This window comes from Furipterus horrens, unplaced genomic scaffold (genome assembly GCF_987537825.1).
Source record: "Furipterus horrens unplaced genomic scaffold, mFurHor1.1.pri manual_scaffold_8, whole genome shotgun sequence".
Lineage (NCBI taxonomy): Eukaryota > Metazoa > Chordata > Mammalia > Chiroptera > Furipteridae > Furipterus > Furipterus horrens.
Genome location: NW_028327178.1, coordinates 89701737 through 89762684, shown reverse-complemented (window position 1 = coordinate 89762684; position 60948 = coordinate 89701737). Strand labels below are relative to the sequence as shown.

Genomic DNA, 60948 nt, shown 5'->3' with positions numbered 1-60948 from the left:
AGAAAAAATGGACAGACTGAGATGAGAAGTAGAAATTGTGATGTCACAATTATAATTGGCAATTTCAACACTCCTTTCTCAGAAACTGATCAAACAAATAGGCATAAAGTCATTTAGTATATGGAGGATTTGAACAGCATTATCAATCACTTTGACTTGATCAACATTTTAGAACACTACAACCAACAACAACAGAATGCATATTATTTTCAAGTACACATGGAACATGAATCATGATAGACTATATGTTGAACTATAAAACAAGTCTCAAATTTGCAATAAAATTAAATTAAAAATCAATTTAAAAAAAAGGACTTCGGCCAAGATGGAGGCCTAGACAGACATGCTGGGTCTCCTTCCACAACCAAGAAGGATAACAACTACCTCAAAACTAGAGACAAGCAGAAGTTCCAGAAAATGGAGCTGCATGGAACTCCAACAAACAAAGATATAAAGAAGAAATACTCATCCAGACAGGTAGGAGGGGTGGAGCCAGGGCGGAGAGGACACACTGTGGTGGTGGCATTAGCAGTGGCAGTGGTGGCAGCAATGGCAGTGGAGGCAGCAGGAGGCCAGAAGAAAATGCAGTCACACATTTTGAAAAGTGGGGAGGGACACCTGGGAAGCTCTGCCAGCTCCTGATCAGATTGCGCAGCTCATGGTCCCAGTGCCAGGGAATATCAAGCCTCTTTGCTTTAGACTGTGCAAACCAGTGGGGGTTGGGGCAGAGGAAGAAACTGTTGGTTTCTCATCAGAGTCCACTTGTTTAAAGGGCCCCCACAGTCCTAGAACATCCACAGGCCCACCTACTCTGGGAACGACATCCAGGACAACAGCTAGAGAGGTGCCAGTCTCATACAAAAGTGCGAGAGATGCCTGGAAAAGGGGCAAGTGCTGAGCAAGCAGCATTGTTCCCTCTGTGACCCTTACCCCACATACAGCACCACAATGTGGTGAAATGGGTCACCCTGTACTGACAAATACCTAAGGCTTTGCCCCTTACAACATAACAGGAGCAACAGCTCTACCTAAGACATGGAGGCAAATAAACACAGGAGCCTGTCAGAATGAGGAGACAGAGAAGTATGGCCCAAAAGGAGGAATGAATCGAGGTTCCAGTTGGAAAACTAAGCAACGAGGAGCTAGCCAACCTAACAGACACAGAATTTGAAACACTGTTGAGAAAGATGGTCACAGGCTTGATAGATATGCTTGAGTACGGCAAACGTATAAGGGAAGAAGTGAAAGCTATGCTAAGTGAAATGAAGGAAAATCCACACAAAACCAATGATGAAGGGAAGGAAACTAGAGTTCAAATCAATGATTTGGAACATAAGGAAGAAAAAAACAGTCAACCAGTACAGAATGAGGAAACAAGAACTGAAAAAAAATGAGGAGAGACTTAGGAACTTCTAGGACAACTTTAAACATGCCAACATCTGAATCATAGGGGTGCCAGAAGGAGAAGAGCAAGAGCAAGAAATTGAAAGCCTATGTGAAAAAATAATGAAGCAAAACTTCCCAAATTTGGTGAAGGAAATAGACATACAAGTCCAGGAAACACAGAGAGTCCCAAACAAGCTAGACCCAAAGAGGACCACACCAAGACACATCATAATTAAAATGCCAAAGATTCAAGATAAAGAGAGAATCTTAAAAGCAGCAAGGGAAAAGCAGACAGTTACCTACAAAGGGGTGCCTATAAGACTATCAACTGATTTCTCAAAAGAAACTTTGCAGGCAAGAAGGGACTGGCAAGAAGTATTCAATGTGATGAAAAGCAAGGACCTACATCCAAGATTACTCTATCCAGCAAAGCTGTCATTTAGAATGGAAGGGTTGATGAAGTGCATCTCAGACAAGGTAAAGCTAAAGGAGTTCGTTATCACCAAGCCATTAGTGTATGAAATGTTAAAGGGACTTATCTAAGAAAAAGAAGACGAAAACTATGAACGCTAAAATGACAACAAACTCACAACTATCAACAACTGAATCTAAAAAATAAAAACAAAATCCAATTAAGCAAACCAGAATAGGAACAGAATCATAAGTATAGGGATCATTTGGAGGGTTATCAGCTGGGAAGGGGAAGGGGGAGAAATGGGGAAATAGTGTAGGGATTACGAAGCATAATTAGTTGGTACAAAATAGACAGGGGGAAGTTAAGAATAATATAGGAAAGGGTGAAGCCAAAGAACTTATATGCACAACCCATGGACATGAACTAAGGGGGGTGGGATTGCTGGGGGAAAGGGGTTACTGGGCAGAGGTGAGCAAAGGGGAAAAAAAATGGGACTACTGTTACAACACTATCAATAAAATATATTTTTAAAAATAAGAAAAAAACAAAATAGAACCCGCCACCCCAAATATTTGGCAATTAATATTTGTTTGAATAACCTATGGGAAGAAGAAATCACAGCGGGAATTAGAAAATATTTTAAATTGAATTATAATGAAGATATAACACATCAAAATTTGTGGCATGTATCTAGAGCAGTGCTTAGAGGGAAATTTATAGCTTTATATAAATTATATAGCTTTTTTTCTGATATAGCTTTAAATGTGTATATTAAGAAAAAAGAATGGTCTCACATGATCTGAAAAAAGAAAAACAAAATAAATATCAAAATAACAAGGCCTGGATAGAAAGTCAAGGTAAATTGAGTGAAAAAAAAATTATATCTAATATTTACAGTATTGTGGCAGACATACATTGCTTGCTGCCCCTCAATGTCCATTCTATCTTTCCTTGAACATAGAATCCCTGATTTTGAGTCAGCACATGGCTATTCAAAATAAAGCGTCCTAGACTCCTTTGCAATTAAGTGTGGTGATGTGACTAATGAGATGCAAGCAGCATTAATGTGTGTATCTTCTGAGAGGTTGTGTCTTATTTGGACTCCTTACCACTTCTGGCTGGCTGGAACATGGCTGTGGTGGCTGCAGCTTGAGCAGCATATTGGATGGAAGGCAGTGGACTCAAAAGATAGAAGGAGCCATGGTCCCTGCGCTGTGGAATGCCACATCAGCCTTGGACTGTTTGCTTCTAAATTTCTTTTCCATGAGAGAGAAATATACTTCTTTCTTGTTTCAATCACTACTATTTTGAGTTTTATCGTTTGCAACTAAACTCAGTCCCAATGCATATAACTGTGATCCCACTTATGTAAAAAAAATAAAATAAAATAAAAAAATAAGGAAAGAAAAAAGAAAAAGAAAAAGAAATTAACTTATATGTGTCAGATAGATGATTTTGACTTCGGTACAAGAAATCCCCAAGATAATTTGCTTCAGCACTGAAAATACATTATCTTACATAACATTAAGTTCAGAGGTGAGCAGCTTCAGGGATGGTTAATTTGGTGGCTTGACCTCATCATCAGTGACTCAGGTACTTTTCATCTTTCTACTTTGCCATCTATCCTCTGACTAGATCCATCATAATTTCAAGATGCTGGCTACAGTTCCAGACATCACATTCATACATTTCAATGACCAGTAGAAGAAAAGGGACTGTCCCTTCTTGGTGCAGCTCTTTTTTGTTTGTGTCTCAGTACTTTTGTTAGAGCAAAGAAACTTTTTCTAGAACTTTCCAGCCAACTTCCCTCACCCCTCAGTGACCATAGCTGGGTTGTAGGCCCATTTTTAAGCCAATCTCTGGCTTAGAGCAATCAGGTTTATTCTTGACCCATGAAAAGAGAACAACAGCAAAATTGCAGCTCCGGCAGCGTGGAAGAAAAGAAAAATAGCCAAATGCCTGCTACAGCGCACATGTAAGTGGACAAGAACACCTGGAAGGATACATCCTAGAATGCTAATGGTAGGGAACTCCAAGGAGAGGAGTGGGACTTGGGGGGAGGATGGAACAAGTTCTGTAGCAGATACCACAGTTGCCTATCCAATGAGCGTTACCACTTCTCTGCTGCTGACAAAAACCATCTTGTTAGGGCAGCAAAGGATGAGTCATAATTGGTTCAAGCCAGGTATGGCAATCTCAATCATTTTTGCCAGATAATTGCTTTTTCAGCCTCTCTTGCAGCTAGAGACTCAGCCTGGTCAGTGAGTTATGAAGGGACATTGCTGGGAGAACAATTTCCTCATTGGTAAAAAGAAAAGTTGTTTCTGACCTTTTTCCTTTCATTTTAAAAAATAATTTTATTTATTTAATTTTTAGAGGGGGGAAGGGAGGGAGAGAGAGAGGGAGAGAGTCATCGATGTGAGAGAGAAACATCAACTGGTTTTCTCTTGTACGCGACCTGACCAGGGACCGAATTTGCAACCCAGGCATGTGCCCGGAACAGGAATCGAACAGGTAACCTTTCACTTTGCAGGATTATGCCCAACCAACTGTCTTACTTATATGGAATTGTTGCAGTCATACTGCAACCATGAGGGAAAAGCCTAGAGAATTATGTAGATGTACACCCAGTATCTGGCATTTTAAGGCTGACGAATCGACTTTAAAATTGCCGACCTCTGGGCTCTTGTTAGAAAATATCCTTATAAGGATTTCTATCATGTGTAGCTGAGAGCAGCTTAACAGACAAATGCATCTTTACTTTTTACCATATGTTTTCCATTGTTTTTGACATATTCTTATAATTAAAATGTATTATTTCTGTAATTCAAAGTTCAATTAAAAAATATACCATTGGGCATGAGCACCTTTGGGAACCCAATAGGCCCGAAGAGGCACTCTTGGAAAGGGGACTGGGAGGAGTTGAACAAAAGGAACGAGCTGTTCTTTATAATTAAGTACTGACTTCATGGTATGAAGGGTGGCCTTGCAGACTGAGGGGTGACTGAGAATACATTTTTCTATTACTATCTGGGTTCAGATCAGAGGTTACTAACTGTCAGCCTCTGGTCAGAATTTGGCTGGTGGAAATATTTTGTTTCTCCTGTTCAGGGTTTTTAAAAATTGGAATGAGCAATAATGATTTAAGAATTGGGACACTTCACAGAAATATCTAGTTTGCAGACCTTTTCTTTGGAAAACCCAAAATATCTGGCAATACTAGGTTCATATCCTAACATCAGAAATAGGCAGCTTAGTTCTGTTGCTCCCCTAATGCACAGGACAGGTACTTCCAATTTGCCACAGACCTTGATGCTCCCTAATGCCCTTCACCCAGTGTACTTCACTGATTTCTAGTATCTGTCTAATACTTTAAGCATTTGATTTAGTGTCCTCTGGTTTAGGTTTTAGAATTAATGCATGTGTGCATTTATGTGTAATATTCAACAGTTACATTCTAGACAATTGGCCACGTAAAAAGGCCACTGACCTCATTCGCACAGGCAGGCAAACCTTGAAGAGAACTAGATTTGGAGTGTCACACTCACTCTGGACTGTTCTGTAAGACTAGAAGAGCTAAGAGCACTCTTGACTGTCCTGTTGGGTCACTTGGAGACTAAATCCATCTTAAATACCCCAGACTTCTGAAGATATACTGCTGGGGAAGGGAGATCATTCGGAGGGAAGACTTACATCTGTGAGTAGGGAGTAGGGTTTTCTGAAAGACAGATGGGGATTTGCCCACTAGACGCTTGAAGAAGCTGGTGCTCTTGGAGAGAAGCAGGGACTTGAGGAAGAGAAGTAAGTTCAAATTATGGGGGTAACATCCTAGAGCTCCTGACACACCATGGGAGGCTACCCCTTTAACTTAGGGCCCTTTCTATTCATTAGAACCAGATGGAGTGTGTGTGTGTGTGTGTGTGTGTGTGTGTGTGTGTAAACAGAGAGAAAATCCATCCATGATCTCTTCCATCCTTCATTCTATCTTGCTATGGTAGGCAGAAGAGCAGCTCCTCCAAATGTCCACGTTCCGCTCCCTGGAACCTGTAAATATGTCATGTTACATGGCAAAGGTGGATTAAGGTCGGAAATGGAATTAAGGTTGCTAATACCTGGCTTTAGAATAGGGAGGTTATCCTGAATTATCTGAGTGGGCTCAATGTAATCACAAGGGTGGAAGAAGGAGGCAGGAGAAGGGGAGAAGCACAGAAGTGGCAGCAGGAGATGGACTTGACCTGGTGTTGTTGGCTTTGAAGATGGAGGAAGGAGTCATGAGCCAAAGAAAGTGGGCAGCTTCTAGAGGCTGGGAAAGGCAAGGAAACAGATTCTTCTCTAGAGCCTCCAGAAAGAAATGCAGCCCTGGCTAGTGTGGCTTAGTGGATTGAGCACCAGCCTGTGAACCAAAGGATTGCCAGTTTGATTCCCAGTCAGGGTACATGCCTAGGTTCTGGCTAGGTCCCCAGTTAGGGATGTGCAAGAGGCAACCGCACATTGATGTTTTTCTCCCTCTCTTTCACCCTCCCTTCTCCTTTCTCTAAAAAAATAAATACAATCTTAAAAAAACGAGAAAGAAATGCAGCCCTCTGAGACCCATGCTAGATTTCTATTCTACAGAAGTGAAAAATGATAAATTTTTGCTGTTTTAAGCTACTAAATTTATGGTAATTTAGTACAGAAGTCATAGGAAATAAATACTCCAGGCCACCTGGAGGAGCCACGTGTCGGTGACATTCCAGCTTACTGCCAATATCAACCTGTGGACATGTGAGTGAGGACACAGACTTGTGAGATGATTCTAGTCACTCCAGTATCTGAGCTTGCCAGCCGAGGCCCTGGAGGGAAGCTGTACCCATTTTGCCCTACCCAAATTCCTGACTCACAAAATACATAAGTATAATAAAATGATTGTTTTTATGCCACTAAGCTTTGGGGTGGTTTGTCTGGCAGCATAGTAACTGGAACAGCATCTCTTCTAGCCTTGAACTTGAACCAGATGGAACTGGGGAAAACTGCACACACTGCTGAACCCAGAGGTCCCATCCCATCATTAGTATTATTTTTAACTGAACCCTGAACTGAACAGAAGGGAACACTGCTGAAATTGAAACTGAATTTGTGTATTTTTTCAAGCTGTTGAACTAAAGTATTCAAATTTTCTTGGGAAAAAGACCATCACATAGAGAAATCTACCTTAAACTCCTTCTTTCTGTGTATTTTGATTTGCCTGAGGTCACACATGCACAGCAGAGCTCAGAGTTTCTTAATCTTTATAAACAGCCAGCTATGACTCTCTCTACCCTCCTTACCTTCCCTTGTCAAAGTTTACTGAATGAAAGAAGGAGTGAGATGTGAATTTCCCACCATCCAAGCACAGGGAGTCCCAGCCTGAACCTGATTCCTTGGGGGTCCCTGAGTGGAAGCTTTGTGTCCCTGGCTGAGAAATTGGAACTTTCCATCAAGGCCAGTGATCCTGAGTATTTGAGCCACCCGGCTGGGGTGTGTCAGGATCCAGGTGTCCTTCATCTCATCTGGATCAGGCTGAAACAGTTTGTGGTGCACCCCCACAGAAAAGGGGGGGCTCTGAGGAAACTTGGGGCCCATGGGAGACGTTCATCTTTCCAGAGCTTTATCATTTTTTCCATAACACTACTCTCCCTTCAAGGTGGAAAGTCCCAGCTGTTGGCTGAGGATCCTCTCAGAGTGCTTTTGTTCTCCACCCTGCCCCCAGCGCAGGCAGCAGGCTGCTGGGCAAAGGACACCTCGTTTTTTATACCGGTGTTTTATCCGGTGCAATAAAGACAAGCCCTTAATACCACAGGACTGGATTTCTCTGTTTCAAATCTTGGCTCTGCTACTTGCTAACTGTGCAATCTTGGCAAGGTTGCTTCTCTATGCTATAGTTTCTCCATTTAAAAACTGGCATGGTGATAATATTGACCAGTTTTGAGGAATTAATATATGAAAAGTGCTTAGCACAGCAACTGATACATGGCTGTAACTGTTTGCTGTTATTATTGCATGACCTTGGGCAATTCATCTCCTTTCTCTGGGCCTCAGTTTCCCCAATTGTACAATGAGGGTAGCAGTTTCTACCTGATCTGAGAGTAAATTCTCACTACCCTTTCCTGCTGTGTGACCTTGGACAAATTTCTTGGGTTCAATTGGCCTCATTATGTTCATCTGTTAAATGGTACCTACAAAGTAGATGGTTGTGGTGATGATGAGAAAATATGTAGCAAGCATGTAGCACGGGGCCTAGCACGCAGAAAGAGCTAAAACAAAGGTTAGCTTTATTTTTCAGTTTGTTTTTATGGATGACAAAGAACTTTCTAAACTATACTTGGCTAAGTCCCTGGGAGGAATATTGTGGTTTTCTCACATGCTTTCCCAGCCATGCCTTATTCACAGACACCTAGAATCAGAGAGGTCAGGACTGGAAGGGCCATTGTACAGACTGGTTAATTGATCCATTCAACAAATAGTTATTGATCACCTGGTATGAGCCAGGCACTATTGTAGGTGTTTGGGAGAGAGCAGCTATGAGGGCCCTGCTCTCGTGAAGCTTTCATTCCTTTGGGTGAGGCAGACAGTAAACATGAGTACATGAATAGGTGATACAAGTTTAGATTCAATCCCTTTATCTTACAGATGGGGAAACTGAGGCCCAAGAGAGAATGACACCTTCCTCAAGTCCTCCAGTGTCACAGCAGGGCCGAAGACTTCGTCATAGTCTCAGGATATTCTACCTTTAACAAACCCTGGTTTCCCCAATGTCTTACTATGTAATAGTAGGAACCAACATTTACTGAATCTTCCTAGATGCAGGAACTGTTTTAAGTACTTTACACATGGTAAGTCATTTAATTCTCACATCAACCCTGAGGGAGGGAATTGCCATGAATCCTATTGTATAGATGGGGAAACTAAAGCACACAGAGGTGGAGGGGAGCAAGGTTTGAACACAGATGCCCTAGTTCATGGATCTCAGCCATGGTGCTGTCCTGCTGTGCTGGACATACTCTTTCACTCGTACCTTGATCTGCACTATTTCTTTCTCCCCTGCCCCACCTTCAATCCTGGTCTCAAGGATTTCTTTCACACTCTGAGAAACCTGATAAGCCCTTTCCCTGTCTGGCCCTCAGTTTTCCCATCTGTGAATTGAATGGATTGGATTGGATTGTCTTCAAGGCCCTCCATGACCATCCTGATTTTAGCCCTTTATGTTTGTAATTATTTTTTTTCCCAGTCTGCTTCCCCCTTCCCCTGCCCCTGCTCAGATGGTGAGCTCCAGAGGCAGCACCCTACTCCTTCCATTCACTGTGTTGTCTCCAGAGCCTGGCACTATGCCTTGCACTTAGTAGGCCCTTGATAAATATTTGTGGATGGAGAAAGAAATGACACGGAAGTCCTCAGTTTTCTCAGAAACAGCTTCTGTGCTCTCTCCCTGGCCCCTCTTCCTTTCTCAGCCTGTGGGGCCTCCTCTCTCCCTCCCTTCTTCCCTCCCTCCCTTTCACCTCCCAGGGCCGACTCAGGCCCTCCATCCGGCCTGCATTTTTCCGGGTTTGATATCATTTTTTCCACTCTCCAGGCTGCTGCAGGCTGCCTCTGCCAACTTTCCACAACTACAGCCCCTCCCCCATGACCACAGGCCCAGGACAGCTTGGGGTGGGGGAAGACCCTCCTCTTCTTCCCTTCCCCAGGCTAGAGTTGGGATGGGGAAATAACTGCCATCAGCGTCTGGCTGGCAAGATTTCGGGGGTGGGGGTGAGGGTCACAGCTGGAGGCTGTGGCTTGCCTGCCTGTGCTGTGTTCTTCCTTGGCACCATGTTCCTGGCAGCAGGGACAGGGCCCACGTGGGGCATCTGGAAGGGCAGTTGTTTGGGGGCAGTGTGTCAGGCATCAGGGACACAATGGTCCCAACTGCTTGCATCTTGTTCTCTCAAATTAGTGACACTCCTTCACCTTAGGCTGGAAACCCCTGACCTGACCCCAAGGCCCCATCCCCAGCCAGCCTGGATGCCTCACTACCTCCTACCTCCTGCACAGACATAGAAGGAGGCTGGGCCCTGGGGTCTAGTCCTCATTCTCACTGGCTGGGCGGCTCCCGGGAGTTCACGTCCCCTCCTGGACTTCAGTTTCTACATTCAGATAAATGAACAAGTTAGACTAAATTGGGGGTCCATCCAGGGGATAAACAGATTGAGTTCCATGAAGTCTATCCCCCTTCTTTAAATTGTATGCAAAATTGTGTTTGAAAGTCCATTTTCCCTGGGACTCTACAGCTTTTGGTCACATTCTCCGAGAGGGCTGTGGATAAGTTGGGTACAAACTCGAGTCTGCCAAGTCTGGATTGGAATCCTGGCAACCTCAGTAATAGCAGCCGTATGGTCTTGAGCAGGAGCCTTCACCATCCTGTGCCTCAGTTCTCTAATTATTAAATAGAAGAAGATTCATAGTTGCAACAGCTTAGTACACAGTCAGCTCCCAACAAACACTACTATTTTATTGCCAGAATGAGCACTAAAATTCCAGGTAATATTTTCTGCATCTATCATCTAAAAAATGGGCTAATGAGAAAATAAGATGTCATTACGCTTCACTGTGGTTGTGCTCCACAGGGTCTGCCTCCGAGGCCGGGGGCAGGGCTCCTGCCCCGTGCTGGGAGAAGGCCTGAACACATAATTGTTGTAATGATTTTATTGACTGGTCCTGACACAGGTCAGCAGGCTCACCCAGTGTGTAGCCAGCGTGGATGGGAGAGCAGGAGGTGGAGCCGCCTGGGTGAACCCCAAAGAAGCAGCCTGGACATTCACATGGGACATCCTTCTGGTCTGGTTTATTGCAGGGTGGGGCAGGGGCGAGTGTTTCTGAGGGTTGGCCGGAGCCCAAAGATAAGGAAAACTTTTACAAAAAAAGACACGCAATGCGTAAAAAACCCTATTCTGTGCCCAGCTTGGGCTTCGGCCCCATAGTCTATACATCGCTTCCCAGGGTGGAGGGGTCCCTGACGCTGTGACCTGGGGAGAAGCTCTGGCCCTCCGGGCAGCGGGTAGGTAAGGCCCAGGACGCGCACTCCAGGTCGCTGTGCCCTTGCCCGTCGGTGGCGTCGGGGGAGCTTACCGTGCACCCCAGTGTCCCACCACCTCTGGGAGGGAGGGCGGCCTCAGAGCACAGCCAGGTTGTGGCAGGACTTGGAGCGGGCCTTGAGCGCCCGGCGGCGGGCGCTGCGGGCTGTCAGGCGTGCCAGGAAGCGACGAGCTCGCTGACCGAAGCTCGCTCGCCGTCGGGGCGCGGGCGATTCCCGGGCCGTGCTGTCCCGGCGCAAGCGCAGCTGGCGCACCACGCCCTCGAAGAGTTCGGCCACGTTGTGCTGCAACGCGGCTGAGGTCTCGATGAACTTGCAGTCGAACACCACAGCGCAGGCGCGTCCCTCTGCGGTGGCGGGGCCAGGCGGGCGGGGTGGCGGGGGAGGAGATAAAGGTAGGAAGGGGCATGTTCGGTCTCAACCGGAAGCCCCTTTTCCTTTCTCAATACATTGTGCTGGGTGCCCCGGGACTCAGAAATGGATCAAATCTGGCTTTGAGGAATTAGGTCACAGGTTAGTGACCGATACTGGTGGCAGACTGAGGCTGCGAAGACAGAGAGGCTGGGCTGGGTAGGGAAGGGTCTTGAATGCCGGGTAAGGGGTTTAATCTGTGCATCAGAATTATCTGGGGAGAGATTCTGATTTGGTAGGTTTGGGATGTGGTCCGGGAACCTGCGTTTTAACAGAATCTCCTGGGATTATGTTGCAGAATTTTGGGATGTCTGCTCATATGGTCTTCCATCTTCAGGAAGCCACTGGGCTGGGAGGCAGGGACCTGGGTTCTAGTCCTCAGTGGCTGGTGACCCCGTGGAACTGGCTTCCCCTTTCTGGGTCTCAAATTCCATAATTTCTGGATTGTTCCATGTAAGTAGGGCCATTTTAAGATCTTTATGGGTCCCACCTGTTATGCCAAACGTATTAAAATATTCCCATCCCACTTTAAATACAACTTACATATACTAACTTTAAACGTTTTGGTTTGCAGTTGCTAGATGGCACAATATCATGTTTTGTAGACAATTAAAGTTTTCTGAATATATAAATTTCTCAGTCTATGTTGGTGTCAATAATTGGCTTTGGCACCTGTCTCAGATGGCCATAAAAAAAGAACCTGGACCTGGAGAGTATTATGCTAAGTGAAATAAGCCAGTCAGAGAGAGGCAAATACCATATGATCTCACCTATATGTGGAGTCTAATGAACAAAATTAACTGATGAACAAAAGAGAAACATGCATAGATACATGGAACAGACTGACAGCTGTCAGAGGGGAGGGGGATTGAGGGACTGGATGAAAGAAAGGAAAGGGATTAAGAAAAAAACTATATATATGTATGTATGTATGTATATACATATATATACATACACATATATATCACATTGACACAGACAATGGTGTGGTGATATCAGAGGGAAAGGGGGGTAAGGGGCAGGTGGATGTGGGCATGGGGGGATGAGGATGGAAAGAAACTACTTGGGGTGATGGACACCCAATGCACAGTGCAGATGATGTTTTGTTGAGTTGTACACTTGAAACCTACATGGTTTTGTGAACCAATGTCACACCAAATTCAATAAAAAAGAAAAGAAAAGCCTTTAGTACTAGGCTTTTCAGGCCAACTGGATAAAGTGTCTCTGACTAAGGGTGTGGGGGAGCCAAAGGGGAATTTTTAAGCAAAGAAGTGACAAGGTCAGGTCTGCTTCTGGGAAACTCTGGCAGCTGTTGAGCAGAACTGATTGAATGAGGACATAGAAGTACAGCGCGGCTGGTCCAGGCTAAAATGGAGACGACGGGATGGGGCAGAGGCTGTGGGAAGGGAGGGAAGGATTTGGGTACTGGTTTGGGGGAGTGAAGGAGGAGGCAGGAATGGTCCCCAGCTTTCACATGTAGGCAAGTAGATGCAGGATGGGGGTGAGGTAGGGGTCAGGCAGTCACGGAGATGAAGAGCACTGGAGGCGGAGCAGTGACAGTGGGCCTGAGAGGATTATGGAGAGGGAGGGTGGACTCACCTTCCACGGAGACTTCCCGGCAGCGTGCCAGGTCTGCCTTGTTGCCCACCAGGATGATGGGCACGTGGTCTGCCTGATGTGTGCGCCGCAGCTGAATGCGGAGCTCAGAGGCGCTCTCGAAGCTGCCTCTGTCTGCGATGGAGTATACTATGACGTAGGCACTGGCCACTTGCAGGCATGACTCCTGGCTCCAGCGTTCGCCCTGTATGGGAGGTACCCCGGGCCCATGCTCAGAGGTTACCTAGGCCCTGACTGAGAAAGGGTCTGCGATGGTCTAATGGGTGGGATGGGGCAGAGGTCTATACTTTGGGCAGATTTGGGGGACAAATTCTCTCATCATTCCTTGTTCTCTCAAAGTAGTGACACCCTGATCCTCTCTGAGCCTGTTTCTCTGCTTGAAAAATTGGGCTCATTACCTCACTACATTCTCTCATTCATTGATTCCTTCTGTTGGCTAAGCACTGGAGGCAAAAAAACAAAACAAAACAAAAAAAAAAATTATTGGTTCCTCTTCCTGCTAAGCAGGGTTAGCTGTTCAGTTGTTCTGGCTTTGCTTGTTTAACAGGTTCAGCCATATTAGACAGTTCTTTTGGTCTTCTGCAGCCTTCTCAAAAGAGAAAAAAGGAAGGGAGAGGAGTGAAGATGGAGGCTGACTTCAAGGGGAGGTATTTTCAGGATGGTTTTAAAGAGAGAGATAAATGAGCCACTGTGGGGTGTAAAAGAAGGGGGTGGGAGAGGCACGGGCCGTTTTAGAAAGTGGAGTCCTTGCAAGTTGTTTGGCCAAGGAAAGGAAAGAACTGGAGTGATTTTTGATAATCCATATGGATGGTGATTTATTGTCAGGGACAGCACTCTGAGACTGGACTGATTACCTAGGTAACAACCTTATAAGTGTTTAATAAGAGACAGTTCTTGCCCTCCAAAAGCTTATGGTCTGGAAGGGAGGCCATGGAAATGGAGAGTTATAATGCAGTGTGACAAATACCCTCATACAAGTGTTTGGAGAAGCCATGGGGGTGGAGGAGGGAGGCCAGAAGAACTCAACCTGGCAGGGTGTTGGAGGCTTCACAGCAGACCTGTGAGTGGCTTTTGAAAGGATGAGCAGGTAAAGCAGGAGAGAAGAGAGTAGGCCAGAAGTAGGAAATATTGATTGTGGTGGAAGAATTGTTTGTGAGGGGGAAAGAAGCCAGCGACGTTATCTGATAACCAAATAATATAGATGAATAGGAAAGCATCAGATTTATGGTCAGCATCATTGTCAAAGGGGGTGGGTTTTCAACATTCATATAAATCCTTCCTTAGGCCAAATAACTGTGGGCTGAGTCAGACAGTTATAAGTGCTCATTCTGGGTTCTCGACCTTGACTATGGACAGGTTCCTTCCTCCCTGTGGGCCTCAGTTTCCTCATCTGTAGAATAAGAGGATGGGTCTTGACCATTCATTCATTCATTCATTCAGAATTTGCAGAAATATTTATGGAGGGTTTGCTATGGTTAGGATCACAAAAGCCGGTTGCTGCATGATTGGTGGGTAAGGGTCTCTTGGGGGTGTGATTAAAAATATAGATTCTAGCCCTGGCTGCTGTGGCTCAGTGGATTGAGCATCAGCCTGTGAGCCAAGTGTCGCTGGTTCGATTCCCAGTCAGGGCACATTATTAGGTTGCACGTCAGGTCCCCAGTTGGGGCATGAGTGAGAGGCAACCACAAAAAAAAAAAAAAAAAAAAAAAAAAAAAGTATAGATTCTAGAGGACTTCCGGCCAAGATGGAGGCATAGACAGACATGCTGCGTCTCCCTCCACAACTAAGAAGGAATACAACTACCTCAAAACTAGAAACAACCAGAAGTTCCAGAAAACCAAACTGCATTGAAGTCCAGAAAACAAAGATATAAAGAAGAAATACTCATCCAGACAGGTAAGAGGGGTGGAGCAGGGGCGGATAGGACGTGGTATGGTGGTGGCAGCAGCGGCGTCAGTGGCAGGCAGGCAGAAAGCACAGTCACACATTTTAAAAAGTCAGGAGGGACACCTGGGGAGTGTTCCCAGCTCCTCACTGGACCTCGCAGCTCATGGTCCCAGCACCGGGGAAAATCAAGCCTCATTGCTCTGACTGTGCAGATCAGGGAGGGTTCGGGTGGAGGCAGAAACTGCCAGTCTCTCAGCAGAGTCCACTTGTCTAGGCCCTCATGGTCCTAGAACATCCACAGACCCACCCACTCTGGGAACGACGGCCAGGGCAGCAGCTAGAGGGGTGCCAGTTCGTTGTGGAAGTGGGAGAGGTGCCTGGAAAAGGGACGAGTGCTGGGCAGGCGGCATTGTTCTCTTTTGGGCCCCTCCCCCACATACAGCGCCACAACGTGGTGAAACAGGTCACCCTGTACTGATGAATCCCTAAGGCTCTGCCCCTTACAATGTAACAGGAGTGACAGCTCTACCTGGGACATGGAGGCAAACAAACACAGGAGCCTGTCAGAATGAGGAGACAGAGAAGTATGGCCCAGAAGGGGAAACAGATCAAGGTTCCAGTGGGAGAACTAAGCGACGAGGAGATAGCCAACCTAACAGATGAGAAGATAGACAACCTAACAGATGCAGAATTCAAAACACTGGTGATAAAGATGCTCACAGGCTTGACAGATATGCTTGAGTACGGCAAATGCATAAGAGAAGAAGTGAAGGCTATGCTAAGTGAAATGAAGGAAAATCCACACAAAACCAATGATGAAGGGAAGGAAACCGGGGTTCAAATCAATGATTTGAAAAATAAGGAAGAAAAAAAGTCAACCAGTGCAGAATGAGGCAGCAAGAATTGGAAAAAATGAGGAAAACTTCCCAAATTTTGTGAAGGTCTGGGAAACACGGAGGGTCTCGGGTGAGCTGGACCCAGAGGGGACCACACCAGGATGCATCATGATTGAGATGCCAAGGGTGAAAGATAAAGAGAGAGTCCTGGGGGCAGCAAGAGAGAAGCGGAGAGTTGCCCACAGAGGGGTGCCTATAGGACTATCAGCTGATTTCTCAGAGGACACTTTGCAGGCAGAAAGGGACTGGTAAGCAGTATTCAATGTGATGAAAGGCAACCTGCAACCAGGATTACTCTATCCAGCAAGACTATCATTTGGAATGGAAGGGCAGATGAAGTGCTTCCCAGACAAGGTAAAGCTAAACGAGTTCATCATCACCAAGCCATTATTATATGAAATGTCAAAGGGACTTACTTAAGAAAAAAGAAGATGAAAACTATGAACACTAAAATGACAACAAACTCACAACTATCAACAACTGAATCTAAAAAATAAAAACAAAATCCAGCTAAGCAAATCAGAATAGGAACAGAATCATAAGTATGAGTATCATTTGGAGGGTTATCAGCTGGGAGCGGGGAGGGGGAGAAATGGGGAAATGGTGCAGGGATTAAGAAGCATAATCGGTTGGTACAAAATAGAGAGGGGGAAGTTAAGAATAATATAGGAAAGGGTGAAGCCAAAGAACTTATATGCACGACCCATGGACATGGACTAAGAGGGGTGGGATTGCTAGAGGGAAGGTGGGTACTGGGCAGAGGGGAGCAAAGGGGAAAAAATTGGAACTATTTAACAACATAATCAATAAAATATACTTAAATATATATATAGATTCTAGGATTCCACTTATATAGGTGCTTATTCATTAGGTCTGGGGTGAGGTCTGAGAATTTGATTTTTAATACTCTCTCCAGGTGACCTGATGGTCAGCCAAGCTAGGGCCAAAGGTCCACCCAGTTTGATCAGAGGCTGCTTCTCTGACATCTAACCATCTAGGCTAAAGATGGAAGGGATGGATGCTTATTCTGACAAGGCTGCTACTGTATGGGCCCTGTTTGGGAACTGCCTTCACAGTCATTGACCATGGAAACAGATTCAGTTTCCTCATTTTACTTGTAGGAAAAACAAGAGCCGGAGAAAAGAAAAGTTTCTCAAGGCCACACAGCCAGATGAGCACAGAAGTCCAGTTTCTGCCTTCTAGTCTCCCTAATGGGACTCCCAGGTGCATCACTCTTCCTTGTTTACTGGGCTCTCCCCCATTCACTGGGCTCTTCCCTATAGGATTCTCAGCTGTATCCCAAAAGTAGCCCTTCCCTTACCAGCCTGTGGGCCATGTCTGCCTTATTCAATGCTGTGTCTCCAGTGCCTCGGCCCACAATACACAGTCAGGAAGTGTTTCTTAATGAACAAATGGGTGAAGGAGAGGAACCTCTGCTGGAGGTTCAGAAGGTGATGCTCCCAGGGAGGATGAAGGGGTGCTCCTAGTGCATGAAAATACAGGGTATGGGATCTTATAGATCTGGGTTTGAATCTCACTTGCTGAGAACTTTGGACACATTATTTAACCTCTCTGAGCTTGGATTTCCTCATCATAGAATAGGAATCAGAAAAACATTCACTGTATAATTTTTTCTTGACTGAATGTCATAATATATGTCCAGTGTTTAGTGCAGAGGCTGGCACTTAGGAAGAGAGTGTCCATAAATGTCAGCTACTGTTAAGAGAATCATCAGCATTATGTTCATTTGGACCTGGGCTTCCTTTTATGCTTGTTTAAAAGAATTGGCTACACAGCTCCTTCATCCCTAGCCTTTGGGCCTGTTGCTGGAGCTGTCAGCCATTTTTGTCAATCACCCAACACTGCCTTCCTTAGCCTTCCTTGCGGTCAGGACGTCCCTGTGTTTTATGGGAGGACCTACTCCTAAACAGATGGAATCTCAGGGGATTTTTAGATCCTTCTCTTTGTTTAGTTGTATTTCTTCAAAGTTATGTAGAGAGCATGTGTTACTTGTATAGCAAGAAAAAAGAAAGAAAACTCAGATAAGAAAAACATAGTAGGGACGTGTCCGTACCTGCTGCTCTCTTCCTGCTGTGGAAGGAGCTAGGGAAGGACACCCTTTGCTTTCCTTTTTTACTAGCTACCAAGTTATTATTAATAAGAATTATCATTATTTATGATTATTCACCCATGTTCGGCATTTGTTCATGTTCCATACTGTGCTCAACTCTGTGAAATTGCATAAGAACTTAAAAAAAAAAAGTTGGTAAGGAAGGCAGGGATGATTGACCCATTTATCAGGTGAGAAAACTGAAGTTCAGAGTGGGTAAGTCAGCTCCACAAAGCCACACAATTGGTAAGAAAAAGAAAGGCGGGGACTTCCTACCTCAGGCATCTTGATGCTAAATTCAGTGTCCCTTCCTCAGTACAATGTAGGTGGGTGGAGTGGGATGAGGGAGCTAATAAAAGGGGAGGCTTGCAGGGAAAGAAGCACATCCTGCGATGGCTGTGGAGAGGGGACCAGAGGAGTGAGAAAAAGGGGTGAGGGTCATGAGGCTCTGTCTTTGGCTGGAAAGGCTGCATAGGGCTACGGGTTTTGGTGGGCGCTGAGAATGGCCCCTGTCCTCTCCCTGCTCTGTTGTATCCTAGAAAGGGACAGGAATCTGGTCCTAGGCTCAGCCCCCGTCTCCCCAAATCCTGCTTGCTGTGCCATACCAGTTTCTCAGCCTCCCAGGTGTCCATGACCACCAGCGTGGTGTCTTCTCCATCCACTGTGAGGGTCCTCTCATACACATCTTCTGTAACGGAGGGGACAGCTGGGTCTCAGGGAGGAGGGCCAGGCCTCGGGAGGTGTGGGCTTCCCTAGTCCCTCTTTATGGTCACTGCGCCCCTCCTCTTCTCCTTGAAGTGTTTACCACACTTGTGTGATGTCTGCCTCTCCTGGTAGGTCAAGAAGATCCACGAGGAGCCCATGTCTCCTCAGCTGCCAGCATACTATGTGGCACACAGTAGGTGCTGAGAAAGCTTATGTTTTGTTGTTGTTGATGGAATGAATGAGTCTGGTGTGCTGGGGTTAAAGTTGAGCTGGGAATTCTCCAGTCCTGCTCTGTACCTAGCTTAGTGTATCCTTCAGGCAGGTCAAGTTACCCTCTCTGGGCCTCAGCCTCCCCAGTTGTCACACCTACAGTTCACGCCTCTTGTATGGGTTCTCACTCTTAGAGGGGCCAAGCCTGGAGAAAGGGCCTAGCCAGACTGTCTCCACCTTCTCTCTGCTTTTAACCAACTCCTCACCCCATTCACCCCGTGTCCTCTTAGACAGTCCTGCAAAAACCCATCTTCATTTCCTTTGTCCCGTCCCCGTCCCCCATCATCCTAGGGCCCCCGACCCTTCAGCCCACTGCATCTCTTGGGAATAAAGGAACCCAAGGCCCAGAACTTGGAGTCTGAGAGTCCCCATTTTAGGCAGAATCTTAGTTTTGCTGCAGGTCGTGGTGGCCATGGATGTTTGTCTATGGACCTGGGATGATCTAAGAGTCTGGGGGAGAGTTAGGCCTAGGGGTTCCTGAGCTAGGTGGAAGTCCACCATGTCTTTAAACTTGAGGTGGAATCACCCATGAAAAATTGGCAAACTTCTCACTATATAAGGAATTTCCCTCCCAGAGACAAGCTGTGGCCTGCACAACTCTAGGGGGTATATTCACTTCATGGTCTATGTGAATGATGCCCCTTTGAGTGGAGCAGTGCATGAGTTGTACATCTGTTCTTGGCAGCCTTGTGCCCTTGATGATGGCTTTCGTTCCTTTGGCCACATTCCAGCCCAGCCCACAGGGTCCTTACCTCCCAGCTGTTCATGGAGCTCCCGTTCTTGCTTCCCTGCAAAGAGGCTGGCCAGGCTGGTCTTCCCTACGCCAGGATCTCCAAGCAACACCACACGGTAGAGGGCCTCCCAGGAGCCTTCAGAGTCGCTGGAGTCAGAGGACCAACCATTGGGCGCAGGTGAAGGTTGCTGGGTGGGAGGATTGAGGGAGGCTGATTGGCCCAGCCTTGGATGCTGGGCTTGCGTGGAAGTGGAAGGTGCTGTGCGCAGGCCAGGCTGGTGGCCCCGGGAGGACAGGGGCAGTGGAGTGCTGGCGCGCCGACGTAGGGGGGTCTTTGCTTCTTGCTGGGTGTTTAGTGTCATCCTCGGGTGGGGGGGCTTGGCTTCTTCCTTTCTTCCTTCTTTCTGTGAGCAAGAAGGGGAATGGGCGGTGAGCCAGGTGCTTTGAGCCCTTTCTTCTGTAGGGTCCTGATGTTGCTGAGATAGCTTCCTCCAGAGCTCCTCTTGTTCATATGGGAGGAGGAGGGGCCTCAGCTCCTTGGGGTTGGGGCTTCTGGCTTCAGGTCCCAGGGTCTGCCTGGGTCAGGCTGGGAGGGCGAGTGGGTAAGCTGTGAACACACACATGCCTGCACACCCAGAGGCTGGTTCCTGTGCCTCCAGGATGAGTCACTCGCCCAGGACACACCGACAGAGGGGCAATAGCCAGGTGGGATGTCCACATAAGCACGTTCACACTTGTGTACACAGACCTGCCCCTCCCATTCAGAACACGAAACCCACGTTCTGAAAGACATCTGAATTACCCCGTGCACCCCCTCCCCATAGGTCTCTTACCCGCGGGTGGCGAGTTGGGGGATATGGAGGAGGGTTAATGGTCCCTAGGGGTCACTTCTGCTGCCCCATCTCAAGAAGGCGGAGGAAAAGGCAGGAATGGGTGGGTTGGAACCCCTAAGGGCACGAGGGTCTGGGGGTTCCCTCCGCAGTAACCCGAGCACCCTGGTGCCATGGGAACGGCGTGTCCGGCCCGCCCCCTACGTGAAAAATTCAGCAGCGGCTGGCAGCCTCCAACGGCTGTTGAGGGGCGGGGGCTACGAGGCAGCTGGGCCAGGTTTGGGGACAGGACTGGGTCCTGGCAGGGGTCGGGGAAGGGACGTACGGGGACTGGGAGCGCAAATGCCACTCCCGGAGTCAGATCCCGAACTTGCCCAGCCCAGGGTCTTGGTTGTGAGTCCCCTGATCCGGGCAGGTTCCTTGTCCAGGGCTACCCAACCTTCCGGAGACCCAGGAGGAAGGACCCTAGTCCCTGGGATGCGAGTTCGAGGACCTCCTCGCCCCTGCCTGCGACGCACACCCCCTCCCTCTCCCATGCAGGCGCCTGGCAAACTCCGCTCCAACTTGGACTAAGTTGGCGGCGGGCTGCGCGGGCCTTTACCTCGGCGTGGAGAGGGGTCCAGGGTCCCCGGTCCGCAGCTGCCCGGTGCTCCAGGCTGTACCACCACCTCAGCGCGCACCCCCTCCGGCCGGTCCCGCCCCGCCCCGCCGCCCCAGCGGAGGAGGAGCCGCGACCCAGCCCCGTCCAGCCCCGCCCCAGCAGGGCAGCCCCGGGATCCCCGCCCCGAGGCCTTGGCTGCTGAAAGACTTCACGCAGAGGTCAGCTGACCTGCCCCCTCACGTCCTTTGTCTAGGGTGGGGATGGCAGTGTTGGGGTGGGGGACCAGAGAGAGGAAGAAAGGGGGCTCAGAATTCCTGGGTCTGGATCGCTTGTGTATCCACATCTATCCAGTCCAGCAACCGGGCGCACCAACAACCTTGCTCCTTACAAAAACCACTTGGGGAGCTTGTTCAGACTCCCAGGCCCAACCCTCCGAGGGAGGCGGATTCAGCTGTCTTGGGAGAGGGAGGGGTTCGGGGATCTGCGTTTTAAACCAGCGCCCAAGCGATCCTGATGCAGACTTCGGTGGACTCCACTTCGAGAAACTCTGCTTTGAGTGGATGGAGAATTAATTTTGGGAGGTGGCTTGAGCGGAGGAGGGGAGTCCAGGAAGTCTGCACTAAAGTGTTCTGAATATCTTATTTTAGCAGCATTCATTCATTCACCAGATTCTAGGTTAAGAACCCGTTTGTGCAGCCAGGGCTGTCCTCTGCCTGGAAGAATGGCTGTCCTCTCTTTGGTTAATATACATTGAGCCTGGTATGGTCTGAGTACGTCGCCCGGAGTAGTAGCTCGTTTAGTCCTGACACGACACTAAAAATGAACAATCTGAGGCATCCCTGGGCCTGGGACTCAGAGTCTCTGCCTCTCAGCCTACTACTGTCCTTTTCTATCACATCCCATGTTTGTTTGCTTTTAAATCTTTTATCTTCCTAGGCATGTAGGAGAATGAAAGAGACACTGTGATCTTGGTTATAGACGAGAAGTGAGCTTTAGGGAACTGCTGAGGTTGGCCATCCATGGGGCCAGGATCCGGACTCGAGGAGGCTGCTTCCTTTCAGGTCATGAGGAACTGGAGCAGGGATGCATGGAGGCCAGGCTGTACCTGTGGTGGGGCTCGCTGTCATGGCTGAGGGGGTCCAGGTGTCCAGCTCAGAGCAACTCCTACAGCAGCCTGGTCGGCTAGCTAAACCCCTTCGCACCTGACTTCCTTCTGTGGCTTGGCCTGCGAAGCTTCCCTTCCACAGCGACAAGATGGGCTGAGTGGTGCGTTGTTTGGGAGGGAGCTCTGCAACTCAGTTGTTGTATGACTTTAGACAAGACATCTCTGTTCTTTGGACTTCAGTTTCTTCATTTAAAATTGAAATCTAAACAGGTTACACCCTTGCTACAAAACTTACAGTGGTCTGCAGTACAAACGCCTGAACTTGGCATTCAAGGCCCGTTGTGAAGAAAAGCAGGGCAAGGGGTTAGTGTGGTGTGTGCATGTGGGGTGGTGGGCGAGCTGAAAGGTATCTGATAAGTTTTTGTTTAAGCTGTTATTTCACATGGACATGAAAATGAGTGAATGATATAAGGAACAAGGCGAGATTTAAAAAAAGCTTTTTATTATGGAAAAAATTGTGAAAGCAAAAATGCGGAATAATGTAATGATGGTAGTTTTAAAAAGAGATGCTCTGCAGGGTCATTTCCAATCTCCTCCCAACAAATTCCCTGCTCTGGTCACGCCCCACACTGTCAGGCACATTCTGTTTCTTCTGCCTAGAATACCCTTTACTCACCTCTCAAGAAGCAACTCACATGCCTGTGCACCAGACACTGTTCTAGCTCTGTTCACGTATGATCTCAGTGGTTCTCAAATGTTAGCAGTATGTTTGAGTCAGTTGGAGGGCTTCTTAAACCACAGCTTGCTGGGACCCACTCCTGAGCTTTTGATTCACTAGGTTTGGGCAGAGCTTGAGAATTTTTACTCTTAACAAGCCCCAAGTATTTATTGCTGCTGCTTGCTGGTCTGGGTACCATGCTAGGTATTATTTTACTTAATCTTCTAAATGAGCTGGGTTGCCATTACTGTCTGTTTGGTGGGAACTCTTACTCTTCTCATTTTCTGCAGAGGCCTTAATGCATGCTGTTTGAACAGGTCAGTGGGTTCTGGTTTCATCTCCTTGGCATCAGGGAAGGAATCCTCCATGCATTTAGCTTTGCAAGGGGGACTTGTCATCATTTTCTAGATGACAGCCTGGAGCTCAGGGAGACTAAGTGATTTGTTCAAGATATCCCAAGGTATTAGGGAGTTGCTGGCATTGAAGCAGGTCTCTCCGAAACCAAGACTTTCCCCACCCTCTCAGGTGGAGAAGGTGTCCAGTTTCTGACATCTGGGTGGTGTGTCCAACCAGTTCCCCACATAGCTGGCTGAGATCCAGCTGCATCCTTGGGACTGCAAGACCTCAGACTCCCACTTAAGTCTCCTGCTGCCCACACGCCTGCCTTGATCTGCAGCTCAATAAAGGCTGAGTCGCAGGCAGCAGGGCTTGGTGTGTTTGGCTCCTCTCCTCTTGTGTTCTCTCCCCAGTGGTCTCTCAGGAGCCCTGTGACCATGACACAGATGCTTCTGCTCATTGTGTCTCTCCTGGTCCTAGGTCATGTGCCGCCAGGTAACCTTGTGTATGTGTGTGTGTGTGTGTGTGTGTGTGTGTGCGTGTGTGTGTGCATGTGTGTATGTGAAATAAGTTCTCAGCTCTGGGAGACAGAGGAGGCCTAGACCAGTGTTTAAGTGCTGGCCCCATCACGGGCTTTCTGGGCAGGTTAGAGCGAGCTGCTAGATCAGCCTTTACTTCAGTTTCCTAATCTTTACGATGGGATTCATTCAACAAATGTTCATTTGATAAATATATACTGTGTGTCAGGCACTGTTACAATTGCTGGGGATCCAGTAGTGGAAGAAAACAAGGTCCCTACTTTCTTGAAGTTAATATCTTAGTTACTCGAGACAGAAAATAACCAAATAAACCAAATAAACATATAATATTTCAGGTGGTCATAAGTGCTAAGAAGAATAAAAGCAGAGCGAGGGGTTACTGTGGTGTGTGCAGAGGGTGGGGGAAGATCTGAAAGGCTTCCAATAAGTTTTTTTAAAAGTTTTTATTTCAAATGTACATGAAAGTAGAGAGAATAAGGAACAAGGTGAGCTTTAAAAAAACTTTATTATGGAAAAATTTAAGCATGCAAAAATAGAGAATAATGGGATGGTGTGAGGTTTAAAAAGAAACTTTCGTATTTGAGAAAATTTTAAACCTAAATAAAAAGTCGTATAGAAACCCCCCTTGTATCCATCACCCAACTTCAACAGTTATCATCTTGAACCAATCCTGTTTTGTTATTCACCTGCTCCTTCTCCCCAGTGAACTACTTTGAAGTAAATCTCAGACATTTTATCATTTTATATAAAGTGGGTTTGAGCGAAGATCTGACTGCAGTGAGAATACAGCAGGTTCCTGATTAATGTTGTTTGTTTATAAGGCTGATAAGATGCTGTAGGAACTTAACTCATATGCATCAATTAGCCTATGGTAAAATTGGTTTCTTTATATGTTTTATTTAAAGTCACAAAACCCAGTGATGATGTTAAGTGGGGACTTTCTGTATCGTTGTCATCGGCGGCGGCAGCCGTCCGTCTCGAGAGACGATGGCGTAGCTTCTTGAGAGTCTATCTGCACCGCCGAGAATGGCTGTGCAGTCCGATTCGGGAGTGACAATCCCTGCCGCACTTGTTACAGGTGAAGGCAGATGGCTGTTGTTGCTGCTGCTGACGCTGCTTCCGCCTCGATCTTTTCTGGACCGCCTCCTCGTTGCGCGCAGCCTCTGCGCGTGACGTACCTTGCCTGACCGCGAGCCTCCAGGCTAGGCGGTCGTCTGCTTGAACTTCCCATGTGTTGAGATTGATGGAGCATTGTGTCATGTCCTTTTTGCAGATGTCTTTGAACCGCAGTTTTGGGCGCCCTGTCATCCTCTTGCCTTCTGCTAGCTCGCCGTAGAGGAGGTCTTTGGGGATATGGCCAGCATCCATTCTTTTGACATGGCCGAGCCACCTGAGGCGTCTCTCGCTAAGAACTGCATGCAAACTGCTCATATTGGCTCGCTTCAGCACCTCGGTGTTGGGGACCTTATCCTGCCAGGCGACATGCAGGACGCGTCGCAGGCACCTCATGTGGAAGCTGTTGAGTTTCCTTTCGTGCCTTGCATAGGTGGTCCACGTCTCGCTGCCATAGAGGAGAGTGCTGAGTATGCAGGCTTGGTAGATGCACAGTCTGGTTTTCTCAGTGAGGCTGGAATTGTTCCACGCTCGCCGGTTCAGTCTGGCCATAACTGTGGCTGCCCTGGCGATTCTCCGGTTGACCTCCAAGTCGACTGACAGAGAGCTCGAGATGGTGGACCCGAGGTAAGTGAAGTCGTTGACAACCTCCAGGGTGTATCCGTCGATGGTGATGCATGGGGGAGTCCCCGTGCCTTGAGCCATAACATTCGTCTTCGTCAGGCTGATGGCTAGTCCGAACTCCTTGCATGCGTGGGAAAGGCAAGTGACTAGCTGCTGGAGTCCCTCTTCGGAGTGTGATGTCAAAGCTGCGTCGTCGGCGAAGAGCATCTCACGGATGAGCACCTCTTTGACTTTGGTCTTGGCTCGTAGATGGGCCAGGTTGTAGAGCTTGCCATCGGATCTGGTGTGAATGAAGACACCCTCGCTGCAGTCCTTAAAGGCGTATTGGAGGAGCATGGAGAAGAAGATTCCGAACAGCGTAGGCGCGAGGACGCAGCCCTGCTTTACTCCGCTGCTGACTGGGAAGGCCTCAGAGGTTGCGCTGTTGTAGGACACCGTGCTGTGCATGTTGTCGTGAAAGGACATGACCACAGCAAGCAGATGTGGTGGACAGCCAATCTTCCGTAGCAAGCTGAAGAGTCCGCTTCGACTGACCAGATCAAATGCCTTCGTGAGGTCAATAAAGGCGAGGTAGAGTGGTTTATGCTGCTCGTGACACTTCTCCTGCAGCTGGCGTAGGGAGAAGATCATGTCCACTGTTGAGCGGCCAGCTCTGAAGCCACACTGGGACTCTGGGTAGACACGGGAAGCAAGGGTCTGCAGGCGGGCAAGAGCGACCCGGGCGAATACTTTGCCGATGACGCTGAGGAGAGAGATGCCTCGGTAGTTGTTGCAGTCGCTGCGGTCTCCTTTGTTCTTGTACATGGTGATAATGTTGGCGTCTCTCATATCCTGGGGGATGTAACCCTCCTTCCAGCAGAGACAGAGTAGATGGTGGAGCGGCTGTAGCAGGACTGGTTTCCCGCTCTTTAGGATTTCTGGAGGGATTCCGTCGCTTCCTGGTGCTTTCCCGCAAGCGAGGCGGTCGATGGCTTTGCCGAGCTCTGCCGCAGTAGGTGGGGTGTCTAGCTCCTCCATGACTGGTAGGTCTGGGATGGCGTTAAGAGCAGTGTCTGTTACGGTGTTCTTCGTTGCGTACAGCTCGAGGTAGTGCTCGGTCCACCGCCGCATTTGCTGTTCCTGGTCAGTGATGACCTCACCTGTCTTGGACTTAAGGGGGGCGATCTTGGAGGGGATTGGGCCTGTTGCCTTCTTGATACCCTCATACATTCCTCGTGCGTTGCCTATATCGGCGGCTTCCTGAATGCTTCTGCACAGGTTTAGCCAATAGGTGTTGGCACAGTGGCGGGCGGTCTTCTGGACTTTGTTCCTGGCAGCCCGTAGAGCTTGAAGTGTACTGGGAGTGGGCGTGACCTTGTAAGCCAGTAGGGCCTTCCTCTTAGCCTCGATCACGGGTTCCATTTCTTCCCAGTGAGCCTCGTACCAGTCAGCGTTCTTCCGCTCTTTCTTCCCGTAAGCAATAATGGCGGAGTTGTATATGGCGTCGCGGAGACGTGGCCAATTGGATTCGATAATGTCATCTGCCGCCACTCCCTCGCCGAGTGCATCTTCCATCTTGTTGATGAATTGCTGGGTCTTAACTGGGTTGCTGGCACAACTGGTGTTGATGCGTGGGCGACCCTTCATCTTGGAGTGGTGCAACCTCTTCGGCATTATGCGCACCTTGCTTACCACGAGGGCATGGTCCGTGTCGCAGTCTGCACTGTGGTAGCTGCGGGTGAGGAGGGTGCTGCCAATATCCGTTCTTCTGGTGATGACGAGGTCAAGCTGGTGCCAATGACGGGAGCGGGGGTGCCTCCATGACACCTGGTGGATCTCTTTGCACTTGAAGAATGTGTTTGTCACGCACAGGCCGTGGTGACACAAAAGCTCAAGCAGTCGCTGACCATTCTCATTGATCTTTCCTCTCCCAAAGTTTCCAAGGCAGGTGGGCCAGGCCATGTGGTCGGCTCCTACTCTTGCGTTGAAGTCTCCAAGGAGATAGAGAGCGTTACTTCTGGGAATCTTGGATAACGCTTCGTCCAGTGCATGGTAGAACTGTTCTTTCTCTTCGGTGGTGGCGCAGAGGGTTGGGGCATACGCGCTAAGAATGCTGACTGGGCCGAAAGTTGTTGACAATCGGAGGGTAAGTAATCTCTCTGTGCCTCCTGTGGGTGGCTCTATGGAGTTAACAAGCGTGTTCTTCACAGCGAACCCAACACCATGCTGTCTTGGTTGGTCCGGAGACTTCCCTTGCCAGTAGAAGGTGTAGTTGGTTTCTCTGATAGTTCCGTTGTCGGCCAACCGGGTCTCCTGTAGAGCCGCAATGTCGATGTTTAGTCGTGCCAGTTCCCTATCGATGACAGCGGTTTTCCTGGCACCCTTGATCCACGGAAGGTCTGCAGTAAGTCCGGGGCACATGGTCCTGATGTTCCAGCTAGCGAGGCGAAGAGCCGGAGGCTTCTTTCTTGTGGTTTGCTTGGAATTAACTGGTGCGGGTGTTTTGTGGCCCACTTTTCGAGAGACGCCTCTCTGATCCCCACGCACCCAGTGGGGCAGGCGAGCCATGGCGAGACGGTAGCTGTCCAGTGAGGTGCGATGACCTCTCCCACCGTCAGAGGAGACCCCTGGCGCTCGTTTCCTTCGCCAATCGGATGAGCTTATAACCGGTATCTGTCTCCTCCCGTGTTGAGTCGACATCTTGCGATGACGCTGGAGTGTCCTCTCAAGTGAAACTGAAGCTACAGAGCCTGGGCAGGGTGATATGGAGGGTCTGCTGTTGCCCATGCAGCAGACCCCCCCTCTCTTCGCAGCTGAAGGGTCCAAGGGAAAGACAAAGTCAATACAGCTTGGCTTCAGGTGCGCCGCAGGAGTTGCCGGTGTTGACTACAATGTCAAACCGCCTTAGGGACTCCGGCTCCGGATTTTCTGTCGGGGTTTACTCCCTTAGCCTTTCCCCTGAAGAGGTATGCCGCAAGGCAGCGGAGGTTTTTTGGGGTCAGAGTTTTCCTTCTCTGATTTTAGAGATGTCCTTCCTCTTTCCTCCTTTACAGTCTTGAGGGCAGCATTTACAGGCTAAAATAGAAAACTGGCAGTGTAACCTTCTAAGCAGATACTACCAATACCCTGCTTGGGTATACTCACCCGACAATAAACATCTCTTAAATGTCCTCCAAGTGCCATGCCTCGAATTAGTAAATGGCAGTGCAATGGCAGCCAAACATTTGGATCAGTTTCACTAAGTAAACCACCAACACAAGTAGGTTTTTAAAACAATAGAATAGTGTCTCATTTTATTAAAAATAATAACTTTTTAAGCAACTTACCAGCAACACTGAATAAAAACCTGGCTGTGTTTCCCACTGTTTCAACTGCTCCTCAGCTGGCTTTAACACAGCAGTATCCTGACTGGTGGCCTGAGTTAAGACTTGAAGAACAACAGTGCTGGCACTATTGAGATCCATGGAAACCAATTGGCTCAGTCCGAATAGCCCGGCTCTCCAGCTTCCACTGTCCAACACGAAGTGGCGTCGGTTGGTCCCGCGCCCCACGCTTGCAAGTCCACGCGCCGCCGCCCACTGATGCCGAAAGTGGCTTCTAGGAACGCGCCATGTTCTGAGTCGCAGCTCTAAACGATGCAGACGCTAGAATATCGCGTCACAGACATCCACAGCAATAAAAAAGATCAAAATACTGATACACAAAACAACACAAATGAATCTCAAAAAGCATTACGCTAAGTGAAAGAAGCAAAGCATAAAAGTCTACATGAAGTTCTAGAAAATGCAAAATTATAGAGACAGAAAGTAGATCACTGGTTGCCTTGGGCTATGGGGCTAGAGGAAAGGATGATACAACAAGACACAGGATAATTTTTAGGGAGATGGAAATGCTTTAATCTTGATTCAATAGTAGTTATGCTACCGAAAAGCAATTTGGGGTCCTGCTGCCTGCCGCCACCCTCTAGGCAAAATTCCAGAAGCAAAGGTTTGGTGATAAAGAAAGTCTATCCAGTCACAGCTTCAATTACTTAAGCCTATCAATTAAGGCTAAACTCTAACACCTGGGCCCTGCTATCATTTCCCCCTGTTTTAATCACCTTATTTCTATAGGACTTTCTGTATAAGGATGGTCATTCCAGGCAGAGGAAGCAGCAAGGATAAAGTTAGGCAGGAGGGTGATAGACAGACAGACAGACATGTTTCAGGAGCAGTGAGGAGGCCGACAAGTGTGGCTGGAGTGGGGAGCACAAGAAGAAAAGTGGAGGGAGATGAAGTCAAAGATATGAGGAAGGGGTAGCTGATCACGTAGGAGAAAATAACTTCTGTATCTCAGGGTTTTTGGAAGGCAGAAATGTGATGATGTGTTCAGAGTAGTTATAGTAGGAATTGTCTTCACCTGGGAGTCAGGGTCTTGGATTCTGCTTCCAGATCCACCATTTACTGGGTTGGAGAAGTTGGGCAAGTCCATCCTTTTTTCTTTTTTTTGTCTGTAAAATGAGAGGGTTGGCCTAGAATGAGCTCTGGTTCCTTTAACTGTTCAAGTTGTCATTCTGATAAACTCACTTTCCATTTATTGAGCACTTACTACCTGCCAGCCACTGTGCTAAAATGATTAAATCCCCTGTAACTGCCCTAGGAAAGAGCGCTGTGCAGATGAGGACTCTGAGGCCCAGGCCACGCCACTGTGAAATGGCAGAGCTGGGATTTGGACCTAGGTGGTCTGAGTTGGGCGTACACCATACTGTTTATCATTATACTACATATCCTCTTCAGAGTATGGATTCTGTGCTCCATAGAGATTCTGAGATTGGCTCTATATCATTCTAAGATTCTCTACCTTGGCGAGATAAAGGATGGGCTGGTTGATAGGACTGAATAACACCCATGGGTAGGCCCACAGTATCATGTAAAGATTCTGTGGAATCTCTTTTAATCCAGGGAGAGGTTCTTCTCCCCACCACCTCCCAGTCAGCCCCAGTTCTTCTGAGTGGCTGGGTCATATGTCGAGAAATATTTCTGTAACAGACAGGCCTAAGTGGTTCTCCTCACTCTGCTCACCCCACACCTGCCCTAATTGGCAATCATACCACCCTGTTCAGTTCCTTCAGGGCATTCACCACAACTCTACCACCAGTGCCTCCTAATTGCTGAATGAAGAAATAGAGATGCCCTCCACCCCCATGCTGTGACTAAAGACCCTTGGAGGGGGTATAGGACCTATTCCCCCAAAGCCTGACCTATTTTTTGTGGCTCATGATTGGAAATCCTTCACTAAATTTTAACCTTAAACAGCTCCATAGGTGTGTGAGGCACTTAGTATAAAGGTTATGAGTGTGGACTCTGGAGCCAGATTGCCTGGGTTTGAATCTTAGCTCTGTTTCTTAATGGCTGGGTGATCTTGGGAAAAGTTGTTCATCTTTCTGGGCCTCAGTTTCCTTAACTGTATAACAGGGGTTGTAGTAAAACAAACTATAATCGTATAGTGTTGTTGTGAACAGTTCTTAGAGTATACCTGGGGTATGGATTAACCTGGACAAGAAATTGGTCTCACTTATAACCAGTGGTCTAACTTGTGACCTGTGGCCTAACCTGAACTGAGATCTGTGGTCTTAATTGTAACTAGTTGTCTCTTGTGGTCTAGCCTGTTACCTCTAAGTCCAACCCTTGACCTATGGCCAGAGCTCATGTCCTGTGGCCTAACTTATGATTGGTGGGGTGCTCTATAATCAGTCATCTAACAAATGACCAGAAAGCAAACTTGTAACTTATTATCTAACCTGGGCCCTGTGGACGAGCTTGTGGCCAGTAGTCTAACCTGTGACCTGCGGCTTAATGTTGGATCTGCGGTAAAATCTGTGACCAGTGGTATCAACGGGAGCCCAGGGGCTGCTCTGTGTGGTCAGTGGTCTAACCTGTGATCTGTGGTTAAACCTGTTAACAGTGGTCTAAGCTGTGACTCCTGGACTGTTCTGTGACCTGTAGTCTTCCTCTGCACACTCTGCATAGGGAGAAGTGAATTCAAACGGTGCTGGAAGGGCCAAGGAGCCTGCCGGACCTATTGCACCAGGCAAGAAACCTACATGCACCTGTGCCCAGATGCTTCCCTGTGCTGCCTCCCCTATGGACTCAAGCCGGTGCCCTATAAGCCAGGGAACGTGTAGCTGGTTCTGGGGCTGGCACGCTTGCTCTTCAATAAAATACATGCTGCCCCTGTCTCCTCTTGCTGTTTGCTCAATATCCTACTCCCACCTCTCCCAGGGCTAGGGAGCGGAGGGTGGGGGGTGGGGTGTCCATGGTGTGGAGGAGATGGAGGGACAGTTGGTGGAGGGAATGAAGTACCTGAAGAAAGTGGGCGTTAATGACCATTGTAAATGGTTCCGGTTCCTGCCTGTATCACTTTTGCTGTGTTCAGCTCCAGGAAAATTGCTCAATTTCCGTCAGCCTCACCAGACTGCTCATCCATAAAATGGGGATAATTATAATATCAGGAGAGCAGGACTTTACAGAAGGTAGAGTTAATAATAGGAATTAATTGTAAGAGTCAGGAGAATTAATAATGAATCAATCATAATAAGAATGAATAATAATAGAGTTAAAAACCCATTTCTGGCATTCAGAATGAGATGGTGCATTGTGCTTGACAGTCAGACCCTTTAGGAGTGAAAGAAGTTTTACATGTTCCTTTATCTCCTAATTCAGCATTTTAATAGCCTGCACAGGTGGAAAATAAGGATTTTGTGAAAACAGAGTTTTCATATAAATAGGGAGGAGTGAGAGAGGAAAACTCTGCCTCTTTTAGGCCCAAGGAACTGTAGGAATTGCAAGTCAGGAAGAAATCATGAGCAGCGTCGGTGAGGTAGGTACACACAGAGGAATCTAATTGCGCTGAATCAAGATGGTGGTGGGCTGAACAAGTAGGAAACCCAATTTGCAGGAACTTATTTTTCTCACATTAAAATAAGTCTGGGGATGTGGGTAGCAACCATGTCAGAGCAAGCATTTCTGGGATCCTCTTGGGTCACATCACTTCAGGCCTCACGTCATTGTTAAAATTTAAAATATATATATTTTTAATTAATTAATTTATTTTTAGAGAGAGGGGAAGGTGGAGCGCAAGAGAGGGAGAGAAACATCACTGTGTGGTTGCCTCTCACATGCTCCCCAACTGGGGACCTGGCCTGCAATCCAGGCATGTGCCCTGACTGGGAATCAAACCGGTGACCCTCTGGTTCTCAGGCTGGTGCTCAATCCACTGAGCCACACCAGCCAGGGCACCTCATGTCATTGTTTAAAGCAAGAAGTGGGGAGGGTTGGCATGGGCTCGTTTCTCACTTTTATCAGGAAAGCCAAAACTTGCCCTGTAAGCTCCCTCAGCAGACTTCACTTACTTTTCATGGGCCAGACTGTGGCACACAGCTACTCCTGGTGGAAGGAAGGCTGGGGAAAAAAGTATGTAGCTGTTCTAGCCTCTGTCATAGACTTGAGTTTGGGAGGAAGGGAATGAGAGACCCTCAGTGTTGGCCCACCTTCTCCCTGGGATTGAGCCTAGATGGGGGCAGGTATGTGAATAAGTTGACAGGAACTCCAAGGGCAGAAGGGCTCGTGTCTGCTGTCCTTTGAGATTTTTGGAGATGTTTGGGGCAGCCTTGGAGTAAGAGAATGGACCTTGCCTGGCCAAGCTAAGAAAGGGATGGTGAAATTAAAAATATTTACCATCAGAAAGGATGATGAGCCTGGGGCTACAGCAGAGTTTTGGAGGTGACCTGCTGTGGCAGGTGTTAACCCTTTAGTTTCCGGTATGAGAGGGACCTGGGGACATGCCAGATGTAGCTGGAGTGAAGAAAGGGAAACCCAGGGGGCTTGGAATGCCACACTTTGCCAGCCAGGAGGAAAGTATTCAATTATTTTAATAACAAAGTGTGCCACCTGCATATTAGTCCTGCTTTTGAACCTCCCTTAGATCCTGAAGAGGGGGTCTAGATGTTGAATCGAGAGCCAGGGGCCCTGTTTTAGGACCTAACCTGGTCAGAACGAGGTGGTCATGGTGTCTGGAGCCTAGAAACAGGACAAAATATGGCCACAGAATCACAGAGACCTGACATGAAGTGCCATTAGTCTGACATCTCCACTAGGCCTCAGTGAGTCCACAGGAGACCAGACCAGTTCCCCAGCAACCAGCCATAGCTGAAAGCCAGTGACAGGCCCAAGCCACTCAGATCCCAGCAGATGCCAGCTGCATCCGACCCCTGAATCTTCCCACCCTCACCCCAGCCTTCATATTAAGAAGGAGAAGGGAGGAATCTGAAAGACAAGAACTATACCAGAGACCAAGTCTCTCTGAACTCAAGAAACCTCAGGAGAATATTTAAATTGTCGAATTAGACCAAGTTTTAAACTGGATTGAACTAAATTTAGCTCTGCACTCTGACCCCTCTCCCTCAGTTGTTTTACAAAGAGTGAAGAAGCTAGGTTTTCTTTGCACAGTCTCAGATGTAGTTCTAGGGAATTTGTGACCTTGTTGCAGGGAAGATGGTGATGATTTCTGGAAGTGAGAAGTCAGGCAGACTCAAGTTCATACTCCAGCTCTGCCACTTACAGGCCACAGGCCGCGTGATGGGGGCCAGTCACTTCCTGTGTCTGATGTCAGGATTCTTCTCTGCAAAATGGGCATGATGACAGCTCTTACTGGGGTAGCTGTGGGGTCAAATGAGATCATCTGGCACTTTGTAAGTGTTCAGTAAATGAAATGCACAACTGCTACCACTTCTGAGCAAGAGGCACATCACTGGCCTTCTCTACATAATTTCAGACTTTGAGAAAATCTGTAAGAATAATACAAAGGATTCCCATAGACCTCTTATCCAGTTTTTTCAAATATTGACATTTTATCACATTTACATTACCATTCTCTCTGTCTGTCTCTTTATATATATATATATATATTTACATATAAATATAGTAACATATATTGCAGACACCATCCCTTCATACCTAAATACTTCAGTAGTTTTTCCTGAAAACAAAGGCATTTTAAAAAATATTACCATAATACAATGATAAAAATGAAGACATTAACATTGACAGAATTCAATTGCCTAATCTTCAAACCTTATGCAGATGTTACCAGTTGTTCCGAGGAAGTCTTTTACAGCAAGAGAAAATCCCTGGGTCAAGCATTATATTCAGTGGCCATGTTTCTTTGATCTCTTTTACTCTTGACAAGTTCTTTAGTCTTTTATGACACTGACATGTGTGAGGAGTCCAGGACAGTGATTTTGTGGAATTCCCCCCAGTTTGAGTTTTCTGATGTTTCCTCGTGATTGAGTTCAGCCTATGTGTTTTCGGGGACTATAACAGAAGGGATGCTGTGGTACTCACCGCACATCATGTCAAGGGCAGCAGCTGTCCTTCCGAGGGCAGAACCAAGGCAGAACAGTCTAGATAGTTTTCTGAAGCTTAAACCTCACACGTGAAGGCTGTTCCTTCCCAGTATCCTAACAGACCCTCATCTAAGTCTATATCCAACCTCTTAAGGCAGAAGGATGTACATGACAAGCCAAGAAGATGATTCTAGGTTGGAAGATTCCTCGAGATATTTTACAGATCAGCATTCTAAGCCCAGAGAAGGAAAGCGACTTGTCCAAGGCCACAAAGTTCCTGAGACACAGAGCCAGGACATAGACTTAAGGTCAAGGCTTTTTCTGAGGTATAACAATAATCTCACATTGGGAGGACAGGGGAAGCTTTGGGAGAAAGGGAGCTCCCTGGCACTGGGGGTATGTAGGGTGAGCCACATGGGTGAAGGATGCTAGAGAATGGATTTTGGGTCTGCAAAGATGCTCAGAAGTACTATTTCAGAACACAGACATTCCCTAAAGAGTCATTGAATGACTGAGCTAATGATAATATCATTTAATATTTAGTAAATGCTACTTGCTTTACACATATAATCTCACATATTACTCAAGGTCATATAATAATACTATCCTCTCCTTTTCCAGCAGGCAACTGAAGTCTTTAGTTAAGAGAGTTGGTTAGGTAATACACCCAGTAAGCAATGGCACTGGGACTCCACCCCTGTCCTCTGGCACTTGATTTTGTCTTCCAGACTCACCCTTATTTTAAAATAACATTTTCGAGATCTGGGACTTCTGGTCAAGATGACATCGTAGGCAGACATGGCTCCCCTCTTCGCACAACCACATCAAAATTAAAACTAAAATATAGAACAACCATTACTCAGAACCATCAGAAATTGAGTTTACTGGAGGTGTGACAACTACGGAATCAAAGAAACCATATCCATCCAGACTGATAGGAGGGGCGCAGATGTGGAATGGGCTGGTGGATAAAAATTCAGGAGGTATATCTCAGGAGTGTGGATTCCCAACCCCACACCAGAGCCCCCAGCCCAGGGTTCCAGTTCCTATGACTTCTGACTGCAAAAACCAGCAGGGATTTAGTCAGTGGAAGAAACTGCAGGAGCCCCAGCAGTTCCTCTTAAAGTACCCACACACGGACTCACCTTCTCAGACTCATTCCCTCTCAGCTCCAGCACCGGGGTAGCAGCTTGAAAGGCCCCAGCGGTATACAGGCAGAAACTGTAGTGTCTGGCATCAAGGTGAGCAGAGGCCATTGTCCCTCTTCTAACCCTTTCCCCCACAGAGCTGGCAAGCTGGTGCCATATCATACTGTTTAACCCACCTCGGAGATCCTCAAAGATTCCACCCCATCCAACTTACAGGCCTACCCAAGTTGCTTTTCCATATGAATGATTGGTTTTGGCTCATGCTTCACAACTTTCTTAATCCTATCAAACAAGCAACAGCTGGCCCCAGTGAGTCCCAGGCCAGGCACTAGCAGCAGCCAGCCTAGATTCTCAGCTTGGCTTTGCCAGGGAATCTCCAAGACTAGCACAAGTAGCAGCCATTCTATCATTGCTTTATAGTTCATGCAGGGTGGCACTGGACAAAACACAGGTGGGGGCTGACATTGGCCTGCACCATCTGAAAAAATCCCAGGGCCAGCATACCCAGTAGACAGCTACAGATCATGTAGGAGCACCACCACTCTGACCCTGCATAGCTGACCTTCCCTGTAGGTCAGAGGTTGGTGGTAAGTGGTCATAGCCAATCCTTGAAGCTGACTGGTCTGGGTAAATCCCCCTTCAAAGCAACCAAGGCTCAACTGTAAGAGGAGGGTGTACTCAGCCCACACATAGGGTGCACCTTGATAGAGAAGGCTGTGTCACTGGACCCTATAGGACACCTACTATATTAGGTCACACTCCCAAGACGGAGTCAAAGAAGCTCTACATAATACATAGAAACAAACACAGGGTGGCTGCCAAAATGAGGAGACAAACATAGCCCAAATGAAAGAACAGATCAGAACGCCAGAAAAAGAGCTAAACAAAAGGGAGATAAGCAATCTATCAAATGCAGAGTTCAGAACATTGGTTATAAGGATGCTCAAGGAACTTAGTGAGGACCTCAACAACATAAAAAAGATCCAGTCATGACAACTGTAATAGAAAAACAATAAATAAAAGAGAAAGATCTAGTCAGAAATGAAGGATCTATTTGAAATATATAATTAAAATAAAGAACAATTTACAAGGGAACAACAGTAGAGTGGGTAAATCTGAGAATCAATTCAATGATTTGGAACATAAGGAAGCAAGAAAAAAAACCAAACTGATCAGAACAACAAGAAGAAACAAGAATTTTAAAAAAGGAGGAGAGAATAAGAAGACTCTGGGACAACTTCAAGAGGTCCAACATTGGAATCATAGGGATGCCAGAAAGAGAAGAGGAAGAGCAAGAAATTGGAAATCTATTTGAAAAAATAATGAAAGAAAACTTCCCTAATTTGGTGAAGGAAATACACATGCAAGTCCAGGAACCACAGAGAGTCCTAAAAAAGTTGGACTCAAAGAGGACCACTCCAAGACACATCATAATCAAAATGCCAAAGGCTAAAGATAAAGAGAGAATCTTAAAAGCAACAAGAGAAAAGAAGTTAGCTACCTAGAGGGGAATTCCCATAAGACTGTCAGCTGACTTCTCAAAAGAAACTTTGCAGGCTAGAACAAACTGGCAAGAAGTATTCAAAGTGATGAAAAGCAGCGACCTACAGCCAAGATTGCTCAACCCAGCAAAGCTATCATTTAGAATCAAAGGGCAGATAAAGAGCTTCCTAGACAAGAAAAAACTAAAGGAGTTCATCATCACCAAGCCCTTATTAAATGAAATGTTAAAGGGACTTATTTAAGAAAAAGAAGACCAAAACTATGAACAATAAAATGGTAAAAAATACATATCTATTAACAACTGAATCTAAAAAACAAACTAAGCACACAAGGAGAACAGAGACAGAATCATGGATAAGGAGAACATTTTGATGGTTGCCAGGTGGGAGAGGTGTGTGGGGGAATGGGTGACGAGGTGAGGGGATTAAGAAGTACAACTAGGTAGTGTCAGAAGAGCCATGGGGATGTAAAGCACAGTATAGGAAATGGAGTAGCCAAAGAACATATACACATGACCCATGGACATGAACAATGGTGGGGGGATTGCCTGAGGGAGTGGGGGGTGCTGGGTGGAGGGGAGCAAAGGGGGAAAAATCAGGACAACTGTAATAGCATAATCAATAAAATATAATCAAAAAGCAAAATAACATTTTTCTAACTTTAAAAATAATTCATGTTCATTGGAGGAAAGTTAGGAAATGGAGAAACACAACTAAGAAAGCAAAAATCATCAGTACTTTCACTACACTAAATACTCACGAATAAAATAAATGTAAAATGTGACTTTCAAATAAATTGGAATCAAACTGTATACATTTTTTGTGGCTAAGAAATAAAATGGAATCAAACTATGTATTTTTGTATACTTATCAATATACCATAAAGTTTTTCACATATGCTTAGATATTCTTCCAACACAAGATTTTCATCACTAAAATGCCCCTTGAAATTTCTTTAAAAATTTCCAATTTTTATTACTTGAATAACACATTTAGAACACATTGTGCAGAATGAAACATAAGTAAGCTTCAAACTATTCATCACTCTTTTACAATTCTTGTCAGGTTTTGGTTCATATTTGTCAGGGTGGATCTATCGCTGTCTCTATTTCTATCTTTCTTTTTCTCTAGTCTCTATGTACAGTCGACTCTTGAACGACATGGTTTGAACTGCACAGTACCACTTATACATGGATTATGATTACTATTATTTCAAATATTTTATTTATTTTTAGAGAGAGGGAAAGGGAGGGAGAAAGACACGGTGAAAAACATCGACTGGTTGCCTCTTGTTTGTGCCCCTACCTGGGACCTAAACTGCAGCCCAGACATTTGCCCTCATGGGGAATCAAATCCGTGACCTTTAGTTTTGTGGGATGATGCCCAACCAACTGAGCCCCAACAGTCAGGGCTATACATGGATTTTTGATAATAAATATGTAAATATATTTTTTCTTCCTTATGATTTTCTTAATAACATTTTATTTTTTCTAGCTTACTTTATGTATAAATACAGTCTATATTACATAGAACATACAAAATATGTGTTGATCGACTGTTTATATTGTTGGTAAGACTTCCAGTCAACAGTAGGCTATTAGTAGTTAAATATTGGGGAAGTCAAAATTATAATAAATTTTTGAATGAAATTTTGACCGTATATATATATATATATATATATATATATATATATATATATATATGTAACTTATAGCCCTGGCTGGTTTGGCTCAGTGGATTGAGCGTCGGCCTGCGAGCTAAGTGTCGCTGGTTCGATCTTCCAGTCAGGGCACATCAGAGAAGGAAAACTCTGACTCCAAAAAACCTCCGCTGCCTTGCGGCATACCTCTTCAGGGGAAAGGCTAAGGGAGTAAACCCCGACAGAAAATCCGGAGCCGGAGTCCCTAAGGCGGTTTGACGTTGTAGTCAACACCGGCAACTCCTGCGGCGCACCTGAAGCCAAGCTGTATTGACTCCGTCTTTCCCTTGGACCCTTCAGCTGCGAAGAGAGGGGGGGTCTGCTGCATGGGCAACAGCAGACCCTCCATATCACCCTGCCCAGGCTCTGTAGCTTCAGCTTCACTGGAGAGGACACTCCAGCGTCCTCTCCAAGATGTCAATTCAACACGGGAGGAGACAGATACCGTGTCACTCCCGAGTCGGACTGCACAGCCATTCTCGGCGGTGCAGATAGACTCTTAAGAAGCTACACCATCGTCTCTCGAGACGGACGGCTGCCGCCACCGACGACGACGACGATATATACTCACATATATATAATCTCCAATGAAGGACTTGTTTCCAGAATGTATAAAGAACTCTTATAATCAGTAAGAAAAAGACAATTCAGTAATAGAGTGGGCAAATATTTAAACAGACAGTTTATAAAAGAAGGTATATGAATAGCAAATAAGACAATGAAAAAGTTCTTAAAATCATTAGTCTTCAGGGAAGTACAAATTAAAATCACGATGGGCTACCATTACACACTTACTAGACTGGTTAAAGCAAAAAAAGGCTTACCATAGCGAGTCCTGGTGAGGATATGGAGCAACTGGAATGCAAATACATTGCAATGGAAATGTAACAAGGACAACCACTTCGGAAAAAAAGTTGCAGGGTTACTTATAAAATTAAAAGAAATATGTGTATACAAAGATTTCTTTATTAATGTTTATAGCAGCTTTATTTGTAATATCTCATAACTGGAAACAACTCAAAGGTCCATAGGTAAATGGATAAGTTGAGTTACAGTAATTTGGTACAATCTTATTCAATAAACACCAATATCAATTTACTGATACATACAACATGAATTAATCTCAAAAGCATTATGTTAAGCCAAAGAAGCCAAATACAAAGGTGTATACACTGAATGACTCCATTTACATGAAGCTTAAGAAAGGCAAAACTAAATTGTTTTAAAAAGTGAGAAAAAAGTTTTAAAACTCTCTGAAAAACCTTATTTCTCTCTCTCTCTTTTATCTGAGCACATGTAGCTGAGTTTGGGTAAGTTTCCGGTGCTTGTGATGCTGCTTTGCTTGTCTCAAATAGACTGTCCAGAAGAGAGGAGTGTGCTAATGGCTAGATCAAAAGAGAGAGACTGCCCTCTAGGGGTTATTTTGGGGATTTGCTGGTGGCTTTTTTTTTTTTTTTTTTAATTGTCAAAATTAGTAGGTTGGGAACCCTGGATGCTATGTGGCATGCAATGTGTGACTGTCCTGGAAAACGAAGTATTGATATACCTCCCAAACAAAATTCAAATGTTCTGCTAGACGATTATGTATGTGAGAAACCCACTTATAATTCGCTGAGCCCAGAATCTAAGACTGTTTTGCAAGTATTTGTTGCACATTGAATTTTCCTGAAGAGAAACTGTAAATCACAGGGTGATTATACTTTGCTCTGGTTGGAAGTTTTCCCAAAATGTTCACCATTTTGGAAAGTCAGGACACAAACAGCAAACACCTTTGTTAATATTTGAGGTGCGCACATAGCACATCATTTTAAGCCTGCATTTGTAAGCTGTTACACTCATGCTGTGTATAGGTATGAGATCTGACTATTTCATTAAGTCTTTAAGTGTACTTACATGTCAAAACACATATTATTATAAAAGTTTATTTTCTTTATATTATAGTTAGCTTTTTTTCCCCTTGAAATTATGTGAATAGATAGGTTACAATATTTATGAATTTTATTTTAGGACCAAAAGGGGGGGCATTAAAATGTTTATTATAAAAAGAAAGCACTGGGTCAAAACAGGACCCAGTGAATGTCAAGCTTTCACCAACAGATTAGTGGGACCTCATGAAGAGGTCCCTTTTTCAGAATTCCACCAAGAAGGCCCATGTTTTATTGATGTTTATTTTCCTCTAAGCATAGGGGCTCAGGGTTTCATGAAGTGAGGCGCAGACATATTCCTTCCTATGGAAGTTCATGGCAAGGATACGTGGAAAAGTGAATACATGGGACGCTGTGCTTGTCCCTTGCATTTATAGTCTTCTAGCCTGGAAACAGCTTTGGCTGAATTGACAGGTATACACCCTCCAGAACCCTCTCCCCCTATGCCCCAGGCATAGTTGGTTGAAAAAGAGGTAGGCACTTCCCCAAACCAAGCTAATCCCATAGGTCGGCCAGCGACCTACACACAAGATGGCCTGGTACAAAATGTTGAACTGGATCAATCAGATTCTTTGTTACGAGGATTTGAATTGGGAAATACACAGAATAAAGTAGTTCATAACTGGAGTTGAAACCGAAAAGTTGCTTTAGTAAAAGTCAAGGTTGGAGACTGGGGTGAGGAGTGGTAGGAGGGGTGTAATAAAGTGTAAAGAAGCAGAAGCTTTGAGTAAATAGAAGTAATCAGAGGTAAGGCAGACAGTCCTCTACTTTAACGCATGAAGTATTAAATGTTTAAATCCAAACATCAAAGTGCTGTGGGGTCTACCACACTGTCTGCCTCGCAAATCTCATCCCGGGTCTCTCTTCCCTCGCGCACCAGGGTTAGCCACATGCCACTCTTTTGATCTCTGAAACAAGCCACCCTCCTCTCAAAAAGCCTATGCATATGCTGCCTGGAATATTCTGCAAACTCCCTCTCAATTCTTTGAAAACATGAGCTATCATCCTACAAATCCCAGGCCAAATGTCACCTCCTCGGAGAGGGTTATCCTGATAGCTCGTGGAGATCTACCTCTCTCATAATCCTCCCACCCTTGTTCTCAATTACTCGACTTTTCATAGCCCTTCCGTATTACGAAATTATTTCTTGTTTAACGCTCTTTCCTCCACAGTTTGTAGACTCCATAGTGGCAAAGCTCATGTTTGTTTTATTTAACATTGTATAACTGGAGAAAAACATGATGCCTAGCAAATAATAGGTGATCAACAAATATTTGTATATGATTAAATAAACAAATGCATATTTTTTTTTACTATGGTTCAATGTATCTAAGACACGGTAAAAAAAATCTTTAGCTTCACAATACTCATGTGTCACTTGAGAAGAGGGATACGTTCTGAGGAATGTGTTGTTAAATGGTTTCGTCACTGTGCAAGCATCGTACAGTGCAGTTATGGTTAGAACATATGGGATATTAAACTCTTTAAGTAACTGGCCAATTGTTTCCAAGTGGTTGTACTATTTCACATTCCCACCAGCAGTGTATGAGAATTCCAGTTGCCAATACTTGTTCCTCATCAACAATTGTTATGGTCAATAGTTTTTGTTTGTTTGTTTTTAATATTTTATATATTCATTTTTAGAGAGGAGAAGGGTGAGGGGAGAAAGAGAGGAAGAGAAACATCAATGTGTGGTTGCCTCTTGTACACCCTCCACTGGGGACCTGGCCTGCAAGCTGGGCATGTGTCATGACTGGGAATCGAACCGGTGGCCCTTTGGTTTGCAGGTTGGCACTCAATCCACTGAGTCACACCAGCCAGGGCAATTGTTTTAACTTAGACATCTTAATATGATCACAGTATTTTACTACAATTTTAACTTGCATTTCTCTAATATTTATACATTTTAATGTTTTTATTTGCCACATACATAGCTTTTTTTGTCAAGTATCAGTTCAACTCATTTGCTTATGTTATTACTGGGTTGTTTGTTTATTTTATTGACTTTTGAGAGTTTCTGACATATTTTGAAGAAAAAAAATCCTGCATAAGACATGTAATTTTCAAATATTTTCTTTTCTAGGCTTTTTAAACTGATTTAGCTTTTTCATTTTTTCTGGTCTCAATTCTTAAGGCACTTAATGCTCATAGCTTTACCTCTTTTTTCTTTTACCTCTTTTTTTTTTTTAAAGTTTGAGATGTCTGTGTTATTTTATTGTTTAAAAATATTTTATTTACGTATTCGTTTTTTAGAGAGATGGAGAGGAAGGAGAAAGAGAAGGAGAGAAACATCGATGTGAGAGAGAAACATTGATTGCCTCTCATACCCACCCCGATCAGGGATGGAATCACAACCCAGGCATGTGCCCTGACTTGGAATTGAACCTGTGACCTTTCACTTTGACAGGGGACACCCAACCGAGTCATACTGGTCAGGGCTTATTTTTTATTTTTTTATTCTCACTGGAGGACATTCTTTTCATTGCTTTTACAGAGAGAGGAAGGGAGAGAGAGAAACATTGATTTGAGAGAGAAGCATCAATTGGCTGCCTCCCACAACCCAGGCATGTGCCCCAACCAGGAACTGAACCCAAACCCCTCATCCATAAGATGATGCTCTAACCAACTGAGTCACACTGGTCCTGGGCCAAAGGTGTTTATTGATAGAACTCAGAAATTGTGTGGTGGGGGTGGGGTGGGGTTGGGGAGATATCAGACTCAGAACAGCTTCATCTGCATTTTTATGGCTTTAGGCTTCGGAGAAATTATAGTGACCATGGCCTTGGTCTTCTTGGCTGGAACTTGGGCTTCACACAGCATAGTTTACCATTTGTGCAGTAAACATACGTCTTTTCCTTCCTGGAGCATGTGCGGCGGCATTTGCCATGAAGATTCCAGCACTTTCGGGTGCCACCTGAAACAAAAAATACAGAAGAATGGAGACAATGTCAGTCCTAAGAAGAGGTAGAGTCTGGATTTGAAAGGTCTATAAAAGGATTAAAACAGGTGTGATGCAGGATCCTCAGCTTCCCTGGCCTTTGACCCTGGCCTCCTTTCTCTTTTTTTCTTCCCCTCGCTTTAAAAAGAATTGTGGTAAAATACAAATAATATATAATTTACCAGTTTAAACATTTTAAAGTGTACAGTTCAGGGGCATTAAGTAGATTGACAATGTTGTACAACCATCATCACCATCTAGTTCCAGAACTTAAAAAATCATCCCAAACAGAAACCCTGCACCCCTGTATTCTCATTTCCTACTCTCCCCAGATCTGGGCAACCACCAATTTGCCCTCCTTTCTATAGATTTGCCTACTCTGGACCATTTTATGCCAATGGAACAATATAATAAAATATGTGACCTTTTGTGTCTTCTTTCACTTAGCATAAGATTTTTAAGGTTCATATTATTTTTTAAAAGATTTTATTTATTTATTTTTAGAGAGAGGGGAGGGGAAGGAGAAAGAGAGGAGAGAAACATAAATGTCTGAGAAACATATTGATCAGTTGCCTCTTGTACACGCCCCAACTGGGGACAGGGGCCCCAAACCAGACATGTGCCCTGAGAATCGAACCATTGAACTGGCAACCTTTTGCTTTGCGGGATGATGCCCAGCCAACTGAGCTACACTGTTCAGGACCATATTGTTTCTTTAAAAATTTTTTTAAAATTAAAATTCCATCACTCTGTTCATGATTTTATTTTTGTTTTGTTTTTGCCAAGGTCTCTCATCAAGAAGGTGGCTGTACTCAGGATTTTTTTTCCCACCGCGGTAAAATACACTTAACATAAAATTTACCATCTTAACTATTTTTAACTGTACTGTTTAGTGGTGTTAAATACATTCACATCATTTTGCATCCACTACCACCACCCACCTCCATAACTTTTTTCATTTTTTAAAACTGAAACTCTATACCCATTAAACAATAATTCCCCATTCTCCCTTCCCCCAGCCGCAGGTTACAACCCACCCATATTGTTTTTGATATCTTTCCTGTCCCAGAATCTTGACTAACCGACAAACGATGAGGTTTGCAAACAAAGCTTTCAAAAGAACTGTTTCGATAATTTTGGGGGTGGGGTTGCACCAATGGCATCAATCAAGAGGTACAAAAATCTGGAACAGTTCCCAACTATTCCACCCACAAGTTTTGCAGCAGTTAAAGATGAAATCTGCTACTTGAGCCAAACATTATCCATCTTCCTTTATTTTATAAAAACTCCAAGCCTGCACAGACTCAGGGTTTCAGGTGCTCCCTGGTGTCCATTAGCCGAATAAAGATGGTAACCTCTGTTTGTCTCAGTTACACTATTTTCTTTAGACAGTTTCGTGCCACGGCCATTTTTTACTTCAATAATTTATCATTTACTCTTTGTTGTTTCCTTCTTTCTGCTAAAGATTTAGACCAGGTTTATTTTGTGATCAGGAATAAATTTTCTTTGAGATTATCTTTTGACCAATATGGGGAAACATTTGTGCTCAATGGAAAACTATGTGTCACCTGGAAAACTAGGCTTTCAACTCGGGTGGTTTTGATCCCCAGGGGATGTTTGGCAATGAAATGTCTGGAGACATTTTTGGTTTTCATGGATGACGGAGGGATGCTCTGGCAGTTACTGCGTGGAGGGCAAGGATTCTTTTAAACATCCTGCCATGCACAGGACAGACACAACAAGAATTATCCAGCCCAAATGTCAATAATTGACAGTAGTGTCAATAGTACCTGGTCTAGATAGATTATAACCTTCAAAGTTATCTGACTTTGATTACATGGGAATTATTTTACAACTTTATGAACTGCTGATAAGTGATAGTAATGCAAAATAATTACTACATCTATGCACATATGCTCTGCTATGTAGTGGGTCTCTGGACTCCCACCCTTTCAGCATGGGGGGAAAAGCCAGTTTTTATCTATATATAAATTCATTCCAACATAACTTTATATATATTTGTGCTTTGACCCAGTTATAAAATCTGCCTTGTATTCTCATTATGAATTAGATAAAATATTTAATACATGTTCATTTTTATATAGTTATAAGAGCCAGAAGATTACTTAAAAAAAAATCTTTAAAACCTTCTTTGGAACCTTGAGCAAAGTGAAATCATATGCACTAGATTCTGAAAGAATATACTGAGGGAAATTAGGGTGTTTACCTCAATCAGATGTCTTATGAAGACACAAGGTATTTCTGGACTGACTGAAATGGAGCTTGGTGAAAAATCTGACCCATCCCAGTAAAGAAAACTTAAAAACTTATTCTAAGAAAACACTGGTGGACAATGGGCATGGACTAAGGGGGCGGGGGGACAACTGGAGGGAGGGGGTCTCTGGGTGGAGGGGCACAAAGGGAAAAGAAATTGGGACAACTGTAACAGCATAATCAATAAAGCATTTTTAAAAAAAGAGAAAGAAAGAAAACACTGGTGGCGAAGTTTTAATGGAATCCTGAGGCTAGTTCCAGTATTTGTCCCACCAACACTTTTAGTAACTCTGGACAAACTGTGAAGGTGGCACATGGGTAAGAACCACCATCTCCCTAAATAATAAAATTTTTTTTAAATGAAAAAAGTCAAGGATTTGAATATTTACTTAACTACTGTCTGCCTTTTCTGTGAATGACTAGATGCTCTTTTCTTTTCTTTTTTTTTTTTTTTTTTGCTAGAAAGCAACAGCATTTCCTGTGGCTAAAAAACAATTATTGTTTGTCTTTCCTAATTCTACAAAAAGCCAAACTAAAGTGACAGAATGTAGATTAGTGGTTGGTTGCTGGTGGCTGGGGAGGTGACTGATTGGAAAGGGGTACAAGATACCTTTTTGGGGATGATGGAAATGTATTATACTGATTGTGGTGGTGGTTATATGAATGCATACATTTGTTGAAGCTCATATTATAAACTTAAAATGTGGGCATTTATTTGATATAAACTTTAACTCAGTAAAACTGGTCAAAAAAAGAAATAATAAGAGAAAAATCAATAGAAAGGGACAAATATTGAAGATAGACAAAGGAGATTCAACACAGACATGAGAAGATACCCTGAGGGGGGAAAACAGAGCAAGTTATCAGAAAAATACTCAAACTGTAATTTTAGAAGAAGTACTTTGAATAAAAGATGACTTAAAAATGCCAGAATGCACAGCATATCTGTGAGTGTTGGTGTCGACGAAGGAAAATATAGAAAAAGTATGGAATATTTTAAGTACAAATCTTGTAGTCCAATTAGAAAGTATCAATATGAATTCATGAGGCATTTTACATACATTTAAATGTATTAATTTTCCCTCCTAGCTCTGTCTACTGAAAAGATGAAGAAAGGATCAACTTAGTAACATTGAACAAGTCTAGCAACTAAATCATAGTTCTGAAATACCATTTTCCTACTAGAACAAAACATCAGCTTCTTAAAGAAACGGCTTTCAAGATCTGCGGCAGGAATTGTACAAGATGATCCTAGAATAGTTTGTCACACCAGATAACCAGATAAATTATAAAGACAAGGAAGGGATGAAGAGTAACCAGTAAATTTAAAAAATCTTAAGAAATGTCAGATTTTAAAAGTGGGCATGACAAAAATAGGGTACATACGGATGCATCCTTAGCAATGAAACTATGAAGAAATGCAAAGAACTGATTGCTATAAAAATCAAGATATTGCTTAATTTGGGGGAGGAGGAGCATTATGATGAGGGATAGGTTTTTTTTGTTGTTGTTGTTTTGGTGACTATTAACATTCTGTTTATTGACCTTGATGATAGTTACAAGGTTGTGTGCTTTATAACAATTCATTAAAGTGTACATTTGTTTTATGTGATTTTCATAATCTGTAATGATGCATTTTATTTTACAAAAAAAAAGAAAGAAACAAAAAACCCTTACCATTTAACAATAAAATCTCGGTTTTAAATTCAAAAGTGCCAAGATGAATTGTTGGTGAGAGTGAGAGGAAAGGTGGGCTCATACGCCTGGTTTCGGCCTCTTTGGAGGCAACAGAGCCATGATTCACACCTTTTAAAATTGGACCCAGAATTTACCTAGAAATTTTCTTTCTGGGTGGCTATCCCAGAGAAATACTCACATGCATAGACGGAGAATATAGTTGTATTGGAGATAACAACTAGAAACAAGTTAGAGGTAGACATTTTCCTCAGAGAATTTCCAGTCTAGTGGTGGTGGTGGTGGTGGTGGTGGGGAGGAATAGCTGTTAAAGAAAGGGCTTCCCAAATATTTGATTGACTAGAGTTATAATGAGTGTTTACAGGAAGAACTCTGGGTGCTATATATGAGGAGGTATAACGGAAAGGTGACATGTCCCACCTAAGCCTAATATCTGCTGTGTTCTTCGGCTTCACATATATGCCCAGAATTCCCACAATTAACCTAACTTTAATATTTTGAAAATATTAAAATAATACACATTTCATTCCCCTTTAATTATAGTTGCCAAAAGAGCAGAATCGGGCCGTTTCTGGGCATCCAGGAAATGGGAAAGAACAGTTAGAATCATAAAGTCATTGCTCAGCTTAAATGAGATGAGTAGTTTTATTTGGTAGCAAGACCATAATTTTTAAGAACAAAAATTTATCAAGAACAGTCAGGATTTCCAATTTCAAAGAGCTCCTTTATTAGGTGAGCCTGGTAGATTCAGATAAGACTAAAGAAACTCCCATTCAATCTCTGTTACCACCATCACACCCAACAGAAAGTAGAAAGGAAACTCTCTAGGGGAAACTGGGCACTTCAGTCCACTTCCTGCAGCAACAGCAGCAGCTACAGGCCCGAGAGCTCCACTAGAACCTCATACCCCACTTTGGCCAACCAGGCTGATGATGGACCCACCAACAAGCTAGGAACCAAGGCTTTTCACCTCTTCCCCACTATTGGCCTGCTGGTTGACGTAGTACGTAGAGATAACTAATGTGAGAAAAGCAGGGGCAAGAGAGTCTTTTACTACAAACACCCAGATTGAACTGGACAAATTGCCAGCATTTACCCCTTGTCTCTTACAGCATAGCCCAGTAATTGCTAATAGACAGGACACAGCACATCATGGTGCTACCTGGAAGAGGGTTCAAAATAACTGAGGGGCACTGTCCAGTGTGGCTCAGTTGGTTGGAGTGTCATCCTGGACACTGAAGGGTTGCAGGTTCAATTCCTGGTCAGGGCACATGCCTAGGTTGCAGGTTTAATCCTTGGTCAGGGAGCCTACTGGAGGCAACCAATGAAGGTTTCTCTGTTACATCCATCTCTCTCTCTCTCTCTCTCTCTCTCTCTCTCCCCCCTCTTCCTCTCTCTAGAAGCAATGAAAATATCCTCAGGTGAGGTTAAAAAAACAAAAAAAAGAAAGAAAGAAATGACTGAGGGAAGTGGCTGAGCATCTCCCTCTGCCCTCCTGTGGCATAAAATAGATCCAGAAGGTTCCTAAGTTCCCTGTGTTTCTGGTGGAGGTAGGAAAACCAGTGGGAAGCTAAGGACCAGAGGGACTTGTCAAGAATAGACCCCTATGCATAAGACAGTGGGAAGGTGTGTGAACAGCCTAAACCTAAGGGCCAGATGGGAGACTCAGCTGAGAGAAAGGGCTAAATCAGTGGGGCTCTCGACAAGACTGAGATTTTATTAGTCATGGGACCCAGCAGTTGTGCCAGCAGGACACTCACTGACCACATATTGATACAACGAGGGACATTGTCCCAAAAGCTAGTGAAGGTTCAGCACAGGGCCCTATCGCACTTCCTTATGCTCCTGTCCCAGGGCCTTTGCACCTGATATTTCCTCCAGAGTGAATGTTCTTCCCCACAAATCCACATGGCTCACCCCTTATCTTCCCTCAGAAAGAGCCATTCATGAGCACACCTTTGAAATGGCAAATCTATCCTCCCTATTGGCTATCCCCTTCTCCTGTCTATTCTGCTCATTATATTCATCACATGACATTCCATAGGTTTCACTTACTTTAATTTTTTCCTGTCTCCCTCGATAGAATGTAAGCTCCAAGAGGACAGAGATTTTGCTTATGTTGTTTTGTTCTGATGTGTTCACTGCTCTACTTCCTGCACCTGTCACAGTGTCTCAAACATGAAATCCATTCAACCATGTTGAATGAATCAATAAACAAAATTGTGATATGTCAAGTTACTTTCTCTTTAACCCAGCTGCTATCTTGCGAAGGAGAAGGAGAGCATAACAAAGGAAAAATGCTGAAAGACTGAATATTTATTCAAAAGAGACAGAATGAACTTCGTAACCATTTTAAACCAGAACGGAAGACTATTTCACTGCCGAGATTCCGCACAGTTCCTATGCCCCACCCCGGAACGGTCTGCAGCAGGGTGAAGGTTCCTGGGAAAATTCAGATGAATTATACAAAATAGAGAAGCTACATTTTTTTGTATACCAAAATTTCATGTGTTCATTGCTTTCCCCTTAACCTGTTATTGCTGTAGCACTTGGAGAAATGAGGAAATTGGAACTCTGAGCAGCCAAGCTGTTTGCCAGGGGTCACAGAGTTAGGAGATACCGGGGTTTCTAACCCAGGTTCTGGGGCTTTTCTCTCTACCCCAGGAGAGCACAGGCAGATACAAAGGCTGAGGTCAGCTTGTTTAAGGGAATTCACACATTGACACCGCCGAAAGGTTAGACGAAAGCCTGGGGGTGAGCAGAAGCTTCTGGCAGCTGAGCAGGAGGGGCCAGGTCGCTCATGCCGGAGCTGGTGGGACGGGTGAGTCTGATTATGGTCCTTCTCTGCTTAAGCCTCCCCATGGCGCCGTCACCTGGCATTCAAGGCCCCTTGCCGCGTCTCCACCTCACGCCTCTAACCCACACTTCCATTTTGTGCTGAAGGCACCATGATCTCTCCCACATCTAGACCTTTGCATAAGCTGATTTCGGCCTGGGACACCCTTTCTATTTCCACCTCTTTCCCTTCCCCTTCTGACTTCTACACACTTTTCAGGACACCTGGTATCCCTCTGGGAGGACTCCCTGGACCCTCAGGCTGGGCTGGTCCCCGCCCAGTGCACCCCCCCCCCCCCGCCCCCGCCTCCTGGCTGCCCTCCAGCACAGCTGGCGTCACTCTGGGTCGTAAATGTTATTTATCGTCTCCCCCAGGGCCATATCTTTTCTCTCTGTGATCCTGGCTCCCAACACAGGGTCTGGTACAGGGACAGCGATAGTAAATAGGAGCTTTTCTCTCCGGTGAGGGTGGTTGTGACCTTTTTACAGCCTGGGTTTTTCTGTGGACTATTTAGCGAAAGGGTCACTACTATCCTCTCCTCGTTCTGCTTCTCTTGCCCACGGCTCCCATTCTTTCTCAGGGCCCTAGGCCACCCAGGCACGCTCCCTGGGGGAGCAGCGATGGCGTGCTGGCCAGAAGTTCCAGATGTCCTAGTTGGGACCTGAGATCTAGCACCTGCTGCTGGCGAGGATGCCCTCACTATATAGCTCTGAAATGTGACCTGAGGCCTGGCAGCCTGTGTTCCCTATTCTTGGGATTCCGTGACCAAGCCGCAGTCCCCAACCTTGTCCCTTCCCTGAAGAGGTCCAGGTTACCTGGAGTGAGCTGGGACAAGAGCAGCAGTGCAGTCAAAATAACCCAAAGGAGCTTCATGGCTGGAAAGCCGCCCAAGGTGAAGTTGCAAGTTCGAAGAGATGGCAAAGCTAATGCGGGAGAGCTCTGGCCTCTGTGGAGTGCGCTCCTTTTGACCAATTGGAACAGCTGCCACCCACACATGCCCTCGGCGACCCACGGGTACAGCCCCCGCACCCCTGAGCCCACAGTGTGCAGCCAAGCACCCTCAGCTGGCACTCCTCCTTTGTCATTTAGGTCAGCTGGGAGAGGTCGGGCAACAAACAGGATCATCGGTCCAAGACTTGTACACCTCCTTCCACCCAGCTCTAAACGAAGGGACCACAGGGGGGCGCTACGTACACGGACTCCAGAGCGCTGTGGGCTGGGGTGGGGCAGGGGTGGGGTAGGGTGAGGCGGGGTTGGGGTAGGGTGGGGTGGGGTGTGGTGGGGCACAGGTGGGGTGTGGTGGGGCGGGGGCGAGTGTAGACAGAGAAGGTGACATTGAGCTGTGTTTTGAGGAATAAATACCAAAGCACCATGCAGACAATCCAACGTGGTTTCTCAGGCAGAGGACAGTGTATACAACGGCTTATGTTGCTGTTGAAAATGTGAAATGTGACATAACTGGAGCTAAAACTGGAAGGAAAATACCAGTAAGAGCTGAAGGTCCCAGCACCAGCCTGGCTGTGCCCTCTCAGAGGCACCAGCAGCCACAGCGCCCGCCCTGCCGTCTGAGTACCGACAGTGCGCTAGATGGGCCTGACCCCACAGGGTCCTGCCTTCCGGGCACCAGGCTGCGTCCTTTCTCGGAGAGCCAAGAACCAGCTCTTCGGGGTTTCTCTGCTAAACTCTTAGATCTTGAAAATCTCTTCCCCTACCTTTAGTTCCTGCAGCCCGAAAGTGGTAGGTCCATCCTGTAGTGACAAATTTCTGTTTCCTTGGGGGTCCTCTTTCAGTTTTCTAACACTGATGTAACCCCCTCCTTTTTTTTTTTAAATATTAAGTATCCTGTGTGACTTCCACTTCCTGACCAGACCCTACTTGATAGAGGTCAAGGGGATAAAAGAATATTAGGGTTTACGAGACAAAATAACATTGAGAACCATCTCTGTAGGTGCAGATAACATATTGCGGAGGTTGAAGACTGAAAAATAAATGAAAAAGTGAGGTCAGTAAGTGTCAACAACTCTTTCTAAAACCTTTAGGGTGAAGAAGGGACAGTGACTAGGAAGGCACTCATCGCCTGAGGCCTAGACAACCAGCACTATTGGGTTATTTCTTTCCCTGAAGGAGGCTCATTTTTTCAAACATGTGTTAGTTACATCTCAACCAGAAAAGACACTATCAGTACTAAGGAATAAGAACTTTATTCGAAGATTTAGACTCTATTCAATTGGGGAAGAGCTGGGAGAGTAAGGACATATCCAGGTCTGTAGTGGGGTTGCTGAGGTAGCTGACTCAGAAGTCTGAAAGACTGGTGTCTCTTTAAGCTTCTACCTATTTGAGTCCATAGAGGAGTGTTCAGTGGTAGGCCTAAGCCTGGGGTCACTGGTCAGCAGGGCTAGCACTTGGCAAGCAGAGCTGACCAACCCTGAAGGGAAATGGGAGCCCAGAAAGATGGGTAAAGCCCTGAAGCTGCTTTTGCCCCAAGGACATCTGCAAACTTCTTGTTTTGATGGTCTTGAGGTGAGAGGAAGAGAATTTGAAGGCCAGGGAGCACTCAGGGTAAAAGTTCAATCAGAGATTCTGTCCTCACATTAAGCTGGGACTACAGGGGTCTATACATTGAGAGGAAGGGTGAGCCATAAGTAAACCTGCCTTCCTCTACTCACATATTCTTCTTGTTGTTAAGCAGAGCAAGACAGAAAAGTCATTAGGATGCTGTAACTACAAGTTAATTTTTAAGTGTTTTTGTAGCTCAAATACAGTATCAACTGAATTGTAAAACAACAAAGCAAATCAAAAAATCCCAAGACTTCGAATTATGAATTTATTTGAAAATGTTCCCAAACTGGTGATCTTCCAGGCATTTGACAGAAGCAAATGCAAACACTCTCTAAAGGAAGGCAACATTGTCTAGACCTCCAAGAAATCACAAATAAATTCAAGGACAATTAATAGTACATATTCAAAGTTTATGAAACACACAGAGAAACAGGTGCCATCAGCACGAACCATATGAATGATACCTACAAAACTTTAGTTATTAGAACTATCAGATAGTGTGCGAGTGAGAGACGTTTAAGATAACATTTAATCATACTTCCAGAGGGAGTGGAGAGAGAATGGTTTCAAGGTTATTCTGGAGAGTTCGGCAGCCGTCCGTCTCGAGAGACGATGGTGTAGCTTCTTAAGAGTCTATCTGCACGGCCGAGAATGGCTGTGCAGTCCGACTCGGGAGTGACATGGTATCTGTCTCCTCCCGTGTTGAATCGACATCTTGCGATGACGCTGAAGCTACAGAGCCTGGGCAGGGTGATATGGAGGGCCAGCTGTTGCCCATGCAGCAGACCCCCCCCTCTCTTCGCAGCTGAAGGATCCAAGGGAAAGACGGAGTCAATACAGCTTGGGTTCAGGTGCGCCGCAGGAGTTGCCGGTGTTGACTACAACGTCGAACCGCCTTAGGGACTCCGGCTCCGGATTTTCTGTCGGGGTTTACTCCCTTAGCCTTTCCCCTGAAGAGGTATGCCGCAAGGCAGCGGAGGTTTTTTGGAGTCAGAGTTTTCCTTCTCTGATGTACCCTGACTGGAAGATCGAACCAGCGACACTTAGCTCGCAGGCCGACGCTCAATCCACTGAGCTAAACCAGCCAGGGCCATCTGGAGAGTTAATGGCTGAGAATTTTATAGAACTGATGAAGTATATAAACTCAGAGATTCAAGAAGCTCAATAAATCTCAAGCAGAATAAATAAAAAGAAACCAACCTTTAGACATGCCATATGAAAATTGTAGAGTGCGCACACACACACACATGATAAAAATATCTTAAAAGCAGCCAGAGGGGAAAGACAGATAACCTCAAGAATTAACAGTTATGCTGACAGCTGACTTTTTAAAAAATATAACGGAACATAGAAGAGAGTAGAATGATATTTTCAGTATGCTAAAATAAAATATTTGTCCATCTAGAGCTATATAACCAGAACCATCACTTATAAGAACCAGGGTAAAATACAGACATTTCTCAGAAAACAAAAATTGATCAAGATTGGTACCAATATGCCTTCACTAAAAGAAACATTAAAGGATGTACTTTATGCAGAAGGAAAAATAATCCTATGTGAAAGTTCTTAGGTTCAGGAAGAAAGTTAGCAAATACAGTGATATGTATAAGAATACACCTAAACAATATAGAAGCAAACTTTGTGTCCATCAATAGAAAACTGGATAAAGAAAATGTGGTACATACACAAGAGAACATTACCCAGCCACAAAAGGAATGAAATCTTGCCATTTGCCACAATATGGGTGGACCTAGAGGGTATTATGCTAGGTAAAATAAGTCAGACAGAGAAGGACAAACACCAAGTGATTTTCACTTACGTGTAGAATCTAAAAAAACACAACTGAAACAGACTCACGGAGAACAAACTGATGGTTGTTAGAAGGGAAGAGGGTGGGGGGGGGAAGGTAAGAAAGGTGCAATCTTAGACACAATATTGGCAAAGAAAATCAGGAATTATGTAAAAATGTTAACACTTTGTGACTAAATTGAGTTTAATCCAGGAATGCAGGTTAAAAATCAAATACAAAAATTAATAGCATTTTTAGGCATCAGAAGTAAAAAGAATATAATTTAAAAACACACACTATTGAACTTCCAGGTAAAAATGGTGACTAAAATACACACACCTTTAATCATTCACTTCCCAAATCCAACTTTAACTATAGCAACTACAAACTTTTAAAATGATTATGTAGAAGATTTTATCATTTATTTATTTATTCATTATTTTTTATTGAATTTATTGGAGTGATATTGGTTAATAAAATTATACAGATTTCAGGTGTACAATTCTATAACACATCATCTGTATATTGTATTGTGTGTTCACTGCCCCGAGTCAAGTCTCCTTCATCACCATTTATCCCCTCTTTACCCTCTTCTACCCCCCCCACACCCTTTTCTTCTGGTAATCACCATGTTGTTGTCTGTGTCTATGAAAAATTTTTTTTGCTTAGTCCCTTCACCTTTTTCTCCTAGCCCCTAAACCCCTCCCCTCTAACAGCTGTCACTCTGTTCTCTGGTATCTATGAATCTATTTCTATTTTGTTAACTTATTTTATTAATTAGATTTCACACATAGGTGAAATCATATGGTATTTGTCCTTCACTGACTGGCGTATTTCACTTAGCACAATACCTGCTAGGTCCCTCTATGCTGTTGCAAAAGGTAAGATTTCCTTCTTTTTTATAGCCAAGTAGTAGTCCATTCTGTAACTGTGCCACCGCTTTTCTATGCACTCATCTACTGATAGGCACTTGAGCTGCTTCCAAATCTGTGCTATTGTAAATAACACTGCAGTGAACATAAGGTTGCATATATTCTTTTGAATTAGTGTTTCAGGTTTCTTCAAATATATTCCCAGAAGTGGAAGCACTAGGTCATAGGACAGTTCCATTTTTTATTTTTTTGAGTTAACTCTATACTGTTTTCCATAGTGGCTGCCAGTCTGCACTCCCACCAACATTGCACAAGGGTACCTTTTTCTCCACATCCTCGCCAACACTGGTGTTTTGTTGATTTATTGATGATGGCCATTCTGATAGGTGTGAGGTGATATTTCATTGTGGTTTCAAGTTGCATTTCTCTGATGATTAGTAATGTTGAGCATGTTTTCATATGTCTAATATCTACCTGTATGACTTCAGAAAAGGGCCTATTCAGGTCCTTGACTCATTTTTTAATTGGATTGTTGGTTTTTTTGATGTGACTTTGGTAAGTTCTTTATAAATTTTGGATATTAACTCCTTATCAGATGTATCAGTGGGTTGTCTTTTCATTTTGCTCTGCAAAACCCTTGGACCCTATTCTGAAACAGCCTGATGTGGTGAGGCCCATTCAAGGATTCTGGAGAGAATATTAAGGTTTTATAACAACCAAAGCAAATCTTTGTGCGTCGACTGCACAAGGAGTGGGCCCAGAGTGGGACTGTGGTCTGTAAGTGCCATAGAGCGTATCAGATGTCAGCAGCAAGGGGAGAGCTCTCTGACCTCAGTGTATAAAGAGCTGGAGCCTGATGAGGGCAGCCTTGCGCATCCTTAGGTGTAAACTCAGTTTGCCTGGCTTGTGTTGGAGGCGAAAACGTGGGGTCTGCAGCATTCCACGTTCTGTGCCTTTTCAGCACACAGAGAACCATAACATACTACAGCCTATCTGTTCCAGCCTGCTCACTGGTTAGGTTTAAAGCCCAGAGAGGGAAAGGGACTCCCGGAAGATGACACAGCAAGTGAGTGGCACAACCAACAGAAGGAGCTGAGTATTTTCAATATTTCCTTCTCTCACTCTCAGTGACAAAATCCTTCCCGAAACTGAGCATTTTACGTAGACAGCAGGGACTTATCTCTTAGAGAGAAAATAATCAAATAGACACATTCTTTCCAAGGTCCGAATGAGTGTCTTCTTTTCTCTACTCCTCTGCTCTCAAAACAGAAAATTATATTTAAAAAAGGAGTTTGTCTAACTTATACTAAAAGCACAATAATGGTGGATCTCTAGGCAAAATAAAGTAGGGCGTAGTAAAGACTGTTTGTTTGTTTTTTCAATGTGTGATGTGAAGTCTTGGAGGGTTTTGAGTTATAATAAGGGTTGACAATCCCCTTTTTTTTTTTTCTTTTTAATCCCTCTGACTGTTGTATGACTTCTACCTGCTGGTCCCTAAAAGGTGAAGGTGGGTAAAGGCAGATGGATCAGCTCGGGGGTGTGATGGGTGGATGCGGGGGCATTGGGACAGTGACTGAGAAGTGTGAGGGAGGCAGGCTGCTTCAGGGCAGACTGTACCCGTGGGCAGCCAAGGGCACGTGTAAGTGACCCAGCTGATCGTGTCCCAGTTGATTATAGCAAGCAGAGAGTCTAGGGCTTTCATCCACTTGCGTGTCACCTCACCAGACCTGAGACTGCTCCTTGGGCTACCTGAAGTCATGAAGTCTTTTATGCTAACTTTGGCTGCGCTGGTGCTCTTGTCCCAGGCCATTCCAGGTAACCTAGACCTCTCCAGGGAAGGGAGGGGGGTGGAGGGTGGGTCTTGATCAGGGCATTCCAGGGCCTGGGAGGATGGGCTGACAGGCAGCGATGTGTAACACTACTCATCTGGGGAAGAAGGAAGAGTCCTGGGTTGGACCCTGCCCCACCATTTATTAGTTCTGTGATGTCCCAGAAAATGACTTGGCTCCAATTGGTTTTCATTTACCCATTTATCAATTTGAAATAATAAATCAGGTTGGGGAATGAACATGAACACTCTGGAATTTTGGTGTGTAATATATGTAGTTTCTTTGTTTTCAAGCTTGCATAAGAAGGCACATGGCACTCAGATAGCCATCTCAGCCAGGAGCAGGTGCAAGATCTTAGGAACTAACTGTAACCCCCAAACTCTTCCCTCAGCTACCCGCCCTGCCCCTGTTTCTTTGGTCAGCACTAGGGATCGGAAGCAGGAGGTCTGGTGTGGGAGATGAGTGGGCGTGGGCAGAGAAAAGAGGAAAGAGGGGAGCAAATAGTGACTCTTTCTGCCAATAGTCCCTGGAATCACTTGGAATTTGTCATATTCACAGCTGCCTTAAGGAAACCGAATCTCATAATTGCTGTCACTGTTTGTACAAGCCCCTGCACCAAAGCCATGGAAGGGCCCTCATCATACTTGTCCTAGACATCTCTGTAACCTTTACACAGGTCAGGATGTGAGTGGATTGCTTGAAAACACTGTGACCTCACACCTTGTGCCTGCTCATGGTAGATACAGGCATAAAACACGATCCACCTGGGGAGCAGAGAAGAACCTCCAAATCCTAGGTGAAAACCCACTCCCTGTGGCTGCTCTGAGTTCCATTTTACTCATTTCTCAATTTGGAATAGTGTATTAGTTTGAGGAGTTAAGGTGGAATTCACTGAGATTTTTGGTGTGCAACAAATGTTGCTTCTCTATTTTCTAGAACGCATCTGAACCTTCCCAGGAATTTCCATCCTGCTGGTGAGAAAGTTGGAGGTTGGAAAGAGCATAGGGGCTATACAGAAACTCCACAGATGATTGTATTAGTCTTTTCTGATTTAAAACAGTCTTTCAGATTAATTCATTTTCGCTTTGGGTAAATGTTTAGTTTCTCAGAGTTTTTACTTTCACCACCTCCTCTTCTCCTTTCATCAATGGCAGCTGGCTTTAGGGGACAGTGGATATGTCATTTCTTAGTTAATTCATTTATTCAATAAATATTGTTGAGTGGATTCCATGTGCCAAGCACTGTGATAAGTGCTGGAGAGAGAGCAGTGAGCCAACCCCCCAGCCAATCACCCACCCACTCACCCAACCGTCCAACCAACCAAACAAATAAAACCTGGGGGAGGCACTGAACAGAATAAGCAGGAAAGGAAGAGCAAGTATCAGGGGAGATGGGTGTATAATTTTAAAAGGGACTAGCTCACTGAAAAGGTGACATTTGAACAAAGACTTGAAGAAAGTGAGGGGTGAGCCATGCAGATACATTGGGAAGAGCACTCATTTATCAGCTCAACGACTTATAGAACAGGTGCGTCCCTTCATCTTCTACTTGGTTACCTTGGGGTTTAGAGAGTTTGGAAAGGAAAGGCAGGATGAATGCTCGACTCTATCTGTGCTTCTCAGTTTGCAAAAGAATGAATTTGTTTTCTGTCAGTCTCTGAGCTTGAGCAATTAGTTTTTTCCTAAATAATATTTTGAACGCATGGTTCTAAGCCATGAGCCCAGTTTATTGCAATTATGCCTATTGAAGTACAAATTTTCCTATTCTTGACCAATGGGAATTCTTCAATTCAAGCTCTTGGTATGACAATCTTTTTAGAGTCATCTATATTTATCTAAAAACAAAATACCTGAGTATTTTCTATTTAAATTAAGAACTCAATTCAGAACCAAATTTTTCTATATCGCATTAATATTTTCTTTCTTGTACTGAGATTTCTGGTTTTCAAGATCATAGAGCATGATAGAATTAGACTAGCCCATAATTACTCATTTGATTTAGTCCTCATTACATATAAAACAGTTTCAGTATAATAATACCAACACTTCCACAAAAACATGATTACTCAAAGTAGCTAAAATAAAAATTTTATGCATATGCTCTTACCATTACCCTCCCATTTTCATATTGTACTGTTTCTATATTGTCAGAATATATATATCGATACTCTGCTCCCTTCTTTTTAACCCCTCACTTAATTCTAGTTCTACAAGTACCTTTATATTTCACATTCATTACTAGCCTCTCTCATTTGGTTGTCTTAAAAAGAGCTCTTTCCCTGGTAGATTTCTTAGGAAGGGCTCAAGGGAAAAATGTTTCTTGATTTCAATTTGTTGATAACAGTTTGTTTTTGTTCTTTGTCTTAAAAGTCAGTTTTTCTAGATATAACATTGTTTGCTTACTTTTTCATTCCTTGAGTATCTTAAGTATGGGATGCCATTATTTTTCTGGCATAAAGCAGTTTTCAAAAAGTCTAATTTATTTTCCTCCACTTTGTGTGTGTGTGTATGTTTTACCTAAATGCCCAAAGCATTTTTTTCTTTTTCTTTGGTGTCCAAGAATTTTACTAGAATATATCTTGCTTTGAGTCTATGTTCTCACGTATGCTGTATACTTTTTCGTATGTGTTTTCAAATCTTTTTCTATTTTGGGAAAATTTAGTGAACATAGTTTGCAGTATGCTGTTGCCTTGGTTTTGCTTTCTTCTTAAGTGCCTCCTGTTATTTGTATGTTGGCCTTCTTTTGGTTATCATCAACACTTGTAATTTTCTATTGATTTCTTTTTACCTTTTTGGTGAAAGTATCCTCTTTCTAACTCTGTATTCCTCTTAAGCCATGTTCTGTTGCCTTTATTTGCTCACGTGTTCCTTCTAATTTAGTCTTTATGGAATGGATTTTAAATTTTATAATTCTTTCTGAGGTCTTGTACTGTCAATCTGAATTTACTTCATGATTTTTTTATAGACCATTTCATTTAATCCCCACAACAACTCTCTGAGGCAGGTGTTATCTCTTCTTTTTAGGAAAGAGGAAATTATTACTTTGAGAAAGGTGATAACTTCCTCAAGGTCTTCCAACGGGCTTGTGGTGTAGACAGAGTTCAAATCCATGTGTATGAGTCCCAACAGTCCGCGCTCCCA

General features: G+C 44.8%; 3 protein-coding genes across 5 annotated transcripts; 1 reads left to right on the top strand and 2 right to left on the bottom strand.

Moving 5' to 3' along the window:
* Window positions 1-10622: 10622 nt before the first annotated feature.
* On the bottom strand, window positions 10623-21004 carry REM1 (RRAD and GEM like GTPase 1). 2 transcript variants are annotated; one of them, XM_090285260.1, is made up of 5 exons: window positions 20947-21004; window positions 19535-19919; window positions 18413-18495; window positions 12897-13098; window positions 10623-11233 (listed from the first exon to the last, which is right to left on the bottom strand). In XM_090285260.1, exons 2-5 carry the CDS (start codon window positions 19875-19877, stop codon window positions 10965-10967), a joined length of 897 nt encoding a protein of 298 aa, XP_090141386.1. In that variant the 5' UTR covers window positions 19878-19919; window positions 20947-21004; the 3' UTR covers window positions 10623-10964. The 2 variants fall into 2 exon arrangements, with proteins under 2 accessions (XP_090141386.1, XP_090141387.1); XM_090285261.1 differs by having other exon boundaries at window positions 18413-18492.
* A 99-nt stretch (window positions 21005-21103) lies between these two features.
* Window positions 21104-31523, top strand: DEFB124 (defensin beta 124). Of its 2 annotated transcripts, none has more exons than XR_016512661.1 (2): window positions 21104-21164; window positions 31369-31425. XR_016512661.1 is itself a non-coding variant. In XM_090285258.1 (2 exons), exons 1-2 carry the CDS (start codon window positions 23543-23545, stop codon window positions 31521-31523), a joined length of 213 nt encoding a protein of 70 aa, XP_090141384.1. The 2 variants fall into 2 exon arrangements, 1 of the variants encoding a protein (XP_090141384.1); XM_090285258.1 differs by lacking the exon at window positions 21104-21164 and adding an exon at window positions 23543-23600 and having other exon boundaries at window positions 31369-31523.
* Window positions 31524-43455: 11932 nt separating this feature from the next.
* Window positions 43456-51632, bottom strand: DEFB123 (defensin beta 123). Its single transcript, XM_090285257.1, has 2 exons — window positions 51575-51632; window positions 43456-43930 (listed from the first exon to the last, which is right to left on the bottom strand). Exons 1-2 carry the CDS (start codon window positions 51630-51632, stop codon window positions 43782-43784), a joined length of 207 nt encoding a protein of 68 aa, XP_090141383.1. The 3' UTR covers window positions 43456-43781.
* Between the last annotated feature and the right edge of the window lie 9316 nt (window positions 51633-60948).

What these genes read in the sequence shown, in the direction of transcription:
- REM1 (XM_090285260.1), bottom strand. Translation starts at nt 19,877, where the DNA reads ATGACACTAAACACCCAGCAAGAAGCAAAGACCCCCCTACGTCGGCGC. An exon ending in CCTGGGAGGCTGAGAAACTG is followed by an intron (nt 13,099 to 18,412) that starts GTATGGCACAGC and finishes CCTCCCATACAG; the next exon opens with GGCGAACGCTGGAGCCAGGA. An exon ending in CCGGGAAGTCTCCGTGGAAG is followed by an intron (nt 11,234 to 12,896) that starts GTGAGTCCACCC and finishes CCGCCACCGCAG; the next exon opens with AGGGACGCGCCTGCGCTGTG.
- DEFB124 (XM_090285258.1), top strand. Translation starts at nt 23,543, where the DNA reads ATGACACAGATGCTTCTGCTCATTGTGTCTCTCCTGGTCCTAGGTCAT. An exon ending in CCTAGGTCATGTGCCGCCAG is followed by an intron (nt 23,601 to 31,368) that starts GTAACCTTGTGT and finishes CACTCTGCATAG; the next exon opens with GGAGAAGTGAATTCAAACGG.
- DEFB123 (XM_090285257.1), bottom strand. Translation starts at nt 51,632, where the DNA reads ATGAAGCTCCTTTGGGTTATTTTGACTGCACTGCTGCTCTTGTCCCAG. An exon ending in CTTGTCCCAGCTCACTCCAG is followed by an intron (nt 43,931 to 51,574) that starts GTAACCTGGACC and finishes TTTTTGTTTCAG; the next exon opens with GTGGCACCCGAAAGTGCTGG.